This window comes from Amaranthus tricolor, chromosome 9 (genome assembly GCF_026212465.1).
Source record: "Amaranthus tricolor cultivar Red isolate AtriRed21 chromosome 9, ASM2621246v1, whole genome shotgun sequence".
Lineage (NCBI taxonomy): Eukaryota > Viridiplantae > Streptophyta > Magnoliopsida > Caryophyllales > Amaranthaceae > Amaranthus > Amaranthus tricolor.
In genome coordinates this window covers 10,789,211-10,855,530 of record NC_080055.1, presented here as the reverse complement: position 1 = coordinate 10,855,530, position 66,320 = coordinate 10,789,211, and the positions used below count along the sequence as shown (strand labels likewise).

The 66,320-nt window shown below is 31.2% G+C and overlaps 2 protein-coding genes across 2 annotated transcripts; one reads left to right on the top strand and one right to left on the bottom strand.

Moving 5' to 3' along the window:
• The first annotated feature begins 23,047 nt into the window (after nt 1–23,047).
• LOC130823711 (subtilisin-like protease SBT2.3) lies at nt 23,048–33,122 on the top strand. The gene is made up of 10 exons (XM_057688440.1): nt 23,048–23,796; nt 24,993–25,146; nt 25,858–26,255; nt 27,297–27,392; nt 27,773–27,845; nt 27,982–28,264; nt 28,690–29,018; nt 30,508–30,778; nt 30,870–31,151; nt 32,126–33,122. The coding sequence occupies exons 1-10, from the start codon at nt 23,567–23,569 to the stop codon at nt 32,548–32,550; spliced, it is 2,541 nt and encodes an 846-aa protein (XP_057544423.1). The 5' UTR covers nt 23,048–23,566; the 3' UTR covers nt 32,551–33,122.
• Nucleotides 33,123–35,890: 2,768 nt separating this feature from the next.
• On the bottom strand, nt 35,891–54,383 carry LOC130823712 (cyanidin 3-O-glucoside 5-O-glucosyltransferase (acyl-glucose)-like). Its single transcript, XM_057688441.1, has 13 exons — nt 54,160–54,383; nt 53,394–53,457; nt 52,901–52,953; nt 46,238–46,313; nt 45,251–45,322; nt 43,777–43,864; nt 40,894–41,083; nt 39,962–40,077; nt 38,426–38,631; nt 37,435–37,454; nt 37,279–37,348; nt 36,868–36,958; nt 35,891–36,300 (listed from the first exon to the last, which is right to left on the bottom strand). Exons 1-13 carry the CDS (start codon nt 54,292–54,294, stop codon nt 36,099–36,101), a joined length of 1,383 nt encoding a protein of 460 aa, XP_057544424.1. The 5' UTR covers nt 54,295–54,383; the 3' UTR covers nt 35,891–36,098.
• Between the last annotated feature and the right edge of the window lie 11,937 nt (nt 54,384–66,320).

Genomic DNA, 66,320 nt, shown 5'->3' with positions numbered 1-66,320 from the left:
GCTTGAGATTTATGGATAAGAATCCACTTCATTCTCGGACCAGTTCCGCTACCTCCCGTTGATGAGACCATTCAGCGTGAGGTCGCGAGGGGGAGAAGTATGGTAAAAAAGACATCATCGGGATTTAATCCTCAGAAAAAAAAAACCCAGAAAACAAACAAAAACAAAGATTTAAAAGAAAACTCAAAAATTCTCAACAAAGGTACGAGTAATTTGCTAGGTGTCACTGATTCTACTACCACCACAAGTCATGCTGAGTTGAAGGCTGAAAATAATGAGAAGAAGGGACTTAATTCTAATGAGAGAAACATAGAAAGAAACAAGAAAAATAAAGGGCAAAAAATACCGGGCAAAAATAGTAGCCACCACCAAAGTTCAGATAGTAGTGGCCGAAATTCAGACAGCAAATTTGGAGGAGCCATTAATAGTAGAAAATTAATTGGGAAAGCAAATTTCAAATTTCAGGGAAAGTAAGAAAAGTGGCAATTGAGAAAGAATGTGATGTATTCAGGGCAACAGGAAACATTTCATATACTTGCTTTTGTACGCATAAAAGACAAAAGCCAAAAATTCAAAAAGTAAACCTACCCAAATTACTCATTCATGACCCACGCCTTAAATTTCCCTCCCAAATCTTACTAAATATCCCTTCTTATAAAACCCACAAACCCAAAGTCCAAATCTTTGACACAAATAATAAAATAAACCAACCCGTTTTATTTCATGACCTTTTATCTCACTCCGAAAAGTTAAAAATCAATTATGAAAAATTCACAAAAGAGATTATCAAAATTTCATTTGTAAAATCAAAAGATCGACTAGCGGATTTTCTATTCAAAGCAATTGGCTCTGAAGCGTTGAAGAATATTTTTGGCAAGTTCGGTCTCGATGATCCCAAGACCAAACTTGAGGAGTGTAGGAAAATGGAATATTAGTATAATATTATATTTTATATTTTATATTATTGTGATTTAGTTTCCTTAAGTTTAATATTTCGTAATATTTTATTTCCTTATTTTAGTCCTTATTAATTGTATAAATAGAGGTAGTACCTCTCATTATTTTTCAATACAAACTAAGTATTCAAAACCCAAATCAGTTTTATTTCTGCATTATGATTTTCTACAATTACATATTAGTTGTTGTATATATATAAAGTAAAAGCTTAAATAAGATAAATAGTGTCATTGTATCAATAACCATAATTCACCAAATAATTCAAAATATAGAAAGTATATCATCGATAAGAGACTAATATAGCTGATAATTAATTCACATTTGTAAATATTAGGAATGACAGAAGCTTAGTCGACCTACTATTCAAACGTGAACCTAATTCAAAATAAATGAACTTGGGTTAAGACTTTTGACTCAATTAGTTAAATGGATCGATCCGACCCAATCTATTTGTTAAATGAGTTAAATTAATGCCAAATTTTAAACCTGAAACAAATTAGTATAATCCATTTAATTAAATGAGTTAGTTTCTAGCCAAATCAATTAATATGCCAAGAACTTAATTCATTTAATATTTTTCTATTTTTCATACTAAATAAAAAATAAACAACTCATGAATAAAATATTTAAAATTAAGGCTTAAAAAAAACTTTAAATCAATAAGTGGGTCAAAATTAAATCAAACTTGGGTTATATTATCCTTTACTTCGTCATTTATGTTTTTAGTCATATGATGATGTATTAATAAATTTAACAGCATACTCTAGCCGTTAAAAAGTGGGCAATCTGAAACGCCAAAAACACAGACCAGAATTATTTATCTTTATTCATGTGATTTGACTAGAAAGAAAGTAAAGTTCCATGATTCATGATTGGCACCGGAAACCAGCGGTAAAGTGATGTAATTAATGGGGATCGTTAGATTTAGTCACAGACACTATAATTAACTTGATATTATTTCCCATTCATGTTATTTTCAATTCCACAATGCTGATTTTCTATCATTCATACATAGAGTAGAGTATATATTCTCTTTACTATGTGTAATGGAACATTTTGTACAACGTTATTTGGGTTATTTGGATGATTTTATATAAAAATTTCTAATAAATCATCATAAAAAATAAAAAGAATAACATTAAAATAAATAATACCAAAAAAATATATTAAATTAACAAAACTCTCACCATATCACATTCTACCACATAAGAGTGATTTATTAACTTCACAAATAATCGTTATTTATTAAGACCTTCTCAATTTTGTATACTGGAAATATTATAATAATGATGAATTATAAATATGTGTTACAAGATAAATAATCTATTTGTAATTCTTTGTATATGGTTTTGAACTCTTGTTGAATCACCAAGGGGACGATAAAGATATGATTGCGACAATAAAAAAAGTCGTTTGGAAACTTGATATTTTTCCCACAAAGGTGCTTGAGATGATAGATCAAATTCACAATAAGATACAATCTACACAACAAAATCCTAGCACAAGGAGACTACAATAGTATATACAAGTATTGTGGTGAATTAAAAATTTTGAGAATATTAAGAGTCAATTACTCCTTCAATATTATCTCATGAAAGGAAGAACAAGAATAAAAGTATTTTTAAGATAGAAATCAAAACTGATATGGAGATAGGATAAAATGTCCCCTGGCATCCATCCCCTATATATAGAGCAATGCATCAAACAACACCTCCTTTTGAAACAAAAGTGTTTCACTATGCAAGGCTTATGAATCAAAGTAACGATTCATCAAAACAAAGCAATTGCAATTAACTTCCAACCCGTCTTAATATAGAATGTATTGGCGGAAACAATACACTAAGTTGGGTCACTATTTTATAACTTCGAATAAACTAAATCAAAATTCATTACATAATAATCCAGAGAGTAAAACACTCCCATAAATAAAAAGATAAAACATCTAAACTTCAACTTAATGTTCTAGGTAACCCTACACTCTCTCAGTCTTATTCCCCAGTTGCTCCGAGTGAATTCAATCATCACCTGCAACAACTAAACAGCAAATTACCACTTAGTGGCCAGTAACTAGACTGTCCTTAACACCAAGGTTCAAATTTAAACAAAGAACTAATGTGAGGCTTAATTAAAATGCAAATCAATTAACAACGATCCAACCATACAAGCCAAACCGATAGAGTCAAATAATGTTGATCAATTCAATTAATACCAAAGTAGGATAACCAAATCAATTAAAACCAAGGATAATTTTTCCAAAACAATTTAACAAAAACCAAGTTAACAATATTTTCAAGTCGTACTTGGAACAGACGCAGTGCACAAATTCGCGGCCCATTAAGCCTAGATAAAGTCAGGGCGAACCTCGGGTCAACCACAATGATATAACCCTGTCTAAGAATGGCCAATCTCTCTCGTTTTCCGAAGATCCAGCATAACGAGAACGACAACTAAATCTAAAACCAATCTACTATAGATGTGCTGTCCAATCGAAGGAACCACTATGGACTTACCCAACGATTTCCAAATAACAACAAAACCAATGTTCATAAGGAACCACTATGGATTTACCCTTAAGAACCCAAAAGTCAAATTCCAAAACCAAATCAAATGTTCATAAGGAACCACTATGGATTTACCCTTAAGAACCCAAAGGCCACAATGACCATTTCCAAAATACCAAAACTCCAAAGGAGTAGTTCAAAACCAATCAAGATCAAAATCATACAGTTTAAGTTGTAATGTCTGAGTTTGGAATAAGGATAATTCGAACTTAATCAAGAATACACCTTACTACAACTCTTGGCAAGAATATACTACAGACAATGTTATTTTATTCTTAAGTATAAACTTGTCGACAAGCAACAAAACAGTTTTATAAACCATCAAAATAAAATCACATAGCCATTATAATAGTCAACAAAAGTAAATGGTCAAGGTCGAAGTCAATGCCAAAGTCAAGTTCTCTATTTACATGACTTTAACAACAAATGGTCATAAACTATCTAATTAAATAAATAAGTAGTACATGAAATTAACACATAACCAAGCAATTAGGTACATGACCAAAAATAATAAATTAATAAATTAAATCAGGTTTTAATTCCTCTTAACCTTAATTAATTCACAAAATTCAAATTAAGTAGTTTAAGCCATCATTAAATAATAATTTTGTAAAATTAAATCCAAATTCATCAAAATCAATTTACACTATTACCTACTGATTGTAACATATTTTAGTGTTAAAATAATGTGAAAATAAATTAAAATCAATAAATTACAGCCAAATTACTATTAATAAAAAGTGTAGATTTTCCAGATTTTCATAATAATTTAAAATAAAATTATTCAAATCACGAAAATAAATTTTAACCAATCCTAATTTAATCTATGTTATAACACATCATAGAAGATTAAAATAACAATAATATATGCACGAAAATAATTAAAGCAAAATTTACTATATAAAACCGAATTAATCAATTTAAATTTTAATTAATTCTAAACAAGACTTCTATGTTTAATTAAGAAACTAAGTGAAGAAAAATCTAGTTACCTGGATAATGGAGGAAAGTAATAATCTTTAGAAGATTAAAGAAAACTCCAAGAAAATCTCCCAAATAATTTGCAAAATAAATTCCTTGAAGTAAGCTTGAATAATTCAAAATAAGTCTTCAAAAGTTACCCAAAAATATGATAATATTTTGACACTTGAAGAAAAATAAAGCAAGTATTCTTTTTTTTTTATTTTGAGAGAAAAGAATGAGAGAAAGAAAGTTTATGAGCTAGTTTATGAATGAATGAAAATTTCCATAACAATAGGCTAGTATTTATAGGAGGGGAAAAACCATCCCAAAAGACTCTTCATAATGGTTGAGAATTTATGAGCATTAGGAAGTTCAATCAACTTGAAGAAAAGAAAATGAAAAGATTTGAAGGATGTTCATGCATTCATTCCATTCTAGAATGTACCAATTAATTAAGCATAAATTAGAATCAATTAACCTAATTAAACACTAATTTTAAAAGCTTATCATGATAATAGTGTACTAAAAAAAAAATATATTTAGTCATCCTAATTTAAAACTTGTTACCACAAGTTGGTCCAAAAATAAATAACCTAGGACATATAATAGTAGTACATAAATTTAATGAAAATAATATATTAACACGACGACAACAACAACAACAACAATAATAATAATAATAATAATAATAATAATAATAATAATAATAATAATAATAATAATAATAATAATAATAATAATAACTTACGCTCCTTTTAAATCACATTATAAAGCATAAAAGAGATAGTTATAATAATCCACAAATAATATCATAATAAATTATTTTAAATTAAAAACTAGACTTAAAGAAAAGTAACTAGAAAGATGAATAAAATGGAAATTATGCCACAGAGAAAAATTCGGGGCATTACAATCCTACCCACTTATAAAAAGTTTCGTCCTCGAAACTTACAAAAAGAAAGATAACGAAACAAGGACGAAATAATTACCTTTGTTCGGCTACAAACAACTCGGGATACTTAAGTCGCATTGACTCCTCAGTTTCCCAGGTGGCTTGTTCATACTTTTGACTACGCCACAAAACTTTCACTAATGGCACTTCCTTTCTCCTCAGAGAACGTACCTGACGATCAAGGATTTTGACTGGCTTCTCCTCGAAAGTCAAATTAGGGTTGACCTCTACCGACTCTACGGCTATAACATGCGAAGGGTCACTTCGATAACGCCGTAACTGAGAGACATGGAACACATTGTGAACCTTAGATAGCTCGACTGGCAAAGCCAACTTATAAGCCACTTCACCAATCCTCTCAAGTACCTCATAAGGACCCACATACTTAGGGCTGAGCTTGCCCTTCACACCAAATCTCATTACTCCCTTCATTGGGGACACCTTCAAAAGCACCTTATCCCCAACATCATAAGTAATAGGTCTCCTACTCAAATCGGCATAAGACTTTTGTCGATCCTGGGCAGCCTTCATCTTTGCTTGAATAACTTTGACCTTATCTATAGTAGATTGGATAAGATCGGGTCCCAACACCAACGAATCACTTATGTCGCTCCAGAAAGTAGGACTACGACATTTCCTACCATAAAGAGCCTCGTAGGGAGCCATTTGGATGCTCGCATGATAGCTGTTGTTGTAAGAGAACTCTACCAAGCTTAAAGACTTCACCCACGAGCCTTGGAATTCCAGGGCACAAGCACGGAGCATGTCTTCCAAAGTCTGGATTGTTCTCTCCGTTTGCCCATCAGTTGCAGCGTGGAAAGCGGTACTCAACTTCAACTTAGTACCAAAAGCCTTTTGTAACGAGGACCAGAAATGAGATAAGAACCTGGGATCACGATCGGACACAATTTCCCTAGGTACACCATGCAACCTTATGATTTCATTTGAATAAGCCTCCGCCATTTGTTCCATTGACCAAGTCTTCTTCATAGGAATAAATCTGGCAACCTTGGTCAAGCGATCAACTATTACCCACACTGCATTCAAGCCACCAGCGGCATTAGGAAGCCCCATCACAAAATCCATGGAAACGGAGTCAAACTTCCATGCTGGAATAGGAAGGGGTTGTAACAAACCACCTGGCCTTTGATGCTCAATCTTCACCTTCTGACACACCAAACACTTGGCAACAAATTCAGCAACCTCTTTTTTCATACAAGGCCACCAAAAGCTTAGCTTGAGGTCCTTATACATCTTCGAACCTCCAGGATGTACTGAATAAGGAGTGTTATGAGCTTCACTCATGATTTCGTTCTTCAAAATCGGATCATTAGGCACACACCATCGCCCTTTGAACTTCATACTCCCATCCTCTGCAATATCAAAACTCCCAGCTCGTCCTTGAGCCTTTGCAGCCCGAATCTTCCGAAGCTTAGGATCATTCTGTTGCTTCTCTCTTAACTCAGCATAAAGAGCAGGCTCAGAACTCATAGCGCTTAAGCGAGCTTTAACCCCACCCAATGATACCACTTCAATTTCCATCTTGCGGAATTCCTCACATAAGTCCTTAGAGAGAACCTTCATAAAATTCAGCAAGGGTCCAGGCTTTCGACTCAGGGCATCAGCAACCCTATTAGCCTTTCCTTCCTTATACTCCAAGGTCAATTCATAATCCTTGACAAGCTCGAGCCAGCGCCTCTGACGCATATTCAATTCTTTCTGAGTGAAAATATACTTGAGGCTTTTATGATCAGTGTAAATCTTGCACGAAACACCATATAAATAGTGTCGCCAAATCTTTAATGCAAACACCACTGCAGCCAATTCAAGATCATGCGTAGGGTAATTCTTCTCATGAACTTTTAATTGCCTTGAAGCATAGGCAATAACCTTACCCCGTTGCATCAACACACACCCTAGTCCACTCTTCGAGGCATCACTGAACACCTCATACTCCTCTCCTTCTATCGGCAAGACTAAGACAGGAGCAGATGTGAGCTTTTCTTTCAATAACTGAAAAGCCTTTTCGCACTCTTCGGACCATCTAAACTTGCAGTCTTTCTTCATCAATTTTGTCAAAGGTTGAGCAATAATAGAGAAGTTATGCACAAACCTTCGATAATAGCCTGCAAGTCCTAGAAAACTCCGAACTTCAGTTACACTAGAGGGACTTGCCCATTCTATAATAGCTTTAATCTTCGTTGGATCAACCTTCACACCTTCCTTGCTAATAACATGGCCTAGAAATGCCACTTTCTTAAGCCAGAATTCACATTTTGAGAACTTGGCAAACCATTTCTGCTTCCTGAGAATGTTTAACACCATTTCTAGATGTTTAACATGCTCTTCTTCATCCTTCGAGAATACCAAGATGTCGTCAATGAAGACAACTACACATTCATCCAACAACTCGTGAAAGGACCTATTCATCTGGTCCATAAACACAGCAGGGGCATTCGTAAGACCGAAGGGCATGACGACAAATTCATAATGCCCATATCTAGTCCGGAAAGCCGTCTTTTGAATATCATCTTCCCTCACAGGGATCTGATGGTAACCAGACCTAAGGTCAATTTTAGAAAAGACACCCGCGCCCTTTAATTGATCAAAAAGATCGTCAATTCTTGGCAAGGGATATCTATTTTTGATAGTTACCTTGTTCAGTTCACGGTAGTCAATACACAGCCGCATACTACCATCTTTCTTCTTCACAAATAGAACTGGAGCACCCCAAGGAGAAGCACTGGGCCTTATAAAACCCTTATCGATAAGCTCTTGCAACTGAGTCTTTAACTCTTGCATTTCTGAGGGTGCCATTCTATAGGGGGGTTTAGAAATAGGAGCGGTACCTGGAATCAAATCAATCCCAAATTCTACATCTCTTTCGGGAGGGATTCCAGGTAATTCTTCGGGAAATACATCTGGATAGTTTCTGACAATGGGAATGTCTTCAAGCTTAACGCCTTCGGAGACTTCAGTCACTTTGCACAAGAAAACTTCATTCCCTTTCCTTTGTATTTTCATCATCTTTATAGCAGAGATGATCTTCACACCAGGCTTTGCTTTGGTGTTAGAATAAGAAACTCTCTCCCCTTTATGGTTTCTCAATACCACCTTCTCATCCCTACAATGGAATACAGCTCGGTATTCCTTCAACCAATCCATGCCGAATATCACATCGAATTCGTCCATGGGGAACTCTTTAAGATTTGCAGTCAATTCTACCTCGTTAATGATAACAGGAACGCTTCGAAAAGCGCGATGACAAGAAATTTTCTCCCCATTAGGAAGGGAGATCACAGATTTAACAGACATAGAAGAGTTCAACTTGGCTTTTTCAATAAAGAAAGAAGAGATGAAAGAAGTAGTAGCACCAGTATCATTAAGCAGAGGTTCATCTTCTAGGAGGAATCCTACAAAAACAGAAATTTATATGTAGTCTTACATACTTCCTTGCTTTTCTAAAAGCAATTCCCATTTCTTACTACCCAAGTAATCCTCTCTCTATGGTCAAGTCAATTGCTTCGATTCCAAGTAACTTACTCAAGCAAGCCTCGGAATCGTTCAGCTCTGATACCAACTGTAATGACCCGTCTTAATATAGAATGTATTGGCGGAAACAATACACTAAGTTGGGTCACTATTTTATAACTTCGAATAAACTAAATCAAAATTCATTACATAATAATCCAGAGAGTAAAACACTCCCATAAATAAAAAGATAAAACATCTAAACTTCAACTTAATGTTCTAGGTAACCCTACACTCTCTCAGTCTTATTCCCCAGTTGCTCCGAGTGAATTCAATCATCACCTGCAACAACTAAACAGCAAATTACCACTTAGTGGCCAGTAACTAGACTGTCCTTAACACCAAGGTTCAAATTTAAACAAAGAACTAATGTGAGGCTTAATTAAAATGCAAATCAATTAACAACGATCCAACCATACAAGCCAAACCGATAGAGTCAAATAATGTTGATCAATTCAATTAATACCAAAGTAGGATAACCAAATCAATTAAAACCAAGGATAATTTTTCCAAAACAATTTAACAAAAACCAAGTTAACAATATTTTCAAGTCGTACTTGGAACAGACGCAGTGCACAAATTCGCGGCCCATTAAGCCTAGATAAAGTCAGGGCGAACCTCGGGTCAACCACAATGATATAACCCTGTCTAAGAATGGCCAATCTCTCTCGTTTTCCGAAGATCCAGCATAACGAGAACGACAACTAAATCTAAAACCAATCTACTATAGATGTGCTGTCCAATCGAAGGAACCACTATGGACTTACCCAACGATTTCCAAATAACAACAAAACCAATGTTCATAAGGAACCACTATGGATTTACCCTTAAGAACCCAAAAGTCAAATTCCAAAACCAAATCAAATGTTCATAAGGAACCACTATGGATTTACCCTTAAGAACCCAAAGGCCACAATGACCATTTCCAAAATACCAAAACTCCAAAGGAGTAGTTCAAAACCAATCAAGATCAAAATCATACAGTTTAAGTTGTAATGTCTGAGTTTGGAATAAGGATAATTCGAACTTAATCAAGAATACACCTTACTACAACTCTTGGCAAGAATATACTACAGACAATGTTATTTTATTCTTAAGTATAAACTTGTCGACAAGCAACAAAACAGTTTTATAAACCATCAAAATAAAATCACATAGCCATTATAATAGTCAACAAAAGTAAATGGTCAAGGTCGAAGTCAATGCCAAAGTCAAGTTCTCTATTTACATGACTTTAACAACAAATGGTCATAAACTATCTAATTAAATAAATAAGTAGTACATGAAATTAACACATAACCAAGCAATTAGGTACATGACCAAAAATAATAAATTAATAAATTAAATCAGGTTTTAATTCCTCTTAACCTTAATTAATTCACAAAATTCAAATTAAGTAGTTTAAGCCATCATTAAATAATAATTTTGTAAAATTAAATCCAAATTCATCAAAATCAATTTACACTATTACCTACTGATTGTAACATATTTTAGTGTTAAAATAATGTGAAAATAAATTAAAATCAATAAATTACAGCCAAATTACTATTAATAAAAAGTGTAGATTTTCCAGATTTTCATAATAATTTAAAATAAAATTATTCAAATCACGAAAATAAATTTTAACCAATCCTAATTTAATCTATGTTATAACACATCATAGAAGATTAAAATAACAATAATATATGCACGAAAATAATTAAAGCAAAATTTACTATATAAAACCGAATTAATCAATTTAAATTTTAATTAATTCTAAACAAGACTTCTATGTTTAATTAAGAAACTAAGTGAAGAAAAATCTAGTTACCTGGATAATGGAGGAAAGTAATAATCTTTAGAAGATTAAAGAAAACTCCAAGAAAATCTCCCAAATAATTTGCAAAATAAATTCCTTGAAGTAAGCTTGAATAATTCAAAATAAGTCTTCAAAAGTTACCCAAAAATATGATAATATTTTGACACTTGAAGAAAAATAAAGCAAGTATTCTTTTTTTTTTATTTTGAGAGAAAAGAATGAGAGAAAGAAAGTTTATGAGCTAGTTTATGAATGAATGAAAATTTCCATAACAATAGGCTAGTATTTATAGGAGGGGAAAAACCATCCCAAAAGACTCTTCATAATGGTTGAGAATTTATGAGCATTAGGAAGTTCAATCAACTTGAAGAAAAGAAAATGAAAAGATTTGAAGGATGTTCATGCATTCATTCCATTCTAGAATGTACCAATTAATTAAGCATAAATTAGAATCAATTAACCTAATTAAACACTAATTTTAAAAGCTTATCATGATAATAGTGTACTAAAAAAAAAATATATTTAGTCATCCTAATTTAAAACTTGTTACCACAAGTTGGTCCAAAAATAAATAACCTAGGACATATAATAGTAGTACATAAATTTAATGAAAATAATATATTAACACGACGACAACAACAACAACAACAATAATAATAATAATAATAATAATAATAATAATAATAATAATAATAATAATAATAATAATAATAATAATAATAATAACTTACGCTCCTTTTAAATCACATTATAAAGCATAAAAGAGATAGTTATAATAATCCACAAATAATATCATAATAAATTATTTTAAATTAAAAACTAGACTTAAAGAAAAGTAACTAGAAAGATGAATAAAATGGAAATTATGCCACAGAGAAAAATTCAGGGCATTACAATAAATATGTGTTACAAGATAAATAATCTATTTGTAATTCTTTGTATATGGTTTTGAACTCTTGTTGAATCACCAAGGGGACGATAAAGATATGATTGCGACAATAAAAAAAGTCGTTTGGAAACTTGATATTTTTCCCACAAAGGTGCTTGAGATGATAGATCAAATTCACAATAAGATACAATCTACACAACAAAATCCTAGCACAAGGAGACTACAATAGTATATACAAGTATTGTGGTGAATTAAAAATTTTGAGAATATTAAGAGTCAATTACTCCTTCAATATTATCTCATGAAAGGAAGAACAAGAATAAAAGTATTTTTAAGATAGAAATCAAAACTGATATGGAGATAGGATAAAATGTCCCTTGGCATCCATCCCCTATATATAGAGCAATGCATCAAACAACACCTCCTTTTGAAACAAAAGTGTTTCACTATGCAAGGCTTATGAATCAAAGTAATGATTCATCAAAACAAAGCAATTGCAATTAACTTCCAACCAAAAGTTAATTCATCATTAGTAGTGTTTTAATCAAAACAACACTAACAAACAAAACCGGTTAAAACGAATAAAAAATGCGAAAACAGGACAGTGGCTTGGCGACGAGTCGTCACCCAAACGTTGAGTCTGCGTTTCCTGTAAAGCCGAGTCAGCTTTACATTCTGCCCAAAAATGTTAATTCAGCAACCAGGCGACGACTCGTCGTCTAGCCCACAACGAGTCGTCGTTTTCCTGTATTTTATGCCTTTGCGTTATTACTTTGAGGCATTAATTTGGACTTATAATATATTTATTTTAGTCCCACTACTATATTAAATATGTAGTATATATAAATCTAAGTTTATATATTCTAAATGTTCAACAGAGAATACTTTCTATGATTCATCAATTTTTTGCAATAATCTCATTTGTTGATTAACTCTGAAGAATTTTAAGTCTAGAGTTGTTCCCTTATAACTTCATTAGAGAAAATTTAACTTGATTAGGGATTTAAAATTTTAGAGCCATGAAACGAAGGTAAAAATATGGGTGTGGGTCCTTGATGAAGGTTGATTGTAATGTTTTATTTGGAGATTTTTAATCATGCATTTGGTTTATTTTATGTTAAATTGGACTATGACTTGAGATAAGTGTTTGTAGTTTGTATTTCACATGTAGTTATGTACCTATTACAAACTAATTGCAACACGACTAAGATCATCCACAATAATAACAATTTTCTTTAAAAATATAATGTGCCTTACCAAAAGATGATATTGGAGCATCTCACTTGGACATCTCATAGGAGATGTTCTAAGTAGCTAGCATCTTAACATATTCCTAGCACACCTAACTAGCTAATAACTAAACAAACATATATAGTTAACTAGCTAATAACTACATAGCACAAATCGAAGAGTAAATTTTTTATATTGTGTAGCAAATTCAAAGGACAGAATGAGTATTAATATATGTGATCCTGCTTGTTCTTGTATTTTTTATTGTGCGTTCTTGTTCGTTCTATTTTTCTCTAGTATTTTCCTCTTCTTATTTACTTGATGTGTTTGAATTCACGCGTTTAATCCCTAAGAAAATCTTTCACATACTTGCTTTTGTACACAAAAGACAAAAACCAAAAATTCAAAAAGAAAACCTACCCAAATTACTCATTCATGACCCACGCCTCAAATTTCCCTCCCAAATCTTACTAAATATCCCTTCTTATAAAACCCACAAACCCAAAGTCCAAGTCTTTGACCCAAATAATAAAATAAACCAACCCGTTTTATTTCATGACCTTTTGTCTCAATCCGAAAAGTTGAAAATCAATTATGAAAAATTCGCAGAAGAGATTATCAAAATTTCATTTGTAAAATCAAAAGATCGACTAGCGGATTTTCTATTCAAGGCAATTGGCACTAAAGCGTTGAAGAATATTGTTGGCAAGTTCGGTCTCGGTGATCTCAAGACCAAACTTGAGGGGGAGTGTAAGAAAATGAAATATTAGTATAATATTATATTTTATATTTTATATTTTATATTATTGTGATTTAGTTTCCTAAAGTTTAATATTTCGTAATATTTTGTTTCCTTATTTTAGTCCTTATTACTTGTATAAAACAAAGGTAGTACCTCTCATTATTATTTAATACAAACCAAGTATTCAAAACCCAAAATATTTTGTTTCTTTATTTTAGTCCTTATTACTTGTATAAATAGAGGTACTACCTCTCATTATTATTTAATACAAATCAAGTATTCAAAACCCAAATTATTTTTATTTCCGCATCATGATTTGCTACATAGGGAGGCCCGCAGCATATGGTTCACTTTTCTGCTGCGGTATTAAACCGCAACATTTACAATAGGCCATCTGCTGCTATTACTAATGCTTGGGGCCAAAACCGCAACATATTATGGCCAAAAAACCGCAGCAAATGAGGTTTTTTCCACTAGTGTATGGTCCATTTTGTTTAGAAGTAATAGTTATAGTCATCAATTTGGTATTCCTTATAAGTCGAAATTCGAAGAGGAAGAAAGATAGAAAATATATCATACCCGTATCCTTCCAAAGAAAGGACAAAGAAAAATACGTACACTTGTCCATTTTGTTCTTCTTACCTAAATTTTATTATTTTGATTTATTTAGAATTCATTTTGTTTGACTAACTATATATATAAAAAATATTTAAATGAAGATAATGTAAAAAGAACACCATATCTATCACACTAGTTTAACATTGTATTAAAATTATAATCAATATGAATTAGTTGAATCCGTCATGTACCACTAATTTTTATTATCTTTTTACATTTTAATATTTTTATGCTATTTAATGCAACAACAAATTTCGATCAAAGCCTTGATCTTACAAGATTATGATCGATTTCACAAATCAATATATCAGTTAAAATAATTGTTTACATGTATATTTATGTTAATTAATAAGTACACTTTTTAGTTATTGTTATATTAATTATATTCCTTGTTTCTTGTCTGTGGGAAATTCTTCAATCTTATTCCTAACAAAAAAAATATTAATATTTACCCTTAAATAAACCCTCTATGCACTCTCTCTCAAATAGCATAATTTCATTTAAAAAATCTCATATATTTAAATTAAATGGTGTTATTTTAAATGGATAAAAAGTAACATAAAAAAAAGTCAAAAGTGACAATTGATAAGTACTAGTTCGTTATTATATTTTGTCTCTTTAATTATTTTTTGTGAGTTTTTAAAGTAAATAAGTCAAATACCTTGTATTTTCTATGCATGACTCACTCTCTTTTTTTGGGGTTTTTTTGATCATATTCCTCCTACCACCTCTTTTGAAATGGTATAGAAATCGCATGTTTGTCTTTCACCACAGACCCTTCTGTTTAGCGAGATACTGAGTAAAATAATTAATATAATATGAGGCACCCACAAATCCTACTTTTTAGCGAGATACCGAGTAAAATAATATAATCCATACGATATGTGGCAAATTTTAAGGAACAGAATTAAGGAGGACTACTCGTTAGTAAAAGGGACGATGACGTTGTGTAACATTGAAATGGCTGGCTAGGTGGTAGTGGCTGCCTTTTCTTTCATGCTTTGCCCACCTTCTTATGCTGGGAAAAGTCATTTTCTTTAGGTACAAAGACAGAAAAGATGCCCAGTTAACTCATCAGAAAAATTAAGATGCAAACAAAGGAGAGACTATTTTAATACAGGACAATATAAAAGTTGATCCAACAATTAACGTGACATTAAAGATAATGGAATATTTGTTGAACATTTAGAATATATAGACCTTTATTTATATACATTACGTACTAAGTATAGTAATGAAACAATATTATACAATATATTATAAGTCCAAAATATGTCTTATAAAGAAATCAGGAAATTGAAAATCAGTGGAAATAGCCGACTTTTTGGTCCCCAAGCGATGAGTCGTCACTTAATGATTGCTGAACTTTAATTAGGGACAGAACCCAAAGCCGAGTTGGCTTTTAGGCGACGCCTCATCGCTTGGGGCGGCGACTCATCCATGTGACCATGTCTGTTGTTTGTTATTTTTCGCGATTTTTTTCGTTTATTTGGTTAGTGTTGTTTAAGTTCAATCATCACTAATGGTCATTAACTTCTGATTAGAAGTTATTTCTGATGAAACATTCACTATGTTTCACTAATAAGCATTGGTGAATCATTCTTTTGATTCAAATGCTTTGTTTGATGAAACATACTTGTTTCATAAGAAGGCATTGTTTGGTACTCGTCTCTATAAATAGCGGGAGTATGCTAAGGGGCATTCTATCCCCATTATCCATATTATTTTCTGATTTTTCTCTTTAAAGAATTCTCTCATTATTGTTCTTCCTTGCATGAGATAATAATGAGAGAGTAATTAACTCTCAATATCATCAAAGTCATTAATCCATTGTTATACTTGTCTTTGCTATTGCAATCTCCTTTGTGTTAGGATATTGTTGTGTAGATTGTATCTCATTGTAAATTTCAGCATCATCCCAAGCACTTTTGTGGGAGAAATATCACAATAGGAAAGTGTATGAATGTCTTCTACTTATATCAAGTTTCCGAGTGACTACATTGATTGTCGCAACCATATCTTCATTGTTACTTTGGTGATTCAAGAAGAGTTCAAGGCTATAAACAAAGGATTGGAAATAGTGTAGATTTCATCTTGTAACATATTTGTAATGCATTATTATTGTAAAAATATTATGCCATGTTTAGGAATGATGATTTCATTTGAAAATTTAGAATTGACTTAAGTTTATTGTTTGACAAATCAAAAATTTTCAAATTTGGATTTGAATCAAATTCCTCCATTATTTTTAAAGTAGTTAAAGTTGAGAATTTGAGAATGACTACCCAGACCTTGTCATTCTCAAATTCTTCATTCATTTCATAATTGAAATCCATAATTTGAAATGAAATATTTATTCCCAAACACTACATAATGAAATTTGGGTTGTACTTGTTTAGATTATGATTGGGGTTTGAGGTTATTGATTAAAAACACTAGTAAATTGTGTAACATATAACAGACAACAAACAATTAATTGATTTAGCACGCTGTTCGGTCGACTCTATACTATTATCTACTAATATGAGATATAGAAAGTGGTTAAATAGTAATCCTCCTATATTAGGTTTTGAGTTTGAGTTATCATATTATGTTAATTCTGTTCTTCGAATTTTGTGATGTTGGACTGAATTATTTGAACTAAAATTATGTTATATCCTTGATTAAAAATTAAAAGGTGAAAATCATCTTATCATATGTAGTTAACCTACTAAGCTATACTAATCACGAAATAGGAAGTTAACTTATTACTCTCTCTCGATTTCATAAAATTGTTTCCATTTGCTATTTTGGCTTGTTTTATTTTCTTTTGGAAAATGAAAATTTTCATTAATTCAGAAATAAAAATAATACAAATCAGTACCACAAAATAAGAGAACCACCCCCTTAATGTGCATCAACATGAGAGAGGAGCACACCTTTTAGGAAGGGTTTCCCAACTCTCACTCTTCATGTGCATAAGTAGAAAGCAGAATGGCTTGTTTTATTTGTTGTTCTCATAGATAATTTTTCTATTTATATCACAAATTTTGGATATAATTATCCTTGTTCATCCTCTTTTAATATTTTAATTATGCTTATAATCTTCAAATATTTTCCACTATCTTCAGTTCATTTTAATATTTTTATATTGCTCATGGTTCTCACATATTTTCCACAAACTTTATTAAAATATATTGTTGTCCCCATATATTTTACACTAACTTTATATTTATCTAATAAATTAATTTTTGCGCATAATTTGAATCTTTAAAATATCTATTATAGGAAAATGAATAATAAAAACATAGTACTCCTTAAATATATATCTATCAATTTTATAGAGTTTCACATAAATTGTATGTCATACTCAAGATCCGTTCTATAATGTCCTTCTCATTTAGAATATTACATTTTAAGTAATAAATATTTGGCTAAGGTTTTTGAGAGATTTATAAAAAATACAATATCATATATTCACATGAGATATTGTTAGAGTCGCTTCAATATATGTTTTTTATTATGCATATATGCAGTATTGAAATTTAGTTATTTTAACTGTGCAAAAAGTAAATGTGAGGGGAAAATGAAAGGAATTATATCATATTATATCATGTATAAATACTATTTTATAAAATGACGTCAGATAATTTAAATATAAAAAATTATAACTGATGTGTACATATTAAAACCAAAATTTCCATAGAAATGCTACAATGTGGAAGCAAAGTATATAAAATATAAGTTATGTGACATTGCCACTAGGAGTAATTTCTGAAAAAAATGTCTTCAAAACAAATTTTTATGTACTAAATTGATAAACAAAAAAAAATCATAAAATTTGAAATAATGCATATTTAATGAACGAAAAGAATGTCAAATAACAATATTTTCCCAAGTAGAGAAGTGTCAACTTGTTTTTGTAAGTTGGGACTTGAGAATGCTATAACTTATTTTTAAAATAAAAAAAGTATATAATGTATGGGATTTTCTGTATAGGAATTGAGGTTTTCTATTGTAGATCCTTCATTCAAAAAAACATATTATGATTGAAGTGGATGTATGGGCTTACAAGGATGGAAAAGATTAGAATCAAGAGGCAAGAGAGAGGTGAGGGTTGCCTTTGTATCGGAGAAGTTACGTGAAAATAAGTTGAAATGATTTGAATTTTGGACATATGAAGATAAAGATTGTTGACACACCCGTAAGAATGGTGGAAAGACTCATAGTAGAATGTAAGAGAAGTTGAGGTTGACCTAAGAGAACATGGGAGGAGCAGTTGAAAATTGATTTGTGCAAACTGCACTTCTCTAAGGACTTGATGAGGGCCAAAGTAGTTAGAGGCGTCGTATCCGTGTCTTATTTTCCCTCCCACTTACCCTTTTTACTTTAAGTTAGTCTTTTTTTGTTCTCTGTTACCGATTTAGTTTTTATTTTTCTTTTGCCTCAATCCTAGTCAAACTTGTTTGTGTTGTGGTTGTGATGGCATCTTCTCTCATTCTATCTTGATTTCGCGCATTCCTTCTACTCTCCCTGTCGAGAGGGTACGAGAGTGGTATGCCCACGACCTCTCCTTCAACCCTGATTTTATGCGGGATACTAGATTGTTGACCATGACCTCTTGTAGAAGATTTTCTTTCGGTAAAACAAGTACAAAATGATTTTTTTAAACAACTACAGTGTGTGATTCAATATCTAATGGGTCAATTATAAAATGTAAAGTGATACTTTAATATAAAATAACTAAAAGTGAGTATCATCATCATCGTACTCAGTGTATCCCGTTCTTAGGAACTATGATCAGGGTCTAGGAAGGGAAGGAAGGCAGCAACACATTCCCATAAAGGAGGATGCGGCCATAGAGTCTCTCGGCTCGAGAACAATCCTTAAAAAGAGAGATATCTGCTACGAAAATGACTGAGTGAAGCTAAAACCGCAAGTCAATATTGAACAACACTAATAAATTAAAAATAAATAAATAAATGTATAAATTAAAAAATAATTAAATAGTAAAACAAGTAAAAGAATGATATGTAAAAAACAAAAAACAAAAACCAACAAGTAAGCGAGAAAATATCAATCATCTAAAACATGAATAAGACGACTCTAACTACTATGTCCCTAGTCAAGTAGACAAAGAGATGTAACTAAAAGCAAATATGTTAAATATATAATTAATTTATTTAGACTATTTTCTTTATATCTGAAATAATAGTATATAAAGTCGTTGCAAGAAATCTTAAAGAAGAATAAGTTGCATTTAATATTCGCCTATGTTAATTACATCTTAATGGGACCCGATATCTTTCGCCCTCCAGTTCTCAACGGCTAAACAGATGTTTGACTATAATCTTTATTTGGGTCCCAAAATAACATGCTACAATATTACCAATTATTAGGTTTGAATATAATAAGGAGTATAAAAATAACCAATGGTATATAGAAGTATATTTACTAATTCAAACGTTAGTTTATATATATATATATATATATATATATAAGGGAGGGATCCATTGAGAAGAGATTGAAAGTGAGAAGGGTAAGAAGGATTCTACACCTTGTTTTCACTAAAATAAAAAAAATTTATGGTCATGATTGAGCCAAAAACTCATAATTATAAAAGTAATTATGTTACACAAAAAGATAACTATGAAATAATTTTTAAAATGTTCTTAATTTATAATATAGTATCTTTTTTTGTATATATAATAACCAAACAAAAATCAAACAAAAATTCTTCTCACTCTTCTCATTTTAAATATATATATATATATAAATATATATAAATATATATATATATAAATATATATATATATATATATATATATATATATATATATATATATATATATATATATATATATATATATATATATATATATATATATATATATATATATATATATATATATATATATATATATATATATATATGTATGTGTGTGTGTGTGTTTGTGTGTGTGTGTGTATATATATATATATATGTATATATATATGTATATGTATATATATATGTATATGTATATATATATGTATATGTATATGTGTATGTGTATGTGTATGTGTATATATATATATATATATATATATATATATATATATATATATATATATATATATATATATATATATATATATATAGTTTAATTAAATTGTGTTTGATTTACTAAATTTCACCAAGCTGTCAAAATCTATCCAAATTATATCATATATACTAATAAAAATGTTGAAAAAAGACAAATGTCATCTTTTAAGAGTTTTGATGAATGGAGATATTTTAGTGGACGATAATTAATTACATAACAATCCTACCTGATTTAGAATCTGATTTTTTTTAATATTAGAGTTAAATTAGGTAAAGTATTTATATGATTTATTATAGCAATTCTATATACCTACCTAAAATTTTTTAATAATAATAAAAATAATAATAATAATAATAATAATAATAATAATAATAATAATAATAATAATAATAATAATTGATGGGACATGCTCCTGTGAGGTTAGCGTGAAGTTTCAGTACAATTTGGGTTGGGACATGCTTGTGGATATCTACTGCAAATCTGGGGTTTCAGACTGTAAGGAGGCAACTATGGGATTTTTGTTAGAGACGGGGAAAGATCTTAGGTAGACGAATCTCCTACTGTTTAAGTGGATTCATGGCAAATATGCTTGTGTGAATGTAATTGGAGGTTCTTTAGCCAATGTCGTAGAATGAAAAGGGAAGAAATACACTGCTAAGTGTGAGGAGAATGGCTAAAAATTCACTTCTTTACTTTCTCCACTCTCGGAGAGTTAGGCACAGACGCACTTGACCTGTTTTTAAGGATTGCATCGTTTTCTTTGAGTAACTCAAGTAACACAAAATATAAGGCGTAGATCTTCCACATACTAACTTTTTGTATGCAGAAGGGTGTATATGCTCAGTTTGTTGATCGACTCCTTACCAACTTCTTGTAAAGTTTCTTTCTATGAAATGGATTACGATAAAACAAATAATAATAATAAAAAATAAAAAATATTAAAAAATATTAATAATAATGATAATAATAATAATAATAATAATAATAATAATAATAATAATAATAATAATAATAATAATAATAATATTAATAAAATAATAATAATATATAAATATAAAATTATTATTTTTGAACTTAGTTGTTGACATATTTTATATGTATAATACTTCCTCCGTTCCAATTTAATTGCAACATTAGAAATACTTACACTATTTACTTATTTCACTTAATTTGAGATTAATTTTTAATCCATAAGTTAAAATATAGTCAAGCGAGATCTTGTTTGATTCGTCTCGATGCAAAGATTATTAATATCAAGTTTTTATACTTTTTTAATGTAGATAACTAGAGATAGTAAAAATGCAATTAGTGTATTGGACCGCGTGAAAAAACAAACGTTGCAAAGGAGTTGTATAATATTAATTTCTATGCATTACACTGAATTGGTCAATTATGATTATTATAATAGTATTAGCACCAATCAACTAATATAGGTACTTATTGTTCCCAAACTCGAGCTTAATGATACCTTTACACTCACTTTTAGGCTAATTAAGTTGGGCTTTGCAAGTAGAATTACCCGAATAAAGATTAGTTAGGGATTTAAAGTTAGAAAAATTTCCCTCCCTTACTAATTAGTTTTGTTTCTAGTAAGATTTGAATTTCCTTCCGTCTTTTATTTTTTGGGTTTTATTTAGAAATTAAAAATTTAGAACTGTTACAAGATTATTTTTATGAGTTGTAAATGGGATTTACAACACAAATATCAATATCCGTTTATATGTTTTATGTGGCTTTCTAATATAAAGTTAACACTAAGTATGTTTAGTGTTAAAGTTGTTTGTTCGAGGTATAGTTTACTGGTTGAGAGACTTGACTTTACTATCTTGTTCCTTTTGCAATAAGACCATTCCAATGACCTTATATGCATGTGTAGCTAGTTTTACTAGGGCTCAAAGATGTTCTTTGAGGACCTGCTCCAACGCTTAAGCTAGTGAGAGTATAAAATGAGTACCTAGGAAGCTAAATTCCAAGTGCATTGTTACTTTAGCTTAGAGGAACTTAACTAGAGTTTGTTTATGGAATCAGGCCTTAATGAATACTCTTTGCCGTACTAGGGTATTTACAAGTTGTTTAATGCTGATGTTTGGTCACAATAAGTTTTGTTCAACTCTCTTGAAATCTAATATTTGAGAATTTGCTCGCGGGGTTAGTAATAAACAAGCTAAGAGAGAATTTATATCTCAGGATTGACTTGGAGCTCAAGAGCCCTAATAGTACTAAGGGAAATGTCTCACTTAACCTTTGAATATTATCATTGTCATTCTGTACGTGGTTTCCTTAACTTTTCGTGTAGAGTCAGCTACAACCCCATGCGTGGCGGCCTCTCATTGGTCATACAAATACAAAGAATAACTTTCACTTGTTTGGGAGATTTTAGGGGATTTCCCAATCATCTTGTGAAGGAATAGAGTCCTGCTTTCAAGATCATGGTTCGTACACATACAAATTATATATCTAATTTTAATAAACTAAGCAGTGTAATTAGATCATATTAATATACTTAAATTTTTTTCAATAATGTATTAATTTTAAATAAAAATATTAAAAATTAATTTAATATTGTAAATTCATAAATATAATGCAAGTAAGTGTGGAGCGGAGTGAGTGGATATGAGATAGATAAAACCTCATATCTATATCATCCTTACCCACTATATTTTACTCATATCCATTTCAATTAAAATAAATATGGTGCAAAATCCGTATAAATATACCCTTGTCTCATCCAAATTATTTGTATATACAATTAGGAACTTAATGCTAATGTCTTTTTGGGCGGTGTGAAGGCTACAAGCCTATAAGCTATAACAGTACAAGAGAAATGGAGGATTTTTCTTTTCAAAATCTCTGCCACATGACATAAAGAAAGGAACAAAGAACCCACCCCTGACCCCCCACAATCCAAATCTGCACTTGCCTTCTCTTCTCTTTTCTCAATTCACCATCCTTTTCTTTATTTTCCTTTCTTCCCCCATTCACATTAGCTTATTTCCACTAGTCAGTGTATAATTGTGTATGTATGTGCTGGTGCACTTATTATCAGTGCAAAAAACTTGCTTTTGCTATTAATTTAATTGACCCAATTCCTGACTTTTCCTGTCTCCCATAAAAAATTTCACACTCTTCCCATTTCTACTTCCCTCCTTCCTTTATAAACATCACTATTTCCTACAATAAAATGGAGGGTACTTTCAGTTTCTGGGTTTACTAGCCTTTTTGACTCAAAGATCTCATCTTTCTTCTGGATTTTTGCTTAAATGGGGAGAAATATTGTTACTTTCTTGCATTTGTTCTTGTTCTTGTTGTTTTTGTTAAAGAATGTTGCTTTTTGCCAAATTAATCAAGATGAAGTAACTGGTATTTATATTGTTACTCTTAAGCAAGCTCCTTCTGCTCATTTCTTGTTCAATGAACTCACTCAAACTAATAAAGGTTTGCCCAAGAAGCACCATCCTTCTCCTAAAGTGAACACTTTCCACAAGCATAGGTAATATTTCTTTTCTCAATCTCCTAATTTTTTCTATTGAGTTATTATTAATATTATTTTTTTCTATTGGTTGCTTACATTAATCATTTGGGTTTTGAGTTTTATTCTTCATAAATATATTCCTTAATTTTGCTCCAAAATAAATTGCTCATGCCCATATCATATATGTGAAGGACTCAACATGGGTATTTGAGATGAATTGAAGAGTTAAAGCAACAATGACATATTTGGCTTCTTAGTAATTATAGACATAGGATGTATTAATCATTTTTTGGGTGATGATTTTATTATAATTTGGAAGATTGTGACAAAAATTGCAATTATATGTATATTCTAGTAAGTCAAGAATTTTTTTTAAATTTAATGTTTGTTGCATGGGATAATTGTATGAGTACAATGTAAAACGGTCAATTTTTTTTATTTTTGTCTCATTTCTAACCCTGAGAAAATTGGATGTTATAGTAATTTGCCCTTACTCTTCACTTATGTTAATTTGTTTGATTTATATAAGGTCCTTGTCTGTCCCATTGATGTCCTACATACTCTTGTCTTTTGGCTTGCTTCCATTTTGCCTGAAATAAATGTAATTTGTTTGGATTTGGATTTATCTCAAATTTATGCTGAGATCTGTATTATTCTTTCTCCATTTCTTACAGCCCGTTTGGTAAGGGTAATAAACGGGGTAATGAGAATGAAAATTAGTGTAATTTTGGTTGAAAAATCTCTTGGCTTCCTTGATGACATTCTTGTCCCGCTTTGATCATTTCATTTTCTTCATAAAATTCATTCTAATGCATTATTATTGTATTATTGGGAGAGGTGATATTAGGTGGTAATAGAAATTTATAAAATAATAAAGCTTTTTTTTTTTTTTTTTATCAAAGTTTCATCAATATGGGAATTGACATAGAATTTTTGATGAAAATTTTCCGTCACCACATTTAGTATCACTAATCAAACGGGCCGTTAATACTTGTAACTCACCAGTTAGGTACTCCCTATGAGAAGACTTGTGTGCCATGAAGGTGGATTGCAAGTTAAAAGGAACAGAGGAAGTACTTATCTATCAATTTGAAAATTTTCAGCTTAATGTTTTTGTTACACTATGGATTAATACCAGATCATTTGTAATCTAATTGAGCTTTATTAGATGTTTATTTGTTTTGACTTTGTCACCAATAATGTGATTCATTCAGAAATGTTTCAAGATCGGATGGCCACTATGGTTCGAGTATTGCTCGAATTCATGATTCTTTGTTAAGGAAGGTGTTGAGAGGGCAAAAGTATTTGAAACTGTACAGTTATCATTACTTGATTAATGGGTTTGCTGTGCTTGTTACACCTGAGCAGGTATAATTTTTGCCATTTTTTGCTTTTTTTTTTTCTACTTAACTTTTGATGATTATCTATGAGCCCCATGAATGTAACTTCTCGTGCACCATTTAATTGGGTTAAATGATTTTGTTTCTAAATCACTTTTTCCTTTTCCTTGTCCCTTTTTGGGTGAACATATGGTTTAGATGGATTATAGACATGTTTGGAAGTGGATTTTAGTTTAGTACAACCCTTTATGTAGGAAATCTTCCATGAGTTGGATTCTCTTTTTGGAAACAATTTAATTGCATTTATGTGATTTAGCTTGAATGTTGTGGAGGTGAATCTAATTAATGGTATAACAATGCTAGTTTATCTAATGTAAACGAATCTGGGCATGGAAAATTGATGACACATATGTTTGTGAATGTTGATTAACATTATACTCCCTCTGCTCCAAAGATATGCTCCAAGGCAGTGTCACATAATTCGCTAATTGCCTTTCGTATCGCGAATTGAAAAAGCGAATTATAGTCGATTTTACGCTATTTTTGAATCATTTTGAGCAAATCACGTATCCAAAATGCGAAATAAGTAGCGAATTATGTTTCACTGCTCCACCTATTTATTCATATGAGTTTATTATTTTAGTTAGACAAAAACTTATCTTTGGGTCGGTGGGTGTACTTGTATCAATGTAGGGGGCCTTATAGTTTTCTAACGATTTCATGGTTTTATATTTTTAAGGCGGACAAGCTTTCTAGAAGAAGAGAAGTAGCGAATGTGGTATTGGATTTCTCTGTTAGGACCGACACTACACATACTCCTGAGTTCCTAGGATTGCCTCAAGGGGCATGGTCCGAGGAAGGGGGATACGATTCTGCAGGAGAAGGGATTGTCATTGGATTTATTGATACCGGGATTGATCCTACACATCCGAGCTTTTCAGATTCCATAGAAGGGAATGCATATCCAATTCCACAGCATTTTTCTGGAATTTGTGAGGTTACTAAGGATTTTCCTGCAGGGTCTTGCAACAGGAAACTTATTGGAGCGAGACATTTTGCTGCATCAGCTATAACAAGAGGGGTTTTCAATTACAGCAAGGATTATGCATCCCCCTTTGATGGTGATGGGCATGGCACGTAAGTTTCTTGTGCTTTATGGTGTTGACAATAACTTCTAGATTCTGCCGTAAAAATGAGTTTGATCCCTATCACACATAAAACATCAAGCTTGCTTGTGGTGAATTGACGCTCATGCTTGAAATCGAAGTTTGTCGGTTAACTATTAAATGTATATTGTCCATTATAAATCATATAATTCCATATAAATTCTTTGATATTGACATAAAATCGAAAATGTGCTGAATTGTTTCTATCATTGAAGAACTGTGATTTTGAATAGTTGCATGATGAGCAACTTTAACACAGTATTTAGGTAGAAACCGTTACTTCGACTGATATTGAAAACACATAATAACTTCAATAAGTAATGAAAATGATTTTGGAGTAGTAAAAACTGATGTACAAAGGGGTCTCTAATCTATGCCGATTCTATTTTCATTAGTAGCATGCCCGTAAGGTAAATGTAAAGAATGGAATGTATGTGATGGTAACAAGTAACAACAAACAACGCCTATTTATCCTCCTAGTAACAGAAAAATAAATAGATATCTCCTACTTGTTTTGAAGTATGTGAATACTAGCTTGCCATTTATCTTCTCTATGCCTCGAAATCAGGAAGCATTTTGAGGAGATTGGGTATTATCAGCTATGAAATCTTCTAGCTTACCTACAAATCTGACATGTTATATGTATGTCTTTAAAATAAAAAGAATTCTAACTTAATTGGATCATCAAACCCGTACACTAAAGCGAACAAGGGACACTAATGTAGATACAAAGATCGAGTTTTAATTAATCAATCCATACTCCGCAACATCCGAGTCATTAGAAAAGGTTAATTTCCTCCTACTTTTGTTGTTGTAGTTCCTCTATCTGTTGAATAGATTTGTTCTATTATTACTCCTCCAAGCGCTCATCGCATTGGGGTCATATTTATAGTTTATCATCAAGTCTGTGATTGTTTTTAAGGGCCATTATCAAGCATGATGAATGGGATATATTTTTCTTGATTCATAGAGTTTGATCTTGTCTTCTTACAATTGTATTGGCTATGAATAGGCATACAGTTTCAATTGCATCAGGAAACCATGGGATTCCGGTGGTGGTAGCAGGGCATCACTTTGGAAATGCCAGTGGAATGGCTCCTCGTTCACAGTAATGCACTTGAACTTATTATCATGAAGATTATTTAGAGTAATTCTTCTATAAAAGATAGAACACAAAAAAAACTCTATTCAAAAATTAGGGACATAAAGCTTTAGATATCTAGAGATGCTAGACTATTTTTAGCATAACAAGACATCAAGAAATCAACCTTCAAATGTCTAGAATGCCTAGCCGGCATTACTACCTTGCTAAAAATAGCGTTCAGGGTCTAATTACAAAGGTATGACTAAAGACTCGAAGAAGTCTCTTGGCTGTTTTGATAGCCGAGAATTTAGAAGAATTCAATACTTATTTTGTAGACGTAAACTATTTTCATTTTGAGCAAATCTTTAGTCCACTTGGTCTCACATGAAATTTCTCTTTTTCAGTATTGCTATCTACAAAGCATTGTACAAGGGCTTTGGTGGGTTTGCAGCTGACGTAGTTGCAGCCATAGACCAGGTATTAGTCAATTGTTTATTTGTGATTCTAGAAGTATAAGGAGGATACTACATATGCATTTGGAGGGATTCAGGATTTTGGAATTTCTTTTTGTTTCCTTGTCACCTTGTGAATATTCTCATACTTGTCTTTACAGGCAGCTCAGGATGGTGTTGACATCATTAGCTTATCAATCACTCCCAATAGGCGTCCTCCTGGAGTTGCAATATTCTTCAATCCCATTGACATGGCGTTATTAACAGCCGTTAAAGCTGGTATATTTGTAGTGCAAGCTGCAGGAAACACTGGTCCTGCTCCACACAGTGTATCTTCTTTCAGTCCATGGATTTTCACAGTTGGGGCTGCTTCTCATGACAGAGTTTACACTAACTCTATAAATCTCGGCAATAATGTGACCATATCTGGTGTTGGATTTGCGTGTAAGTCTGAAATTTTCATATTAATGTATTGCTTAATTCTTCACCGACTACTATGAATGTAAACTATATTACTTGGACTCGGGTACTGATGTTGATACTGGTACGTGCCCAAGTGTCGGATACATCTAAATATTCAATTTTACGCCTTAAATGAAGTGTCTAAGTGCCATAACAATGTCCGAGGATCAAGGATCGGACACGGGTACGTGAAGCAAAATAAAGAGTCCGAGCAACATAGAATGTAAACCAAGCGTGCTTGTGAATTGGGATGTATGTGTGCCTTTCTATTTTCTTTTGAGATGCATCAATACATATACTCCTCCTGTGTTATTGAATTTTGTTCCATGCCTGCATATCACTAATGTCTATGAACCCGAAGAATTAAAATCCTGAGCTACTTATGCTTATGCTTGTTTGCTCTACAGCGGGAACAAACGACACTATGTATACCATGATCTCTGCTACACATGCATTGTGCAATGATACGGATGCATCAAATGACTTGTACGTTGGTGAATGTCAAGATCCCAGTATTTTGGAGCCTGAACTTGTTGCTGGAAACCTCCTGATCTGTAGCTATTCAGTACGTTTTGTTCTTGGAACATCCACCATCAAACAAGCATTACAGACAGCCAGGAATCTTAGTGCAGCTGGTGTTGTGTTTTACTTGGATCCGTTTGTTTTAGGGTTTCAGCTGAACCCAACTCCTATGGATATGCCTGGCATTATTATTCCATCAGCAAATGATTCTAAGGTAAGAATATAGATGAAACTATAGAGCATGGAATAAAAATGATGAGATGATGACCGCTTTATAACAGATTTTGAGCCTGCTGAAGATTTAAACTTAATAGTAACAACCATTATATACTCCCTCCAATTCACTACTAATGTCCCATTTGCTTTAGGTACATTATCTAATGCACTTATTCAATCATTAATATCTCTAATTGTGCATAATTAAAAATTATAGAAGTTAATATGAATAATCCTTGCATTGAGACGAATCAAACAAGATCCCAGTTGACTATGTTTTAATTTATAGATTAATAATAAAATACAAATTAAGAGTAAGAGATAATAGTGTCCAAAAAGCAAATGGCACGTTAGTGCTGAATTGGAGGGAGTATTAGCCTTTAATCTATTTTGAAAGTTTATGAAGTTCTAAAGGTCTATTATAAGCTTTAGTATCAATATATGCTCTACAATTCACATTATGATGTCCGGTATTCACAACATCGCGACCATTAAACCAATTGCTATGTAATCCGAAAATTTTCTATGTAGAGTACCATCAACGATATCCTGCATGCAAACTATCACACATATCTAAGCCTTCCGTTGGGAGTTTTAGAAAATTTGAATGAATTAAGTAAAAAATTATTAAAAAATCAAAAAATAAGCATGGTTTTAAAATATTTCCCAAAGTGAGCACATTTTTCCTAGAGCTGAGCTTTGGATTGTTCGCTGTTAGTAACAGCGAACAAAGAGGGTTGGTAAAAAAAAAAGGCAAGTTCTTTGTTCGCTGTTACTAATAGCGAACAAAGACTTTGATGTTTTTTTACCAAGTCTTTGTAGCAAACAACGAACAAAGGAGACTTGGTCAAACAAGGTTAAACTTTTGTATGCTGTTAGTAACAACATCCAAAGGTTTGACCCTGTTTGACCAGGTAAAACCTTTGTTTGCTGTTACTAACAGCGAACAAAGAACTTGACTTTTTTTTGACCCACCTTCTTTGTTCGCTGTTAGTAACAACAAACAATCCAAACCTCAGCTCTGGGAAAAAAGTGCTTACTTTGGGAAATATTTTAAAACATTGCTTATTGTTTGACTTTTTTATATTATTTTGCTTATTTAGTTCAAATTTTCGGCGTTTTAGGCCTGACCATGTGAAGTGCCTTCATGTTATTGAGTCCACAAGCTAGGGTCAAAAGATTGTCTAGTCCATGGGACAATGGGAGAAGTAAATAGCTAGGTTCAAGGACTAGTCCAACCCCGGCTGACAGCTAGGACTAATCGTGCTTTACCTTCTAGAAAAAGCAGTCTAAGCATGGCCCACAGCTAGCACACACTGTATTAGGCCTCTTGGCTGTGCAACCCATTTTGACCTGGCCAGTGGGTCATATATTTCTACGCATATGTCAATTCATCGACAATAGATCTTTGCATGTGCAATTTCACTTATGGTGATCATTATCTTCTTTCCTTTATATATCATCACTAAAGGAAATATATGTGGCAGGTTTTGCTCCAATATTACAATTCATCTTTGGTACGAGATGGGTCCACAAAGAAAATTGTAAAATTCGGAGCAATTGCTAGCATTTCTGGTGGACTAAAGCCGAATTATATTGATTCTGCTCCAAAGGTAATGTACTACTCAGCTAGAGGTCCGGACCCAGAAGACAACTCTTTTAACGACGCAGACATACTGAAACCAAATCTGGTTGCTCCCGGGAATTCTATATGGGGTGCTTGGAGCTCACTTGGCACTGATTCCACCGAGTTTCTTGGTATGTTTGTTATGTGGTGATAATTTTATATTTCAGATCAAAAAGATTGATAATCTTATGGACTTTTCTGCCTTAAAAATGTAAACTATAGGTGAGAATTTTGCTATGATGTCTGGGACAAGCATGGCTGCTCCTCATGTAGCAGGACTTGCAGCTCTAATCAAGAAGAAATTCGCTGGTTTTACTCCAGCTGCTATCGCCTCGGCTCTTTCAACGACAGCTTCACTTCGTGACAAGAACGGTGGACCGATTATGGCCCAGCGTGCTTATTCCAACCCAGATGTGAATCAATCTCCTGCAACTGTATTCGATATGGGCAGTGGATTTGTTAATGGAACTGGGTCCTTAGATCCAGGGCTCATATTCGATACAAGTAAGTTACACACTTTAGTTTGAAAACCAGCTAAACTCCCCTTGGCTAATAGGGTTTAATGATATGTCTAGCATATCTAATAGTGTTTGATGATGACCTACCATTTTGATTCTAAATATGGTAATATAGCTTTTCATGCATCAGTGTAGATATTCGCCAGGTTTTCTTTATAAACGTTAGTTAGAGATCTAGTTGGAACTCGTTTTGGTGTTGAGCTATCTTAATTTGACCGGTAAACTGCACTATAGGGCTTCTCAACTTAGCTCTTTTGTCGTGGGATGGACTTTTAAATTTCCATTTACCAGACAGATAGTGATTTCCATCAAGGTAATGTAGCCAGCGCCATTTTCCTCCAAAACCCTCAAGAGAGGAAATGTTGGAAAATGCAAGTGTAATTGGGAAACGGATTAAAATTAAAACATTATATACAAAAGATTTCAATGATATAATAATGTCTTGCATTAATGTGTGAAATGCAAAAAGTTTTCTTGTACAGTGTTTTGAGCCTTTCGTATTGAAACAGTACAAAAACGCGATTTCATACGCCGGCATTATCTTTTTGGTTTGCTGACAACAATGTATGAGATCTTTAAAAGTGACCAATCTTTATTCGGCAAAACTTGCCCTACTCAAACACCCACACCACACCAATCAATGTTTTTGACTATTTGGATTGAATTTTTGTTTCCTAAGTTTGCGGAACCCTGATTAACGTTTATTTTCGTTTCTCACTTTTTGCTTCGTTTCTCGTATCAAATCAAATTATGCTTCGTGTAACATTGGTCTCTTGTATATACATAGAGATTAGAAAGTGAGTGAAATTGCTGGTGTTGGAAATTGCAGATAGGGGCTCAATGATGCTAAACGAGTTTTTGCATACATATTTTTTTTCTGTTCGTCGTTTTAGAGTTTAGTCTTCCAGTCACTTTGCTGTGCAATAAATTCTAATCATCATACACACTTTCGATCTGCAGGCTACAGCAACTATATTTCCTTTCTCTGTGGAATAAATGGTTCAGCTTCTACAGTATTAAACTACACTGGTCAGACCTGTGACGGGGTTCCTACTATGAGCGGCACTGACTTAAACTTACCCTCTATAACAATTGCAAAGCTGAATCAAACTAGAGCCGTAAATCGAACGGTTTTGAATATTGGTGTCGATGAGTCGTTTCGTGTTGGCTGGGCTGCTCCTTATGGTGTTTCTATGAAGATTAGGCCCACACAATTCTTCATTGCAGCTGGAGCGAAACAGGTACTCACTGTAATGCTAGATGCTATTAGGAATGATACAGTTGCTAGCTATGGTAGGATCGGGCTTTTTGGGGATAAAGGTCACATAGTAAACATCCCCGTAGCCGTAATCTCTAAAACATTTTACAATGTAAGTAGTAATTGATGGGTGATAGAAATTGAAATGATTAAATCTCGGTTGTCCGAGCTTGGAGGTCGGCTAACGTAAGTAGTAGTCTCATGTAGTGTGCCAGTGTCGCATGATTCACTAATCTTCCCGCGAATTGAAAATTGAAAAAAGAGAATTTTATCGGTTTTAGGTGGGCATTTTGAGCGGATTGCGAATTTAAAAAGAGTAGCTGGTGAATTATGTTACACTGGTCTTACGAGTTGCTACCAATTTTATTTATTCATACATGTAAAAGCTATTGTACTCTGTTAAGAATGTAGATATGTGATTGTATGATAGTCTAAGAGAAAATTTCTGTTTTTGCATCTACTAATGTCTCAAGAATATAGATTTTGGCTAGTCCAAACAATTCCTTTTTGTGATTCATTATTGAATACAATGCTTGAAGAATGAGAAAGGGAAGGTTTTCCTTGATTATTTCACCTATTTCCTACTTCTGTAGAGAGTTTCATGGTTTCATCATACTTGAAATTTTTGGTGGATATTCTGGGTTCACTTTAGCCGATGAAATGGAGAGGGTAGTCGGTATGCTGTTCAGGTTCCCTGGTTTCATCATACTTGAAATTTTCGAGGGATCCTCTCTCTCTGGCATCACTTTAGCCGATGGAATGGAAAAGACAGGTGTTATGCTGTTCAGGATCCCTGGTTTAATCATATTTGGACTTTTCGAGGGATCTTCTCCCTCTGGCATCGCTTTAGTCGGTGTAATAGAAAAAGCCGAAGGTAAAATGCTTGATTTCCCGGGTTTTATCATACTTGAAGTTTTTAATGGATCTTCTGGCATCGCTCTAGCTGGTGGATTTGAAAACGCAGGCGGTGCACTGTTGGGGATTTCCGGATTAGGTTCTGAGGGAATTGAAGGGATGGTCGGTCCTGTAGGCGTGGGCATCGATGGGAAGGACGGTCCTGTCGGTGTGGGCACAAAAGGGAAGGTTGGCATGTTGGGAAAGGGGAGAGTCGGTAGAAAGTGTGGTGGAAAAATCGGTTCTTGAAACGCAGGGAACGTTAGTCGTGTTGGTTTTTTGTTGATAAAGGTTGGTTCAAACTCCGGCAGTCCATGCTGAGGATGTGAGTTGAGTGAATCCGTTTGTAGCAATTGACGAGCAGCCGCTTGCCAGGAAGTAAAGCAAGTAAGAGCAAGGGAAAGGACTATAAGGAGAAGGAAATTACTGCTAGTGCAAGACATTTTAGGTGAGTTTTTAATAGGAGAATTGGAGGTTTTAAGGCAGGCTTAGTAAATATAGTATGAAATGGGTGTTTTATAGTGTTTAGAAAGGGTTATAATGTTGAATTGCATGGTAGTTCTAATCCAAACCTAATAACAAAAGTCTGGATTTGCATGTTTAAATGGCTGAAATTGTTGGGATTGAGAGAGCTCACATGGATTTTATGAAGTTGACTATATTACAATGACTTGCTAATTATTCACTTGTCCCTTTGAGTAATTAATTTGTTACATTTACTAATATTGAAAAAACTCGGTCTTGTCTGAGACCGTCTCATTATGAGATTAACTCGTATGATTAGTTTTTTTTTTTTTTTTTTATCGATCTTTTTAAGATTTTAAATAATTACTTTAAGGTTATAAATAATCACTTAATTGAAAGTTATAAATTATTACTTTAAATAATATATTTGCATTGGGTCAATCCAATAAAGATTAAATTGTTACATTCACCAACAAGAATGACCCTCATCACTTGAAAATAAATGGTTTACATCACTTTTTTTATTCTTTTTTTTTTCAAATTTTTTCTTTTTTAAAACCATTAGCAATTTGTTCTCTTTTAATATCTTCCACACATTTGTTTTTCTTTTTCTAATGCCATTGTTGTTAATATAATTATAAAATCACAAGAATAACATTATTAAATTTTAATTGAGTCGTTAAATATATTGCAAACTTTAATGCTCAAAATTTGTACTAACAGATCGTCATAAACGAATGTCTTCAAGATAAAATAACCTTTGTATATAATACTAATAGTTTGGACAATAATATTAGGCAAAAAACATCAAAATATATGGATTAATGTTCAATTATAAACAGAGTATATAAGAAAAAAGGAGAAAAATTATGTATATTTTGTTGCACCTTCACAAATGACGAGTATGAGTTTATATAGCTAGAGAGTCACCCGTTACAATATTAGTGCTGAAATATAGAAAAGGGCGACAATATAGACGGTAAGAGTACTCGTGTAGCTTGGTGCTTCACTCAAAATTAGGTGTAGATCTCATTAAGAATTTCTATTACACCTTGTTATTACATCTTATTCAATATATTCATATCTTATTGATAACGTTTGTCAAAACCGTTACGATGCTAAGAACAAACAACAACGAACAAAACAAAGTTTGACAATGTAACTAAAAAGGACACAAAGATTTAAGGAGGTTCACCCAATGATGGCTACGTCCTCCGTGGTGTGTAGTTTCTGTTTATATTATATCAAAAGAATACAAACAACACTTCTTAATGAAGAATTACAATTGAGAAAGAGATAACAAACAAAAGGCTATGTGTTTGGCTTAGGGGTTATGTTTAATGTGTTTGATGTGTGAGTATGAGAGCCCTATTTATAGTAATAGGTACATGAAGATGAATAGCTCACTTGAATACATAGTTAATATTGAGTAATGAATACTATGAAATAACTCTAAGGATTTGAAAGGTCGAAAACAAGCATCCCATGCATATCAGAGGATCTGCTCGACCGGATCAGAGAGCTCGCTCGGTCGAGCAAGTATCAGCCAAAACTGGGGCATTCTGTCTGACCGTTCGACCCACCAAAATGGCTCGCTCGGTCGAGCGACCTTACAGATTCTTCTGTCAGAATTTTGATCGAACATACATAAATCAAACCCTTTCATTTTCTTCATTAATCTTCATTAACACCCATAATTCTTCATGAATACTCCACACATAACTACACACATTTAGTTACCATCATCCAAGAGTCACACTCATGAATTCAACCCTTTAATGTGCACTCAAGTCACACACTACCATTCATAACACTTATTCAATCAGATCAAACGAAGAAAACATACTAACATCTAACTCTACTTTTAGATATTTTTTGATTTTTTTATTTAGGTGATATCAATTGACATTATTGACATCACATTAAATCTGCTCCGCCAACATCAATATAGTTCACCCAAGTTAGGTACTATACGCTTGAAGAGTGATCCTAGTATATAGTAAAAAGTTACCTATTCCACCTCTTTCTTATCAATTAGAAGATGCCTTACAACACTTGGTCGTATTACAAAAACGAATTTGAATTCTGATACATACTTCGTCTTTTAATTTTGCACTTTTATTGAAAATGTTCATTAAAATGGTATACAAAATCTAAAGCACCTCTTCATCTAAATAGAATGTTCAATGTCAAATATCAGAGAAATATGTATCGTATAATTGTATCAGAATATGTATTTTACGCCCAATAAACTCTTATATAACACGAAACAATAAATAAAAAAATCGACTTGACCTCAATCAAAAAATAATTCAATTATTCGGATGCAAGATATGATTGAGAAGGCTTTCCCTTTAGAAAATTGGAATACCAAAGCGCAGATCTCTTAGGATACCTTCTCAATTCTGAGCTTTGTAAATCAACGTAATATAACCCAAATCCATATTCGTTGTGTTGTGAAAACTCGAACAAATCCAAAAACGACCATTGGAAATATCCTTTTACATTTGATCCATTCCTTCAATTACAAAACAAGAAATTATTAGACATATGCACTTACAGATTCATGTTGGGATAAGATTTTTTTTTAAATTAATTAAGAATTTTTTTCATTTATATAATTCTTGGATGTAAAAAAGCTAAGCATTGAAGGCTTCAATAAACAACCCCTCAATAGTTTGAGATAAGAAGGTTATTTTTTAAAAATTTTTTTCTTACAAATTAGATAGAGAAAAAAAAATGAGATGATTAAGTAAGAGTCAAACCTAAAACCTTAAAAAAAACGGTACTTACTTTAATTTAAACAAGACTATGTTCTCTTAAGCTAATTAGAAGGTTACACATTAGGAATTAAGAACACCAAAACTCAAAACAAAAAAGCTATTACACCTTGAGAATTTACAAGTTAAAACTTTTGGGTTATATATAAAAGAAACCAAATGTAAATATATTTCTTTATATTTAAAATCATAGAATATTTCTACCCGATGTTTCATCCTATATATTATTCAATAAGTTAAACAATAATAATGAAACAATTTCAGTTGGACTGAATAGAGAGTATATAGCCATATAAAGATAATACCTCAAGGAATCTAACATGCTTCCAATAGAAGCATTTAGATAAGTGATTCTTGATGTGTCGTTGAATGATACATTACGAAAAGTCCGTAAACCTATCAATTATATTCATGGACCAAAATTTAACAAGACGAACAAAACCATAATAAACACACAAAAAAAAAAGTTAAATTGAGTTAAACTTATTATCAACGTCAACATATAATCGGAAAAACACGAGTTGCACACACTTCATAAGCCAATGAGATCATATCATTCTAAAACTATATGACTATGGGAGGAAGGACCCCAGTGACTTATATAGTATGTATATCATCTTTAATATATCGACGTGGCAGAAATCATTCCAACAAAATGCATGTTTAAGAAGAAGGATGAAAGTAAAAATGTAGAGATTATAGGAGTAGTACAATACCATTTTCATGTATATAGACTGGAGGATTGCCATAAACTTGTTTCAAATGCTCTAGTGCACCTTGTATGAACTAATTTTTAAAGAAGTTAGGGACTAATGAAGAATTAATCAATTGGGTGGTTTAGATATCTAAAAAGGAAAACTTAATGTTCTTACCTTTCCTCCAATAACTTTATCTGCAAGAAACGAAAGAAGTCCTTAGCTCTTTGCCTATAATTAAGTGAAATATTAAGATTATAAAACTAAATAATTAATGAAACTATGAAAGGAATGATCCACTAATTAATCCATGTATATGAATTAATTATATCGTTTAAATGACTTTGAAGCTATCTATATGATTGTCGTGAAAGTAGGGCTTCTATAGACGAATTATTTGTTTTTACTAAACCCAACTTATTTTTTACACAAATTCTTGTGAGAGACCATCTCTAATTGGGTCGGCCCATTTTATATTTTTTAAAATATTGTAAGTAGGCATTAAGAATGATGTATGTAAACGTTTAAGATATTAAAAATAGGTATTAAGGATACAGTAAATAAGTATCAAGGACAATGTAAGTAGGTATTAAGAATACGATAAATAAACATTAATCTTTAATGTCCTAGACTTGAAATACGTCTCTCAAGAGACTAGCTGTATTTTTTATAAACTAAATGTCGTGAAATTAAGCTTGATTTCAAAATGAATTATTTATTCTACTTGTACCATACTTATTTTTCTGGAACTGAACTTAATTTTGATGAACTAAATCTCGTGAAATTATGGCTTGGTTCCATCTACCTTGATTTCAATGGATGAATTATTTGATTTACTAAAATGGACTATTTTTATTATAATTGAACTTATTTTTGATAAACTAAATCTCGTGAAATTAGGACTTGGTTCTACCTACCTTGATTTCATTGGATGAATTGTTTTACTACCGGATATATTTTGTAGAACTAAATTTAATGAAAAATTCTTTATTAAGACTGTCTCACCATAATACGGCTAAATATGGGTTGTCCGATTCTAATTTATAAAAAAAATAATTTGGACTGTGTATATGGGCCTGTCTCATGGTGAGACGTTCTTATACAAGACTTGCTGAAAACTTATTTTCCATGAAGTAAATTCTCGTGAAAGTGAAATAGAAACACGTACCATTGCATTTAGCTTTGAAGCACAATAGAAAAGATGAAGCTTGGGGATCGTCTTCAACTATAGAAGCAGTATAGCAGTTGATTGCTATAAAGTCAAATGAACCTTTCACTAACTTGCTTTCTTCCTTAGTAAATGATGGAAGTTTTGTTCCCAAATATAGTTTCATTTTATTAGGATAATCTCCATACACAATGGGATGAGTAAACCTGATTTTAAATATTATAAGATATAAAAATAGTAAGCTAAAAATATTAACATTTAGCAATGCGAAAATATAAATGTTTTTTAAAAGAATTTTCGTGGATTAAAGAAGATAAATTTTTAAAATGAAGATAATAATAAAATAAATAATATATTGTTTTATTTTAATTGTAAATGGAGAACATCTAGGCACCACTAACATGAATTTTGGCGATAATAAATATGATGGGAAGAAGAAATTCAATGGATAAAAATGAATTTTACAAAAAAACTAAGAATAATCTTGTCCATAATAATTAGGGATAAATATGAAACAAATTATATGATAAAAATAGAAAATTATCCATGGAACATCAGTCGAAACACTTCTAAATGGAACATGGAAATATTAAAAGGGATCGAAGTAAGAAGTGACCAAAAAGGGTAAAATTAGATGTACACGCGCATGCAAGAATGTTTATGTTAGGTCTGTTTGGCGAATAAATGTTTGTTGAAGTTTTTCGTTGTAAGTGTACGGTCCGTTTGATTGATGGTAATGAAGTAATGAGAATGAAATGTTGTAACGGCAATGGTAATGAAGGAATGAATATGAGAATTGATAATGGAGATTCTTTTGTTTGGTGTGCATGACTAAAGAATGGTAATGGAAGATAATATTCTATTGATTGCATTTGGTTATTAGTAATAAAAAATGGTAATGACTCTTAGTTTCATTATTGTATGTTTATATCTAAAAGCATTATTGTATCTAAATTATTCTATCTAATGATTCTTTTTTTAATAATAATATTTTTTTGGATAATTACATACATTACCTTTTTTTTTCTTCAGCTCGAAACAACATTATCTTATTTTATTACCACAGTAATACTTCATTACCATTACAACCTAATACCAGGTTGTTTGATGGTAATAAAAATGGCCCTTTTTGGTAATTTTATTACCTTATTTTATTACCATTCATTACCATTGAAGGCATCCAAACAACTAAATTTTTTATTACTTAATTTTATTACCATTACCACCCTCTAATACCATGTACCAAATAGGCAGTTAGTGTTTTTTTTTTTGCTATCAATCAAGTTGTTTTAGTTAGCTATTATAAAGATGTATAGTAAAAATTTATTATTTTGTTGGTTAGAAAAAAAGTGGTTAAAACATGAAAAACCAATGAAAAAGTTGTTCATAGTGGTTTTTCGGTTTTAACTTTTGTCAAAAATTATTTTGATTATTGACTCTTTGACAAACAAAAGTATTAAAAACATAAAATCAACTAAAAGGCTAATCTAAAAGCAATTTACCAAACAAAATGTTATTTCTTTGAAGATGACTTACCAATCGTTTACAAACATACTAGCTCTCTCACATGCCATTATATCACGTTTTGTGTTAGTAGCAGGAAGAAACCATCTTGCATGTTGATTCAGCCCAATGGATCCATTTTGCTTTTCCTACATGTAAGTTGTTACAAATGTTTTATACTATAATTATACAACTTCAACAAGTTGTGTGAGAATTATCATGAGACGAGCCTATATAATTAATCTATTTTTATAATTAATTATTTTAAGATTGTAAGTAATTACATTAAAGTTATGAGTGATCACTCTAAGATTATAAAAAGTTATAAGTGATTACTTTGAAACAATAAGTTTTACTGGGCCAGCCCAATAGAAATTATCTCATCATGAGACAGAGACCATTTCATTTGATTATTTGTGATATACTCATATACAATGCAAGTAGTTGGCCATGTTCGTGTCTACGGTTTTTGTGGCCTAAGGATAAACCACTTTGTTGTATATATTGTTTGCAATTATAATACTAAAGGAATCAACTCGAACTAAAAGTTTAAGTTGATAGTTAAGGCCACAGGATATATTATATACTCTAGCACGTCCCCTCACATGAGAGCCTTTTGGGCTAAAAGTGTAGATGCAACACAACCCTCTTCATACCTGGCGCTAAATATTCCACTTTAAATGAGGGGTGGTTGAGTTTCGGACCCGTAGCCTTTTGTCACGCTGGCTACTGATATCATGTCAAGGAACCAATTCAACCAAAAGTTTAAGCTGATGGTTAAGGCCCCAGAATATGTTATATACTTTAATAAACTAAGCTACGCTTCACTAATGAACTATAAGGAATTTGTTAATATATGAGATCATGTATCTCAAATAAGCCTAAAACTGCCCCTGTACAAACACGTCACTAAAAGATTTTGAATAATCGAATTAAAGTGATAATAAATAAACAAAAATAGTTACCTGAAACTTTTGTCTGTATAGGTTGACTACTGATGCATGGCCAAGTAAAAGGTTGTGAGCAGCAATATATGGATTTAAATCATCATAAAACAAAAGAACAACAGCAATTGGCTCGTTAATTGTTGTCCAATGTAAAACTCTGTCTCCAAATTCTTTGAAACACACTTCTGCATAAGCTGTAAAATCCATCCTGTTTATCAATAACATTTATTATTCATTAAGCAATTGCATTGCATAAACTTAATAAGTAATTGAAAGTAAGAACAAAGCAAATAGTATAGGGTTGTATAGAAAATTGAGACTTTTAGTCAACCATTTAAAAATTAACAAAAGACAAAAATTAACAAAAGACTTAAATGTCAAAATAAATACAAAAGCAATCAAAATAGTAAATAAGAAGTAGTATTATTATCAAATAAATGGAACAAAAACTTAAGTTACGGTAAAACATGGACTAAAATTTTCGCAAAAAAATAAATAAGTAGTTTTTGAATCCCTAACTACACTATCATAAGAAGACATGCCACCAATTGAGCTATATGCTTAACTAATAAACTACAATGAGTTTGTTAATATATGACTGATGTTTTCTGGACGCTTTAGGTTTGTTAATATAGACTGATGTTTTGTGGACGCTTTAGGCGATCAGACACCTTAAATGGGCCGAAAACAGTCTCTGATAGAAAGGATAGTTTAGAAAAAAAATAATAAAGAGTAATCATAAAATGAGTAAATCTAGATTTAAGCTCTTAAAAATTGCAATTCTTTATAAAAAAAAGATATTCTATATGGTAGTACTAAGTTTTTAAGAAACGCTAATAATAGCAATTCTTATAAAAATGTTATATTAAAAAAAAGGATATTCTACATGGTATCACTAAGTTTTTAAGAAACGTTAGTGGTAGTAATTCTGAAAAAAATTTCACAGCGTAACAATCATACTATTGTACTTAAATGAACACTAACATTAATATTTAGAATTAGTTGTTTTCCGTTAAATTGGCTTAATAAGTAACGTTAAATTACTGAAGTAACCTCACCTCATTCATCCTCATTGTGCTTCTGAAAGAGATCCACAATGTTTACTCTTATTCAATTGCTCAAGAAATTGCGAGTAACAAAGTCTACCAATTTCAAGTTTTTCTGTAAAATTCAAATTCCAAATACAATGTAGACAACTTCCAAACATCCATTAAAAACAATTGATAGAACTTTCTAGGTTGAAAGGCTTCTATTTTGAGTTCGTAGCACAAGTTTCTTAGAGAAAATGTTGCAAATGAAGGATGAGTAATAGAAGTTTGATCGATGTCTTTCTTTGTGGAGTAATAGAAGTTGATGGATATTTGATGATTGATGATTGATGATTGATGAGTATTTGTACTTGGTTTTAATTTAAAATTGCGTTAAAGGATGCAATTGAAGAGAATGAATAAGAATGAGAATTGTTGGCTTTTTTAGGTTTTGATGATGACCACACGTAATATAAATGACTGTATTTTAGAGATTGTGTGCAGGTCGATATCCGGTCTTGATAAAGATCATTGCAAGTGCCTACGACTTGGTCTATAAATGTTGTACATGTCAAATATATCCAAGGAAGTTAGATAAGAAAGATCGCTTAGGATGTCAAATGTAGACAGGAGGTCTATTGTTCCTAAGTTGATAATCTGACGATACTTGTCGATGAATGGAGACAATGCTCTATTCCCAAGATTCAAGTTTGGAAGAATCAACATCAGCTGAAATTCTGTAGAAAATATTTTTCTGTTTTTTTAGTTGATGATGTATGGGTATAATTAATTTGTTGCACCATTAATTTTTTAAGTTAGTTGGCAAAAGATTTTATAACTACTTTTAAAATAACCGGTATATTTTCTTAAAGTGGAGAATACTTCTCCTAATTTTTCTCCACATAAATAGGCTTAAATTATTGGTTTAATTAAGAAAAACTAACTTGCCTAATTTTAGAAAGAAAAACCGTGGCTTTATTTCTTGCATATCAATTTCCACTTACTGTTCCTTAATTTTAGGATTAAGGATGTAGTGGGTAGTTATTTCTTTCACATAGTTACGTAAAGCTCTTATATAGAAGGAGTTATTTTTTAACCGGTTGTTTTTTGTGTGTCCATGCGTAAGATTAAAAAAAATAACAAAAAATATTTTTTGCTCCAAATTGCCAACTAATTAAAAAATATTTTCTTGTGTAACTCATTAATTTTATCCTTAGATATTTGGCCTTTGTAAAAGGGTTTTTGAGAGAAAAGTTGTAATTAGACTTGCGGAAGTCTAGGAAAGAAGAGAGAAGCTTCGTGTGAAGCAAAAGAAGGAGAAAGAGAAGTTGGCCTAGTTGTGTTTATTTGTTTTATGTAGCTAATTGCCTAAAAAACATAATAGAGAATTTGAAATCCCTGAGGGTCATGGTTTTTCTTTCTATTTAGGTTTAGAAGGTTTCCACGTAAAAATTATGTTGTCTGTTTCTAATTTTGCGCATCAAGTTTAAGTTTTAATTTCGCAATCTAATTCCGTAAAAATAGGGTAAAAATATTTAAACTTATCAAACAACAATTCACCCCCTCTTATTGTCTCTAACCGTCTCTAACCAGAATAAGGATGAATAAGGGTATTTTAGTAATTTAACATTACTTATTAAGCCAATTTAACGGAAAACAACTAATTCTAAGTATTAATGAATTAAATTGTTCATTTAAGTGCAATAGTACGGTTACGCTGTAAAATTTTTTAAAGAATTGCTAGCATTGACGTTTTTTAAAAGTTAAGTACTATCATGTTGAATATCGCTAAAAACAATTAAAAATAATTTGTTACGAGCTAATTAATTTTTCATATCAAAAAATAAATATGAGAAAAAATAAAGAAACTTACACCATTTGTTGATCCATCCATCCTCCATAAGCATCTTGAAGTACTTGTGGGAAATCAAATTGTAGCAATGTTACATGGGGTTGAATTCCTAAGTAATTAAGAAAAAATTAGCGTTAATAAAAAATATGCTAAGACATTTCTAAATTTGTTGCATTCATTTATATTTATCGATGTTGTTGCATTGATAAGATAATGATTAAGAGTTTGTTTGGTATATAACATTTAGAGTTTTGGTAACGTAAACATCTAACTAATTTATTACAATCTGTTTGGTTTGAGATTTGAATAACCCATTTTATTTCTTGAGAGTAATCCAAACCCTTAGTTTGAATTTTAGTAAAAGAAAGGAAATTGGTTAAAATCCATTCTTTTAAGTTGGGTCGAATAACCCATTTTAAGAGAATGTTGCCATGTGTAATTTTTTATTTGCTGAATATTTATTGGTAGAGATTTTGCATTGTTTGTAATTTATTGTCAGATATAATTTGCACTTTTAAAATATTATTGTCATTTGTATTTCCCTTCTTACTGGTTGAGACCAATTTTCCCTGATTGTTTTATTGATTGATATTTACTGTTGGCTGAGACGAATTGAACAAATTGATTGATAATTAATAAGCACTTGCATTAATTAAAATCATAATTTAATACAAAAATTTAAAAATTACACATGTCATTTTTATAAAAGCCCTGCAAGATGAAAAATTTTATTGGTTGATGTTGGCTTACATGGCACATATAATTAACTAACATGCTATTTTTAGCTCTACCAAAAATTTATCAAATTGAGTAACATACCATTTAAAAAGTAGAATAAATTGAATGATTATTACTTAGATTTAGATATAATTTGATAAAAAAATTGGAAAATTACACGTGTCATTCTTATAAAAGCCCGCTAAATGGAAGAATGCAAATAAAATTAACTAACATGTCATTTTTAGTCATACCAAAAATTTATCATACTAAGTAACATTTAAAACCAAAGTAAATTGAATTATTCTTGGTTATATTGAGCTATATAAAATAAAATGTTGATTAAATTTTATCGGATACCGTAAATTTACCATTTTCAAAAATAAATAATTTAAATATTTTTATAAAACTAATCAGCTAAAAAATTTTGTTGCATCAAATGATATAAACAATGTCATATATATATTTTCACAATTATTATTTCATATTGAATATATAATTTGTTTATTTTTTCGTATCTTTGAAAATTATACTTATATATATCTTTGATTTCTATGGATCGCACGGAGTTTTATACTAGTATTTTTTAATTGTTATTCACATATTTAACATAGTTTTCATCTCATACATATATATTTTTCTACTTTTTATTTAAATATACCATTGTACTAATTTAGTAATTTTACTCTCTTCTTAATTTTTCTAATAATTTATATGTTGACTTATTTTTTGGGAAATGGGACAGAAGGAGTAAAAATGGAAATCGTTAATATTTTACCGTTTTTGATTAGTTCATTGATGAGATTATTGTAATAGTCAACTCCTTTTTGATTAATTGCTCCTGTTCCATCTGAAAATGCAAAGTAAACCATATTTAGAGAACTAAACAAAATGACATATTATATCAAATTTCTACTTAGACATAGGCATGGCCGGGCGGCAAGGCCTTGATCCGCTCGTGGCCTAACACAACATGATTCCGCAACTAGATAATTGTCCACAGGTATGCAAGACAACGAATTAGGATCCTCTCTATTACTTAAAATGTAATGGAGGGTTTATTACTTAATCTAATGGCTATAATTGCTTGATAGAGTTTCAATAGGAAAATTTTGACATTTTATTTTTTATTCTAAAATAGGTGTCAAAATCCTAGTAATTAGCATGGATAATAGAGAGGATCCTAATACGCAAGGCAACATGACCAACAATATGTTAGGTACGATCATGCTATTTTTATAACCATTTTTTTGTCTAACTAAAATAAAAAATAATAAATTTGTGGTGTGGTCAGCTCTCTATCATAAGGGTTAAATAAAGTACCTTTAATTACTTACCAACTCATTATTTACAAAGTTGACTCATTAAAGATTGGAGAATTTCATGTGATAACTTTGAATTTTCGGCTTTTTCATGTGGTAGATAAATCATTTTTTTTAATCCACATGGTGACCTTGACTCTTTAATTTTTTCACATGGTAGACAAAAGTGAAGTTTTTTTTGTTAATTTTATGCTATTTTTACCAACGTATAACATTTTTTCAGAAAAAAAAAACATCGTGATCACCCTAATTGACTACATATTTTGAAATTCAGTCGAAATAAATACTTAATGTAACCAAAAACTTAACATTTCATTTACCAAAAGTTGGAAGCTCAAGAATATCACATGGATTTAAAAAGACATTTGTGGAGATGAAAAAACTCAAAGTCACAATGAATTTCCTTTAAAGATATGATAGGAGCAAAGGATAGAATCTTGTACTTGGGATCAGTCTTGTCCATGAAATGGAGAATCTATATGCATCCACTCCTGTTTCTACCATCAACTGAACATCTTCCTGCAATATATCAAATGTTTTCCATGTATATTCATCTAAGTATCCAACATGTATTTTTGCTACACATTGTTTTTCATTCTTTTAGAATCGATTTTGATTCTTTTTTTTTTTTGAGGTGAATGAAATAACAAAATTCTGTGAATGATAAGTAAAAGATAAACTTGTGGACCACAGTAATTTAAAGAGTATTGATAGAGATGCTTATTCCGGACATTAGATGTTTTGGGTCGGGTTAAAATTAGGTATATACCCACATTGATTTTTATAAAACTTGTAAATTTATTTTTAAAGCCTAGTTAAAGTCGAGTTTAATCATATAAGATCAAGTAAATATTAAATTGATTTTGTTTTGAACACCTCAAAATATGAGGTCATTTCTAAAAGAAATAATGAACCAAATGTAAAAGAAGCTTAAAAGGAAAACAAAACAAACTCAGGCAAATGGATAAAATACCCAACTATCAATTTTTGATTTGAAAACAATACTATGGAATCCTCTCATTGTCATTAGAATTAAATTTCCGTGAAATTCACTTATGCTATGTTTGGGAATAATGATTTCATTTGAAAATTAGGAATTGGCTCAAATCTATTATTTTGCAAATAAAAAATTTTCAAATTTAAATTTGAATCAAATTCCATCATTGCTTTCAAAGTAGTTTAAATTAAGGATTTGAAAAGGACTACCCAAACCTTATCATTATCAAATTCTTCATTTATGATTTCATAATTAAAATTCATAATTTGAAATGAAATACTTATTCCCAAACACTACATTATAAAACACAAGAAGTTCCCTTAGCCAATTCCTAGAAATTGAATAATGTTTTAGAGTTTGGATTACACAAAAGACTTAGTTGGTTGTCCGTAATATATGATGGGAACGGTAATGAAAAATTGTTTTAATTTAATTGGTAGGAAAATTACTTAACAAGTTCAATGGTCATGCTTGGTATACATCAATCACCTCATAATTTTCTTTACAAAATTGGTTTCGATGCATTATCTTTTAAAAATTTGATTAGATGGTAATCAAAAATTTGTGAACAAAATCATTTTTTACAATGGAAGTTTCGTAACCATGAGAATAACAAAATAAATTTCTTAAAATTTACACAACTAATCATTTTCAATAACACCATTTAGTATTAACAACCAAATGAGTCGTAAAAAATAAAATATTACGACTCTTCTTATTCCCCTAAGAATTACCCCATTTCTCTTTAAAAAATCCTACCAGAATAGAGAGAGAGTAATAATGTTGCAAAGTAAAACGACTAATTAAAATTAAAATAAATGTTGGTAAACTCATAGTGACTTAAATAACACGATTTCATGAGGATATAAGGTTTTTTTGGTAAATAACTTTTGTGTATAGTTGGTCAAAAGCCCAAAAAATATTAGGTAAGTTAGCTTTTCCAATAACGCTTACTGACCCACTTTTTCTCAAATAAGAAGCCAACAACTAATATCTAACTATATCAAACATCTCATTAAACAGTTGTCTTAAAAAGCCAAAAAAAAAGACTAATTGGTTGAACAAGCCGACACTTGATAACCATTTGTCAAACACCCTTTACATTAACTATTTATCAAACACTCTTTATATTGGGTTATTAAATCATCTATGCAATTTACTCACTCACCGTTTACCACTAAATATCCACATTTTTCCTTAAGAAACTCTTAATTTCTCTATGCTATTTATTCATAGAGATATACTATTTACGACTAAATTTACTAAAACCAAACAATGTACCAATTGAAAGTTTGTAAGAGCATTCTTTACAATGATTCAATTTTAAAGGTCATTACACTATTAATTGTTTTTCTGTCACCTAAAATTTAATTATTCAACTTGTTCTTAAAAGTAATGATCTCTTTTTTAAAAAGTTCATTATCTTCTCCTACTTACTTTTTATATACACTTCATATTTTTCACTTTATTTATCTACTATTTATATTTTTTTAATAACTAATTTCTTGAACAAGATAATTTTAATTTTATAAATGATAATTTCTACTTTGTTTGTATTAGTTGAGTCCATAGATTTTACTTCATAACTTTTTAGGATACTTCATGGAACTTTTTAGCACATGAATGAATTAGAAGGTTTGCAAGAGAAATATAGTAAGGTTTTTAAAAATTGTTTCAAAATACAGCTTTACCAGTGTAGAAATCCTTGTAATGCACGATTCTTTTTAGTATCGACATATATATAAACATATGATATTAAAAAAATAAACCTGGAGATATTTTGCATTAGAAATATTCAATTTTAATAGTTATATGTATAAATTAACTCTGTAATTGTGAAAATTGTCAGCAATATATTATGCAGTATATTATATTCTCAACTTATTCAGTTTAACTATAAATAAATGCTAGATATTGGTCAATATCAAATGGTGTGCTATTTTTCGTTTTCCAATAAGGAGTTTCATTTGGTAGAATTGTCTATTGTTGTGGCACTAGAAATTTCCAAGCTTTTTAGTATAGTGTATGATTGATTTCATTTTATAGTTCTTGAAAAAACTTAAACCATCAATGTTATTATTTTGTTTTTTGATTTACAGTACTCCCTCCAATTCTTTTTAATTGTCCCATTTTCTTATTTGGGCAATTCACCTTAATTGTTTAATTTCTATTTTAGAACATAATTTTTGGACCAAATTGTCCTTATACTATTCATATAATTACCAAAACACCCTTATTTTAAAAACTAAACGACATTAATTAACCCCCCCAATCCTAATTAACCTACAAATCACTCCCTCCCTTTATTAACCTCTCCTCCCTCTGATTATATACCCCAACCCAGCTTTGTTCCTTTGATTCACTCATCCTCTTTCTGAAACCCTAGATCTTCATCTTCTTTCTCTCTTCTTCTTCTTCGATGGCGCTACTGTTCAAGTTGCTGAACCCACCCCCTTCTGAAACCCTAGATCTTCATCTTCTTCCTCTCTTCGTCATTTTAAAGTAGATCTACGTTTTTGATTCTTCTTCTCTCCTCTCTCCTGTCGTCTGAGTTTGAGGTTTTTTTTCTAAGAAGATTCGGTAATGGAGTCGCCTAATTCTTCTCTTTCTCATCCTGCATTGAAGTTGTTGTTTGGTGATTTTGAAGATAAGGATTCGTATATTTTCCTCACCACATCCTTCTGTTGAAACTTCTCCAAATTGGGGAAGAACCATGGACAATGAGGATGAAGAAATTTCGATTATGTTTGATTTGGGACTTGATCTACCTGATGATGACCTTTTTTCTTCATCTGACTCAAAAGATTATGATGGTGAAGATGATGATACTATTTATGATGTTAAGGGGCCCTTCTCTCGTATGTGAAACGGTTATTCTTTCCCTCTGACTAATGATGTTACATTTTATTTTTGTTTTTCTTGATTATGCACGTATGTATGTGTTGGTTTGTGATGATTTTTTTTCAGGCCAATGAAAAGCTCAATGATTTTTGAAAAGAGGGCTTATTAGTTGCTACAACCGATCATTATGATTTTAGGAGGCAAAGAGTATGTTTATGGATCTCAATGATGAAAACATGTTGTTTTCTGAGAGATGCGCCTAAAATGAATTTTATTTGCCATTAAAAACCCATAAACTTCCATTAAATGTTTAGTCATAAACAGCTTGAATGAATTTATATGATGTTTAACCCTAAACATTTTCATCCACTACAATTAGCCCAAAAGTGTGACTATGAATATTTAACCCAAAAGTATGACTGTCCTTGTAACCTTATCTACTGTTGCTGCTGGTTTTGTTGGTGCTATTTGGTTGTTGTTGTTGGTCGTTGTGTTGTTGACTGTTGCTGGATTTGTGTTGTTTTTGTGCAAGTTGAGTCTGTTGTTTCTTGTTGCTCCTGGTTTTCCTACTGGCTCACAATAATTGTTGTTGTTAGTTCTATTGTTTTTTGTTGCTCCTGGTTTTCCTGCTGGCTCATAATAATTTTTGTTGTTGGTTCTGTTGTTTCTTGTTGCTCCTGGTTTTTCTACTAGCTCACAATAATTGTTGTTGTTGGTTCTGGTCTTGTTGCTTTTGATTTTCCTGCTGGCTCACAATAATTGTTGTTATTGGTTATGTTGCTTGATGGAAAATCTCTTGGTTTTCAATTCCCAAGTACAGTTAGCAATATCTAAATGATTTGTATCCAAATGACAGAGTGACTCATTTATGATTTCTTTCCTAACTGTTAAATAATCTGGTAGTCTCCCTTCCCTAGCTAGTTTGGTTTTGTTCATGTGTGGAATATGGTAGTCAAAACCACCAAGTTTTTCAGTACCTCAACCTTACATGCTTGTAAAGTCCAAACAAACCTTAATGTGTGGTATTCTAAAGCTTCAAAAGCACCAGTCACTGCCCTAACCAATTGTGTGTAGTTGTATGTTGCTTTCTGGTGTTGTAACGATTGAATAGACCTAAAAAAAACCTAAGTCTAACACGTTCATATCAGGGGAATTTGGAGGCTGTTGAACTAAATGGATATTGAATCCATCTTGATTTGCACCTTCCCTGAATATTGGATCATTATCTAGAATGTGTGGTTTTGTATCATCCTGTTGAATGTAAATTGTTTTGCTTGCACCTTCTGGCCATTTTTCTCCAATAGCCAGTAAGATATTGTCAATTAGCATTGACCTTATGTGTGTCTTTGTTATGGATTGAATGGGTTTGGTTCCTGGTTTCCCTCTCTTCTTGTTTTTGGAATTTCTTTGTGCTAGCACTTGAGCTGCAAAAGAAAAGATACCTATTTTTCCATCAAAAATTAGTTCACCTTCACTAAAATACATTGGTTTATATAATTTTAGGAACGAATCTTTTTGACTGTAGTTCCCTATGTGGCTCAGGTTCTCCTGGGGTAAGATAGTACGTTTGTTGTGTTCTAGTGAGGTAGAACAATCTTTCATTTATGTGAACTTTGTTAGACATGTCACTGAATTTGAAAGCATTTGTCTGTTCATCATAAATGCAACTAGAAATACAAAAGAATAACCTGTCATTCTTGTTGTGTCGATTAACAGTGGCTTGAATGTATTTGTATGCTTGCGTATGTGTTTTTTTTTCTTCCATCTCCATACAGTTGATTGGCTAACATCCATGGCATTTGCAACTACTTGTTGACTTGTCTTTTTGGCATTTTCTAAGGCTTGGAATCTGCTTTCATTAAATGGTATTATTGTCTTGTTGTTTCTGCCAAACTTTTTGCTACTTGCATTCATTGTGGCCCTCTCCTTTTGCTGAGTTTTAACTTTACCCCAAATTCTACTTACGGTCTTACAGTGAACATCGTACTTTTTGGCGATTTCTCCCATTAATCCATCTGCTGGCTTCCCCTTTTTGTTAACACCAATCAATAACTCATGCATTATTTCATTCCTAGCGTAAGTATCTAATTCTTTTTGCTTCACCATTATTTTTTGCAATAAATGACTTGGAGTATTAATTTGGTTTGCAATAAATACCCCCTATTTATATTGTTGTATGCTTGTTGTGTTCTTTTCTATGTTGTGGCGCCTAACTTTTGGGTTGACATTTTCATTTTGGCGCCTATGCATTTTGGGTTGACAATTTTCTACTTCCTGTGACCCACATTGATGATTATGCTGTGTGGGTTTTTTGTTGTTTCTCATGACTTCAGTTTTTTGGAAAAGTTTTTAAATTTTAGATGGCATTAATGATTTTCGTTTTTTGGCGCATTTTTTAAAAATGTGACTAACATATATAATAAATGCATAATCGGTTCGTTCGACCTCTATTCTGAAGTCAATGAACGAAATGATATCCGTATTCACATGGCTCGAGAAAAATGTTCGTTATTTGTAGCCGTGAATAAAGTGTTGAAGAGATCGAGGAGGAAGTGGAAGTGTAGATACAAACCCCTTTATTAAATGTAAATGTAATTTTTCGGGGATGTAATTTTTAATTATGTAATTTATTAATGACAATTAAGACTTTGTATTTTTAATTATGTAATTTAATTAACGGCTATGAAGACTTTGTATTTTTAATTATGTAATCGAACAATTTATAATTTTCCCTCTAAATTTAAACTTATCCAAATTGGATGGAATAATTAGAGTTTAATCAAATTTATTACCAATAACCATTACATCACATCGATGTATTATTTAAGGTAGTCCTTCCACTTTCTTAATGTTTGTGTTCAATCCAAATGGGACAATTAAAAAGAACTGAACCGAGTATTAGTTGATGGATTAGTCAACGAGTATTCATAAATGTAAATTGTTTGTGCCAATAGAATGTTGACATGTGTCCTAATATATGTACACCAACCCCAAAATGTGCTCATGACTGTTTGTGAAGGAAGGTCACGCACTGACCTGTTTAAGGTTATTATTAACGAGACTTATTTAAAAGCTGATTTTTTAAAAGACGGTCTTTTTAAAAGACGGTCTTTTTAAAAGATGTTATTTAAGTCTAGCCTATTAAAATAAATTAAAAGCCAATAATAATTTGACCAATTTAGTAATAGTCTCTCAAAAAAATCTTCTCTCACAAGTTTTAAAATAGGTCATTGTTAACAACCCCTAACAAGTGAAATGGTTTTCTTACCTTGTATTTATGATACTCATCACATGCAACGTCTCCTGCGTATTCCCCCGTAACTGTAACAATTAAGTAAAAACTAATCAACAAATAAATAAACTCATTAAGGATGAACAAATCGAGAGCTATGGATTAGATTAGTGGTCAAGACCATCCTTAAGATAGGGCTTTAAACTACTTATAGGGTAATTATATTTACAGCATTTAAGATTATACATAAAAATTAATAAATTCTCTTTATTATTATTAATTTTAACTTTTTAAGGTAATTTAATTTTAAAATAGGAAAACAATTAATATTTTATATAAGTATTTTAACTTTTAAAGAAAAAATAAATAGTAAACTAATCAAGTATAATAACAAAATATAATTAAATTTCTAATTTTTTAAAATAAAAATAATAAAATATTCAATTACATAAATAAAATATAAGATTTTTTGTTAAATACAGTAACCAACCCCAAATGAAAGAAAAAGGAAGTAGGAAATCAAACAAACCTTGAAAGGCCCAAGTGTCATAAATACTTCGTGTCCTTCCATCCTCAGTTGCTGCCCCCTCTACCTACATTACCAAACCAAACAAACAAATTAATACGAGATCTATACACTCTATAAGCCAAAAATATATATATATATTATTCCAAAACCATACGGTCATTGAAAAAAGTTCTAATAACTTAGAAAGTGTGCAAAACATTTTTAATTTGTCGATGTAAGATAAACCATTCTAATAAACCCTTCGGATTAATTTGTAGGTGTGATGTCACCTAACTAATTACTTTTCAAGTAAAATTTTTGTTAGTTTAGCTTATAGTTCATGAACATTTACTAAGTTAGTGTAAAATTTAACATTTGTTAATTTCTTATTTTTAACAACTAAAGCTAATTAGTGTCAACTAAACAAGTTTATATCTATTGTAGATCATATTAAACTTGTGACTTGACTTTTATAAACTGAATACATTAGATTTGTTTAGGAAGAGATTTCTCCACTCTCACTCTTCGTGTGCATGAAGGAAAAGCAAAACTCCAGAAAAGATAAAAAATAAGCAATTATACATCAAAAGCTATTAATCAAAATAAAAGATTCCTAATCTAAAGATTGCTTACATGTAAATCTGAACACAAACCCAACTCATCCTGATCTATTTGACGGACATATTAATATCATGTTTTCTCTCAATGGTAAGCTCAAAGTTAGATCTGAAGCTGTTTTATAAGTTATTATTTAGGTAAGAATAAGAAATAGAGAAGAGAAGATGACCTGATAAGCAGAAGTGCCTGAACCAAAGATAAAATCAGATGGGAAATCTGCTCTGGTATACCCCTCTACTTTAAGGGTACATTGTTGAACAAAATGAATCAATATTATTGATATTACAAACAATAATTTTGCCATGAATTAATCTATTTTTGGGTTCTACAAACTTCCTAGCTTCAGCTATTGACTATTGTATTGGAGCAAACATATGGAAGATTTTATTATTATATAGATATAGATTTAAATCAGAAGATAGGAACATTAATTGAATTTAATTTATTATTCTCATTTGCTTGGGTACGGTTATTAAGGATGGTGTGGGGTCCATTAAAAAGGGTAAGTAGTAAAGGGTAAGTAGTGAAGGGTAAATAGTAAAGGGTAGTTGGGTAAGTAAGGTATATGGGAGTATATTCGTAATTACTTGTGTGAACTAAGGATATTTAGGTAAAAAAAGATTGTCAAAAATAAAAATGAAACAACTAAAAAGACTTTGCCAAATAAGGAATTGAGACAACTAAATTGTTCGGAAGGAGTATTATAATATCCGCCGATAAATATATTTATGGACAAATCAAACAAATCATTTAACTATGTTATAGTTTAATACTCCCTCCGATATGTTCTTTTAAAATAAAATTTATGAAATTTTATGATAAATTTTAACTATAATTTCTCATTAAATTATATGAAAAAAAAATATTTATATGTTATTTTGATATTTAGCGTGAAAAGTTGAAAAAAAAAATCATGCTCATTGGGAGGTAGTGGTACTATTTATTGAGAAGAGTGTTCTTTAATTGACTGTACACGTTGTCGAATAGTAATATGTTAAAGAGATAGACTTAAATACTCCCTTTTTAATACTCTACTTTTTGTTGTATTTTCAATAAGGGGAAGTAGGTTGGCATACAAGACATAATATCTCTCCGTCCGTTTCAAAACATTATTTTATAAGAAATATCTATGAGAAATAAAAAATGAATTTTTATAATTGAAGTAATGATAAAGTAGTCAAAATATATTATATTGGTTTTAATTGTGTGATGGATGTAGGAAAGTGGAGAAGCAGAATAAAATAAAGATATTATTTCGGGTTATTATTTTAGTGTTTTAGAAAATTAAGATATTATTGCTATTTTAGTTTCGATATTTTAGTTTCTCTCTTTTGTATTAATAGGGGTGATTTCATGTAATGCAATGACAAGAAAAACCAATCATTCAAGCTTTAACCCTAAATCTAAAACTCTTATGAATAATTACTTCATGGTATCAAAGTTGTAAGGCGCATTTCGAATCTCGGGGACCTTCATCACATTATAGCAGCACTCCCAAGCCCGATTGAACCGTCATACATGCAATGAAAACAAAGAGATTCTCTTGTCTTTTCATGGCTTATTTCTAATATTGGCTCAGATCTAGTAAATCAATTCCTTGATTACACTACATCTAGATTCTTGGGACTTATGGAAAGGCATTGAAAAACTTTTGAGCAGTGAAAGAGATGAACTTCAGACTTTTGATCTATGTTCCAAAGTAGCAACACTCAAACAGAACCAAGAACCCATAGAAATTTACTATACAAAACTCAATACTTTATGGAAGGATACAAAACTCAATACTTTATGGAAGAAAATTAACCGCCACATGCCTAATCCAATGAAACATGAGGATAAAATAACCATTTATAATGGTTATATTCAAAGGCAACGAGTTTATCATTTTTTAGTCGGAGTAAATGACACCTTTGATAAAGAACGTGGAGATCTTCTCAACTAATACCCCTTACGCACACTTGACAAGGCCTTGCAACCATTCGCTGGGAAATTAATCGGCATGGTATCGTGTCCAAGGCTTCATCATTGGGAACAATCCCTTAGACTTAGGGAGTGGGCTTATGGTCAAACACCAATCAGATTATACTTCATTTCGGTGAGAAACCGTGGACAAATCTTTAACAGAAGCGGCAATCTCGATACATAATTAACATTTAATAATAATGTTAATACAAAAATATTGCGGAAGTCTTAAAATGTTGAACTATTAAAAACTCTAAATCATAAAAATCGAAAGTGTTTATAATAAAAGTAAAATATTAAATCTAATAAGAAATATTGTTTGCTCAAAATGACAAAAAGATACATCCACATCAAGTCATCAATAAAGATACAAAAAAACAGTTAAGTTCTCGATAAATAGTAATTGCTGAGGCTTGGATCGAAACCTGAAACTAAATCCTGCAACTAAATCCTGCAAAATGCTACCATCCATGATACGGATGAAAGCCGATTGAATCGGTCAGCGCTTAACGCCGAGCATAACTTCTTATCCAGCTCAAAATACGAAAATTATACGCTACATTTACAAAATAATAATTTAAGTATGAACTTATAATTAATTGACACCACTGTATACTTTTACTATATTCTTTTTCTGTTCCATACTTTTAAGTCATTAAGATATCATTCTCAATCCTGATAGAAGTATGCTACTGCCACTTATACAATTTGGTAATCTTAACACTTAAGTAAGTTCATTTGGTAAATACTCATAACTGTGCCATGCATCATAGCATCAACACTAACCAAGTTTATTACTGATCAACAAGCACAACAATATGACACTTGATATATGTAAGGGTCTGGTTAGGTAAGGACTGTAGTCCTAAACCCTAACTGTGGTGGGAGTCGTCACCCGTTCAATACAATTATGCTCGAGCTCTACATGATAGGTAGCTAACCCCCTGTCTTACACCGCATTTTACGTGTCGGCTAACACGGGCGCCGAAATTTTACATGTCGGTACATGGTTCGACATTACCTTACTGTCAGGGTCATTCAATCAATATTCATTCACACAAGTACATCACATTTTTATTACTACAATTTGACTTTGACTTTGACTTTGATCAACTTAGGTGATAACCTCTTTTATTTAATAAAAATCTTAATTATAACGCAAAATTAACCTTTATGTCTTTATACATTCATTATTAAATTTTCATACATTAAATTTTATTTATAACTTTATTTTTAATAGTTCACTAAATTCACACAAATAACTTAATATTCTATTGATAGTCTTCAAATTAATATTTTCCACAAGTAGCTACTAAAATCTAATTCTCTTTAAATAAGTTCCCAAAATCAACATTTTTAACTTTACAATAAATAAAACTTTATTCTCTTAAAACAAATCAAATATTCTAATTAAAATTCAACTTAATATAATTTATCATACTAGATTTAAATAATTAATATAACCACTCAAAAAAATAAAAACTTTATGCAATAACTTAGAAATTTACTATAACTTTAAGAATAAACTTTAATCTCAAATAAAGTATGATAATAACATTCTTAGTATAATCATACTTAATAAAAAATATGTTCATAAAATAACTTACTACCTTATAAACTAGTTAAAGGCTATCATATAAATATTAACAAAAACTCTAACATAAAAATTCATAAGTGTAATAACATTCATGATGTAACGAATAACTCATAAACATACTAACAATAGTTTAAACATAAATTATACTTAATAACACTAGAATATAATTTTGCATCAAACTTCCTAAAGTTGTTCAAAAATTATTAAATTAACATACTAAAAATACTTTTAGCATACACATAATTAATATAATCTTGATTATAATTTCATTAAACTAACTTCCTACTGTAACATATCAACACATTTCACACTTTGCATATTATAAAGTAAATATAATGTAAAATTCCACAAAAGGAATAGGGTAAGAAGTTATATCATACTAACACCAAGGATTAGTACTAATTACTAAACCTTAAACCTACCCCAACCACAACCTGCGTGTCCGCATATGAGCGACCCAAAGATCCGCGTATGTGGATCCGTTTCCCAAACATCTTTGCCCTTCTTCTTTAAACCCTAATTTTATTCTTCCAACCCATTTAAACCCTATGCTTGATTTTAAACCCGTTAATCCCATTCACAAATTTTTAAATTCTTGGATTATTGATTACGAGGCAACCAATACTATAACTTTTGACTCTCGTGATATTTTATCTCCTGACCCTACCAGCCATACACAGATTAAACTTGGCAATGGTGATTGTGTTGTCTAGGATGCTCAGACTTAGGAGATCATTTGTCATAGTAGTGAAAGTGGTGGATTGTACAAGGATGGTCGTGGGGAGGGTCTAGAGCGGGTCCAGCCAGACACGGATCCTTTTATTTTTTATAGATCCAGATTCGAATTTGAACCCTAAGGGTCTAAAATTTTCAAACTGAGACCCAGACCCTCCGGATCTAATGGATCTAGAGTCCTTAATGGGTTAAAAAAGCCCTTTGATTTTGTCAAAATTAAACCTTTTGTAAGTCATTATATATATATATTACACACACACACACACACACATATATATATATATATATACACACACACACATATATACACACACACACACATATATATATATATATGTGTATATATATATATATATGTGTATATATATATATATGTATATATATATATATATATATATGAAAAAAATTAAAAATCAATTGCAAATTACAGACTCCTTTAAGTTCTTTTTCTTATAAAAAATGGAAGATAAAGGAGAGAGATTTGAAGTATGGGACAGGAGAAGGAAGAGACATTTCGCAATTTGAAGAGCTTTTATAAAAAAAGAAAAGGTTAGGTTAAGAAATGGGATAAATATTAACCTACACAGGTCAGGTCAATGGGAAGAAGGAAAGTCAAAGGTAAAAATTAGGGTTAATCGGTCATATTGTATGGAACTGATCACTTGGCTTAAATAGTGGTAAAAAAACTACTTTGGAGGTTGTAATTAGCAAAAATGCATCAAGGCTGTAATTCGCAAAAGCATCAAACATTAAGGCTGTAATTCGCAATTAATTCAAAAAATAAATGAGTATTGGGGTGGGGGAAGATTCACACAACAATAGACAAAATAGTAACACTAACAGAATAATAATTATAAGAGTCCGGGTCTGGGTCACCGGGGCAGGTGCAAGGTCCAGATCTAGAGGTCGAGTATGAGTCCGTGTTCGGATCCTAACCCTCGGACCTGAAGCCAGACTCGCCAATATTTTTTAGATTCAGGTCCAACTTGGATTCGATGGGTCTCAAAAAATAAGATCCAGACCCATAAAAAGGGCGGGTTCGGGGAGGGTGCAACAGGATCCTGAACCTATGACCATCCCTAATTCTACTACTTGGATAATGTCGGCTTGGTTCTCAGGGGGAGTTAGCTCACTCAAAGCAAACAAATAATGGTGTTTTTTAAGGGCAAGTTTGGTTTTGGTAATTCCGAGAACAAATTTGAGGGGAAATGTAGGAAAATGAAAAGTAGAATAAAATAATTATATTATTTCAGAATATTATTTCTATTTTAGGAAATTAAGATATTGTTGTTATTTTAGTTTCTATATTTTAGCTTCTCTCTTTTGTATTAATAGGGTTAATTTTCTCTACTCTGATAATAAGAAAACCAATCATTAAAAGCTTTAATCCTAAATCTAAAACTCTTATGATTAAATTTTTCATGGTATTAAGTTGTATTTTGAGACTGACGACACCTTTTTGGATAATCATTTAAATGATTTCAGTTGTGAATTTTTAAGAAGGTAAAATTTTACACACCCTTTTACGTAAGGAGTATATAAATAAAATAAAACAAAAATAGATAAGATCAGTATAATTCTTTATTGATTAGATATTTTATATTGATTTTTTTATAAATGGTGAATATGTAGGGACCATAAAATATAATATTGAAACTTTATTATAGACAAAAATAATTTTGTCGAATATATGTAAGAATAAGGTTTTTCGTCTCATGTTGAGATCATTTTTATTGTATTAGCATAAGGTATATTTATTGTCTTAAAATGATCACTTATAACCTTAAAGTGATTACTTATAATTTTGAAATGATAACTATTTATAATTAGTTCATATATCATCGATAATATCAAAATTTTCTTGACTGCTTATAATTAGTTCATGGTACATTTGTTAGTTCTAGATAAACATTTGGTAGTGGTGATCTTATCTTTAGTTGGAATGCACAAAATTGAGAACGGTTAACATGGCTATATGGTGCAGGGGTCTTTGAGGGTGTATGAGTTGATTGACTGTATAAGGCTTTCTTTTTCTCTTATATACGAAAAAGTTAATAAAAAAGAAATATGTTAAATTTATTAATAAAATAAATATTTTTATTATAAATAAAGTGCAAAATAAAAGTTTGTACAAGGCTCTAAATTTTTCAAGACGGCTCTAACACTAGTATACTTTTTTTTTTACTCTGTAAGAGTCAGGGTGACTTGAATGCACTATGCATGGCGTGTGGAGACAAGTGTTCGGGTCGATAGTCAGATACATATTTGGTGCATGGGATCATATGAGTGTATGGAGTGGTTTGTGTGCAAACCTGTTGTGCTGCTATAATATGCTCGAATACGGCAATGAGTATAGCTCCAAGTGCATAGAACAAGGAAGCAGCATGTGACAATCCAGTGAGTGCCAGGCTGAGGCGCTCAAACGAGCGGTGGGAGTGCTTGGACGAGCAGCCTACAGCGTCCGGCCCCTGTTTGTGTTATTCTTCTATTTGCGGCTAGCTGTAATTTCATTTAGTATGGGATTTATGTTCTAATTATTAAGCTATTTATTAATAGTATAAATAGCAGGTCCTCATACTCATCAAGAATAAGCCCTATTTACTAATATTTCACAATTCAATAAATCTAATAAAAAATCGTAATTTGTAAATTACTAAAAAAAGACAAAAATAATAATAATAAAATAAATAAAATAAAAAAGATAAATTAAAATCATAAAATTTTCACCATATCAAATCCTACCACATAAGAATCAAAATATAGGTAAAATAGAACGATGAATAAGATAGCACCGAGTGAGGGAAATCAGAGAATTTGAGTCCAACAATAAAATTCTAACGTTCCTGCTTGACGAGCTTGCAGCTACACATTTAGGAACCTAAAAAAAATCAGCATAATAAAAACAGATTATACTAGACTTTGAAAAGAGATTAAAACAGTATATATAAGAAATGATACCAAATGAACAATGGCATATTTAACACCAACATGCTTTTTTTCCATTTTTTTTATACCTTTTTTCTCTTTTTCTTGGATAAATTTTGAGAGCCATTCATGGAATAACTCACAAAAATAGTTGTTGGGACGAAGATGAATCGAATACAAAATGAATTTGGCTAATTTTGAGACTTGAGAATGGTGAAAAAACTTTCACAATTAAAGTTAAGGAAGATGAAATTAAATTTCCCAGAAGCAGGGACTTTAGGGAATTGGTAAATATTGGGGATTTTGAGAAAAAAAAAAAAAAAAGAGTAATTAAAGTGGGACTTGATAGCCGCCCACTTTTTTTGTTTTGTGTAGCTTGGGTTTCAAACTCTGCCATTTTGGTTCAAAGTACAAAATTTTAATTAATTATGCTATTTAGTATTAGTGATAATTTTACCAATATTTATTTGGAAAAATTATCGGGAATAATCCCATTTATTGACGATCCGCTGTGAATAATTCGTACTATCGACACCTTTTCACTATTTTTGCTCGTGGCACCCCTAGAAAAAAGTAACCGGCTAATGCATGTTTCCATGTGGATTTTATTTTTTCTATCCCCTTTATTTCATCTATCCCCTTAGAAATCTATTTTCAAACCATCATCTTCAAATTCCACTTCCATCTTCAATTTGGCCATATACCCATGCTCACATCTGACCCATTATTCCAATTTGAAGCTCTACTATGGCTGGCGGAACAATTGGAGTTCATATTTTCAGAAATAAAAAAAACGAAGAAGATGGATGAAGAAGGTAGGTGAAGAAGAAGAAGAACCAAAATAAAATGAAGAAAGTAGGTGAAGAAGAAGAATAAGAATGAAGAAAGTTAGGGTTAAGGAAGAAGATGGGTGAACAAGATGAAAACATAAAAGGGAATGAGAATAATGCCTGCAATGGCTACATGAAAACCTGCATTAGCCAGTGACTTTTTTTCAGGGGGTGCCACGAGCAAAAATAGTAGAAAGGTGGGATTATTCATAAATAATCGGTAGTATGGATTATTCACAGCGGATCGTTAATAGATGGGATTATTCTCGACAATTTTTCCTATTTATTATATGAGACCTTTCAATTTTTGGAGTCCTGTTCGACGGAACAGTCTGCACCGGTTCAAAACCACCTATACTTATTGTTTTTCATCCTAGTTTATATAAGAAACTTGTTTCATCATCTAGAACACCCCTACCATTATTTTTGGATGTTGTAGGAATACAATTTAAATCTTATACACTACAATGTTTGTTATTTTAGATTTAAATATAATTACATCCAACTTTGTTTAGAAAAAAAGAGGAGACAATTTTAGCTATTCTCATATAAATCCTTAATTTGTTAACCTCGGGTTAAAAATTAATCATATACACCGAGTCCCTTCATTTCTTAGAGATTGCTCCATAGTTCATTCATTGTCTAAACAATATGATAAATATATCAATAAGACAATCTCTGAGGAACATTGGAGTACTAATCAATCTTAAAAACCATATATAAATGCATTGTTTGCTTTGACAAAATTCAAAAACAATAAAGTAAGCTATAATCCAAATTACTTCAAATTCTATATATATATATATATATATATATATATATATATATATATATATAAGACGATGTGAGTACTAGCTAGAACAAAATAACATAAGATTTTAGTATATATGATAAGTTAAAACATAGTGAAGAAAGTTTTTATTGATTCGGCTAATCATTTGATATTGTGTGGAATCAAATGGAACTCATGTGCCGAAAGGGAGGAAGTATACAGCTCAAAGTTGTATTCAAGAACTTACTAGCTAGTAATTGTAGCACAAGATTTTAGTATATATGATAGCTCATTAGTCATTACACTCAAAACCCATTCAACAAAGCAAACTTACGTGTATAAGTTAAAATATAGTTATGAGGTATCTTGTTGATTCATCTTATCATTTGATAGTGTGTAGAATCAAACGGATTTCACGCATAGTTATTTTGAATGACATTGGTTTTGGGAAGAGGGAACGTAAATGGAAATAAGAAATACAACCTAAATTGATACGAGAGCGACTGGGTAATGAAAACAAAATTACATTAAAATGAAATTTATACTTTAAGAAATGGTTTTTCGGTGGAATTTTTTAGTTTTTCTAGGTTTCACCTTATTTTTCTTTCTCTTCCTTTTTATTTAATAGCAAATAAAGGTTAAAATACCTTTGAAAAAAGATTTTCTACACTGGAACGTTATTTTGGGCGATTTAAATCGCGTTTCGTGGCAATTAAAAACGAACGTTCCTGAATTGTCAAATGTGGCTACGTTTCTACGTTCCATGTAACTATGAACTTAAAAGAGCACTAGTTTAATATAGCATAAGATTATAGTATATATATAATAGCTCATTAGTCATTACACTTACAACCCATTGAACAAAGCAAACTTACATAGCGAATAGTGATTCCAACTTCTAAAAACATAGTCTTGGACTACACTATAACAAGACAAAAGCACAAAACTAACAACATTAACTTTAAGCTAATAAATGTTTAAAGTGTTAATCCTGGTGTTAATCAGAATCATATTGAAGGCTATTTTTCCTTTGAAGGATATAATTAGCAGCTTTTAAATCAATAAAATCATCAGCAGCAGCTGCAAAATAAGTACCTGATTCCTCAACAGGATCAGGTCTATAACTGTCACCTGTGATGAATGATGAAACTCTTCGGGCCAGATCGGGTTTCGGGTTTCGATTTACTACATAATCAATCAAAGCTGCAGTAGGAAATGTTTGATTTGGTCTCACATATTGGACTGTTGCTGATGGTTCTGCTGATCTGAAGTAGGATGTTCTAACCTTTCCCATTATATTTCTGTGCTTTGTTTTGTGTGTTAGTGTTTGTGTACTTGTTTGCTTATGGGAAAGGTCTATAAATATTGGGTTATTGCCTATTGGTGAATCTTTTAGTGGTTCATAAAGTTTTTTTGAAGATAAAAATGAAATATATTCCTTTACTGGTATGAAAATGATGGGTTCTTTGCTTGATGGATTGATAATAATCAAAGATGGTTAATTAAAAAATTGTTTTCAATAACTAATTAATAAATGTTTATCTAGTTTTTCAAATTAACTTGCTCGTATCTGATTGCTGGTAGTCTCTGTTGGAAATAATTTACATGTGAAATAAGATTCTACAACGATATAATAGTAGATTGTGGACTTGCATATATATATATATATATATATATATATATATATATATATATATATATATATATTGGGTGGGTTAATCCTCCTACTACCATATAGTTTTGGGAAACAATGAACCTCACCAAGTGTATGTGCAAGTCAACGCTTTTGATCGGTAAGTTTGTAGGCCTGAGGCCACGGGTGTCCGCTCATGTCCACACAAGTGGGCCATGGTGAGATTATGTGACGAATTGTCACGGCCTAATAGTCTCAAGTTTGGATAAAGGAAGGGGGTGATCAACGGTGAATCTATGACAACAAGCTCAATTTGATGAGATTAAAAATTTAACATTGTTATATCATCTATACTGTCAATGGAGTTAGTTAAATAGTTTTAAATCATTAGTTTCGAATTGTAATTCATTTATACTAAAACAACTCATTTAATCGTGTTTATTCTCATATAAAGTATGGTAATCAGACGCATCTTTTTTGTTATCAAACAAGTATAAAGTTGTGTAGAGACGGACACAAATGCTGTTAATGTTTGTGGAAGAAAAGAAGAGATTGGTATGATTTTCAAGAGCAATTAGAACAGTTTGTATAAAATGCAGACAGAAGAATGCAAATTTGAACTTCTGTTAATGGAGTTCTTGTGTCTCAATACAGAAGGCTGTAAAGTGGAGTATTATTACAAAGACGCTAATGATTCTTGCTCTCTCAGAAGACTTACACAAGTTATGAATATATACAGAAAGAAAAACTAACTAATACAAGACCTATGTATATATTTATACAAAAGAACAGAAGGTAGAGGTTGTTATAACAACCTTTTAATAAACTCATTTAAGTAGTGTCAGCTCAGCTAATATGAACCTACTATTTTAACAAGTCCACAATAAGTTTCAAGACTTTTTTAATATACTTACGGAAAATTTAGTTCTAAATATCAAGTAATAATGTAAAATTATTTAAACCAATATTTAGAGCCCTTTAATTTTTAGGGTTGGGTACGATTATGCATTTTGCAGTACATGTCTAGGGTCTAAACCACCCTTGATCGATGTTGTGTACATGAAAACTCTTTGATTATAATTATAATGTATAAGAGTTACTTAATGACCTCCTGGTATGGAGTATATGTATGGTTTGAGCAATTTACTTGGAGAATCAAGTATGTAAATCAAACAAAAGTAGATGAAAAAGATTTAATCGAATCAAGTTATCTTTTTAACTTGTTAATTACTCCTAAATGATAAGTAAAGCCGCGTGTAATCTTATCTAAAAACCTAATTAGACAGTAGCGAAAAGTGCACACCTGAATACTTGCTTTTATCCGCCGTCAGCCGTCAGCCGTCAGGTACATATAGGGGTCATCTTACTTCCTTTTCCTCCATAGTATAGTCTTTATTTATAGTTTACTGTTTATGTGATATTCTTAACTATATTTCATACACTAAAGGGATATAAAGAAAATAAAGGAATCAAATTAAAGATCGAATGTTTCTTGGTATTGTTATAATGCACTTGTTACACGCGTACTAATAGACCGATGGACAACATTTTATTATCTCGATGTCATTAGTTGATCGATTCATATTTAAGCGGGATTTAAGGTTGAATATATAAATTATATCCTTTTGAGAAATCAAGAGGTTGTTAATGATTGACTATAGATAGGGCTGTCTACAAACTTTTAAGAGCCCTAAACATAAATTAAGTATGAGCTTTTCAATATGTTCATATTTTAGATGGCAATAATAAACTATAATTTTATTTTTATTAAATAAAGTACTGATTTTTTCAATTAATTTAATCAAAGAAGAAATAATAGCACTACTTTTTTGAATGAATAAGAACACTACTTAGTTACCCAAAATTGAATATTCAT

Coding starts and splice junctions, on each gene's coding strand:
- LOC130823711 (XM_057688440.1), top strand. CDS start 23,567: ATGGGGAGAAATATTGTTACTTTCTTGCATTTGTTCTTGTTCTTGTTG. Junction 25,147..25,857: donor TGCTTGTTACACCTGAGCAG/GTATAATTTTTG, acceptor TATATTTTTAAG/GCGGACAAGCTTTCTAGAAG. Junction 27,393..27,772: donor GGAATGGCTCCTCGTTCACA/GTAATGCACTTG, acceptor TCTCTTTTTCAG/TATTGCTATCTACAAAGCAT.
- LOC130823712 (XM_057688441.1), bottom strand. CDS start 54,294: ATGGCAAAATTATTGTTTGTAATATCAATAATATTGATTCATTTTGTT. Junction 38,632..39,961: donor AGTATGTTTGTAAACGATTG/GTAAGTCATCTT, acceptor ATTTAAAATCAG/GTTTACTCATCCCATTGTGT. Junction 36,959..37,278: donor AGTCTATATACATGAAAATG/GTATTGTACTAC, acceptor TATAATTGATAG/GTTTACGGACTTTTCGTAAT.